We start from the raw sequence: 72,089 nt of genomic DNA, 5'->3' as shown, positions 1-72,089 counted from the left end.
AAAGAGAAAATCAATGAGCTAAGAACCAAAATTAGGTCTCATAGATGATAAGGATCGCATCTGATCAAGGTGCTAAGGCTTTGGCGAAATTCCAAGAGACCCTTCTTGAAGTTCAACTTGAACGAGATGAAGCTAACCGCAAGAATACCGAGCTCTGCGAAAGAGAAAACCAAATTCGTTCTCGTCTCTTATAAATAATGAGGATGAATTCGCTTGGGCTGCGAAAATCTTAGACGATGCCAGAAAAGATTTAGGTGTAAATGTTAGTCTCCAAGTTGAGCATACACCTTGATTAGAGATATGATTTCTGACAGAGAAGGTTATTAACTGTTCTTCTTCACTAATCTTTTGTTTCTTATGAATTTTCATCAAGTTATTAATTGATTGCCTTTTGCTCGCAGATTATGAAGTAGATATCGCGAAAAATTGAGGAACTTGAAGCTGAAAAAAGGAACTCGCAAAGAATCTTTCTTCTCGCAACGATAAGTATTCTAGATTAAAGAATCAAATCAAGATCACTGTTGCGAACTTTAAGAATGATGCTATGCATTTTCGCAATCAAACTATTCAAATGGTTTGTGATGACCATAGTATTCCTCATTCTGATTATCCTTGTCTCTTGGAGGAGATCCCAAAGAACATTCCTAGTCTGACTATTTCTGATAGCGAAGCTGATGATGAAGAATCTGATGGTGATGAAGGTTCTGATGGAGATAAAAGTTCTGATGCAGAGAAGAAGGGAACAAGTCTGATGAAGATGATGATCAACTAAGAAGTAGTCTTTGTTTCTTTCTTTATCTTCTGTAATACTTGTACATTTATTCCTCTTTCTGTATATTTGCGAATTCTTTTGGTTCTCCATATTCCTTAATATGAGTTTCTTTCATTTTGACCTGCATTCATTAAAACAATTCTTCCTTGCAATATGGTTAATCAATATAATCATTAATTTTTTAATTTTTGCGTAAATCTATCATGTGGAGACAAATAACATTTTCTAATTTCATTCATTCCCATACTTGCCTCTGTTATTTGTATCCAAATGAGAGATTTTGCAGATTTTTCTTATTTGTGCCTCAACTTCGCAGTTGTTTATGTATAATTTCGCAATCATATGCAAGTGAATTTTGATTCTTTTCAAAATCTCATCCTGTGTGGTCTTATTTTGCCTTCCTAGTTAAAGGTCTTATTATGCCACCTCTTGTCATTGCGACAAAATCGCAGGACGTCCTTGCACTTTCATGCAAAAACCCATTGATCTTGCCTTAACTTTTTCTTTTGTATTGGCCTCTTCAGGAATGTTGCGACAATATACAGGCCTAAATATTCTTGCGAAAATAAAGCCCCATTGCATTGTCTTTCATGCGAAAACCCATTGATCTCGTCTTATCTTTTTCTTGTATTATTGCCTCTTCAGGATTGTTGCACAAATATGACAAGCCTTAATACCCTTGCGAGTAAAAAGCCTCATGACATTTGCGTCTTAAGACACTTATCAGCTCCCTAATGGAGGGTGCCGCCCTTATCTTCCCCCTGGTTGCCCCTTCAAGGAGGCGTACCTACCATACAAGGTTGCTCCTCCCATCCGTCTTAACAACAACCAGTTGTTTTCGCAGCCTCTTATCCCTTTTACCTATAGGGTTTATGGTTACGAGACTGCACCCTAAGTGGGGTTTTCTTCGGGCCGAGTGCAGTATAAGCCAAGACTTGTCAAGAATGGCAAGGTACGCTCCAGACGCCCCTGGCACTCTTGACTCAACCGTGTACCTCGGCGCCTTGATCAGATTCTGCACTCCTTGGGAGAGTCCTTATTACCTTAGTCGCCCAACCTAAGTCATATGCTTAAGCTGAGAATCCAAGGTGCCTCTCCCGGATGGGCTTTATTGACCCCAAATCTCCATGACTCAGGTTCCGGTGGCGGTGTAGCCTTTCCCTGAGCCATGCAACAGGTACCCCCTTATATGACGTACTTTAGGTCTTACATTTGCCTCTTGCGAAATTGTATTCGCGAACTAGGGTGTACGCCATAAAGGTTCGCCCCTTTCTCTTTTGTCATTGTTCTCTGATTGTCTTTTGTAGAATTCATTATCTCTGCGAGATTCTTGCACATCATCATATTATTTGCATTTCGCAATCTCAATTTTGTCATTCAATAAAATGTATTTTTGAGAATTTTATTTATTGCGAGAGTGTCGCAACAAATCAATCATTCATACATTACCTTTGTATCCTCTGCTTCTTTGTTATTTTCTGCTACTTCCTTGGTAGTGGTATGTTCACCATTTTTTATTCTGAGCTAGCATTAGTTTCGCAACATCTCTTCTTCTTTTCTTTCGATTGCATCCACCATCAACCTCTCACTTCTTTGTGTCTCTTTGATTTTGTGTCGCCAACTTTCCTTCTTGTTTGCTCTTCCTTCGCAGGATTCTACCTCAGTTTCGTAACACCTCTTTCCTTCAACCCAATCTCCCTTTATGATTCCTACACGCTGGGGTGAGGGAATTTGATGCACTGGTGGAAAGTTGAAGCTACACCTAGAATCCCATGTAGCCAAGGTCGACCAATTAATGCATTGTAGGGTGATCTACTCAACGACACAAAGGATTTCAGAAGATATTCCCTTCAATGGAATTCGCATAGTAACCTCCCCTTTAGGCTTGTTGGCAGTACCATTAAAACCATATATCTTATATGTTGATGGTATAAGATCATCATCTCTTCCTCCCATAGTTTTATAAGTATGATAAAATAAGATGTTCACAGAGCTTCCAGTATCGATTAGAATCCTATTAATTGCCCATGAATCTTCAGCTTCATCATCCTCATCTTCTTTCGGTTTTGGATTAATTTCTAATTTTACCACCAATGGATTGTCATGTACCTCTCCACCTTCGGGGACTTCTTCTGCGGTAAAACAAATAATCTGTTTTTGCCATTCCTCTAGTGGCGAGATTTTCGCAATATTCATAATTTCTCTTCCATCATTATCTCTTGCGAACACTCTACTCAAAACATTGTCATGAAAATCTTCAATTGTTTTGTATGAATGTATGATAGAGTGACAAAATAGATTCTTTACTTTTGCACCAAATTCTATGAAGAATGTTTCCTTCTTTTTCATCGTGTTTACTTTGTGATGCTCTGGTGGTGGTGATGGTTGAGATTTCGGGTGGTCTACCAAAAAGTGGTTTAGTTTTCCTTGATCTATCATCCTCAGAATAATTATTTTTACATTTCTGCAATCATTTGTAGTACGTCCATGAAAATGATGATAAGAACATAATTCATGACTTTTGTGGTTTGGAGGTGGTTCCGTTCCCATGTTCCATGGTGTTGGTATATTCTCCATCAAAATTTTATCTTCTTATATTTTCTCCACACTTGCATTTAGAGGTGGTATCTTGATTTCTTCCCATACCACTTTGTGACCTCCTTGTCCTCTATTATAGTTTTGTCTTTGACCTCCATAAGTTTCTGTGGCTGATCGATCTTTGAATTTTGTTATTTCCACCACGATTGTAGAAATTTCTTTCTCTTTCATACTCTTCTTGATCTCGACTTCCCATAGCCACCAGTTTCTGTTGATTGTTGCCCGTCACCTTTTCTTGTTGTACTTGCGAAATGCTCGCCACTGTGTTTATTAGTTTGGGTAATAAGCTTGCATTTGCTGTTTGTGAACTGGTGTTCGCAACCGGATATGATTCCATTTCATTTTGCTTTTCCTCTAGAGCAATATATTCTTCCTGAAGTTCTGGCAATTCAGTCATTGTGATTGTATTCTTGACTCTGAAAATTTGGATATACAATAGGTTGGTTGCAAACATAGCATTGATAAATGATAAGATGAGATATCTCTCATCTACACGGCCAGCCATTTCGCTACACATAGTCCTCCATCTTTTAGTTAGGTGCTTCAAACTTTCGCCAATCCTTTGTTTTAATCCAAACACGTCTTCAATACCAGGTCGCGAAGAATTATTACTTATATATGCCCCCAGGAATATAGTCTGCAAATTATTTAAGGATGTTATTGTATTCTTTGGTAGACCTTCGAACCATTTTAACGCCTCCCCTGTTAAGCTGGATGCGAAATACTTGCATAAAACGACATCATGATTTTCCCATTGCAACATGCATCTCACATAGGCTTTAATGTGTTGAATTGCACAAGTTGTTCCATAAAAAATGCTGGTTAATGCGGGCAAATTTCATTTTGGTGGTATTCCTCCTAGTTCTACTTCCCTTGTAAACGGAGTTTTCGCAGCTTCTTCTATAGCTTCATCTAATTGCCTTCTGCCCACTTCTCCTCTATTATTTAGCATTCCTCTCATTTCTTCTAATTCTTTTAAGATTTGTTTATTTACACCTGAATTTTGATCCATTGGTCTTTTTAATTTCGCCTCCCTTCTTCTGCGTTCATGTCTTTCTTCCCTCGCAAATTTTGCATTCCTTCTTCATCATCTTCATCTCGTCTTCTTCTGCGATTCTCTTCCTCATCTCTATCTTGAATTCGCATATGATGGTGTCTCTCATCTTCCCCTCCATGATTTTGTTCATTTCTTATCAATTCCATTCGTTGTCTTTCAGCCATCCTCTGTATTCTATCATACTCTTCATTGGTATTATCGTTATTCCGGTTTTGTGTACGCCTTCTTTCTCGATTGTCGTGATTGTTATGGAGAATTGTCTCCCGAATCTCTTGTTCTTCCATTTCCGCTCTCAATCTTTCACGTTCGCAAATTAAACGTGCTTGTTCAGCATAATGTCTTTTAATTTCTTCTTCAATCGTTTGTTGATTTATTTGAGATTCTCTCTCATGTAAAATTCTCCTTCCTTCCTCTCGATTCTCTTCGCCATCTTGATTATTTTTTCCCTGACGTTGTTCATTTTCTTGATTTCTATCATTTTGCCTATCATCAAAAGTTTCATTTTGTGGAACGTAACGATCATCATTCCTTTCTCTATATTCGCGATGTTCTTCACTAGGATTTGATATTTCTTCTTGAATATTATTTCCGGCATTAGTTGTGGGTGAGTTTCGCCTCATCTCTCTTCTAGTCGATCTTGAATATGATTTTGTAATACTTCTCGATCTTCTACTCTGTAGTCTCATATTTTCCATCCTCAATTCGTGATTTTGCCTTGTTAGATTCGAACGTTCTTCTGCCTCAGCTCTTCTTTCTTCATGTATTCTTCGTCTCAACATTTCTAACGCTCCAATTTCCTCATCTCCGTGAATTATTCCTTCGTCTGCTTCTTGATTTCTCTCTACCTGTCTATGATTTCTGGTTTGCTGCTCTTCTTCTACTTCTTCTGCTGAATTTGACTGCCAAGTGTGTGTACTCACCCTATCATAATCTGTATTCCTTCTTTGTATTAGTGTTTGTTGAACTGGTGGTTGAATTTGATTTTCTCCATTATTTCTCATTCTACTAGATTCTCCCATTTCACTTCTTTCTCTTCCAGCAATTCTCTTGCTTCTTCTAACAGTAGTTGGTTGTTCTGATGTATTTCTTCTTCTAGCCATTTCTTAAATATTAATGCATTGCGAGAGATTATGTAAAATTCTTAATCAATCACTTCAAATTTTCACAAATCTCAATATTAATCTTCAATTTTTTCTAGAATAATCTTCAATCTTCTATCGTTCCCTGTTTCTAGCGCCATTATGTAATTGCAGGAAATCCTACACTACACCCCTCAAAAGATTTCATTAACATTCAACTCATTTTAGATTAACACTCTTAATTTTATTGATCAATCTTTGAACAATCTTACAAGAAAAGATAAAGTAATCAAGAATAATCACTGCTCTAGATTTTCTCTCTCCTATTTACTTGTTTCTCACTCAGAAAAAGATCTCTCCTTTCCTTTACAACTGAGCGGTGATTTATAGGGAATTATATAGTGGATGAAAGCTAATATGTCATTTATTTTCGGATATGGTTTGCGACATTCTCGCGACCTTACAAATGTTAATTTCGCAAACTCTCTAATTTTCGCAAGACCATCACATTTTTCTCATGATTTAGCTGACGTCGTTTATTATTTCGTTTCTGAAGTTATTCTGCGACGCTGCGGTGTTGTGTTGTTAATAATTTCGCTGAGGCATTATTGCTGCGAGATTCTGATCCTACATCCGTTATCTCCTACCTTGAAAAGAAAAAGAAGGAATGTGAGGAAGCTAAGAGTTGTTCCTTCAAACTCTCAGAAGTTTTCTGGTGTTCTTGAAGAGTTGAAGGAGATGCGAAAGGAGATTCAACAAATAAAGGATTTTGTGTATAAGACTCATGAGATTCAGAAGGCCCTGGTTTGACAAGATCAGCCGAGAAGGTTTATTGATATAAACTCCTACCTTAATGAACCTTATGTCCCAATGGCTATTGACGAAAAGGAGTTCTGAGACGATAAAGAATTATTCAAAGGTCTTATTGTCTAGTAAATCTTCTATTTTCTTGTTTTTATTAGAAGAATAACTAGAGTTTGGAATAACCATTATTGTGATTACACATAGCTATGTCCAACGTTTTCATCTTCTTGTTTTTAGATTTTGGCTTAAATTCTAAATTTGTTTGGAAGATGATTTTTGCAGTATTAATCTTTATTGTTTTATATATCGCAATTGTTTATGGGATTTGTGTGTTTACATCCGTGAACTTGACTATCCCATATCTTGTCAAAAGTAAAGTCTTTCGTATGTCGATATTCATATGTTGATAAAAGAGTGAATGGACTTTTGACAAATACAAAAGTTAAGACTATAATGTCAATTTTTGATGGAAGATAGGTAAAAATCTTTTATTTACAAGGATTGTGTTTATTGAATGTCGTTATGCGAATAGTGATGGAAAATAGAATGAATCCTTGTGTATTCCGCAGTAATTGATCTTCCCTGATCCATATTTTATGTATTACTGTGAGGCTCCGTAAAGTGTCTTATGTTGAGCATTAAACAACCAAGTTTATTATTTTTGATGAGATATGTTGTTGTTCCATGAGGTACTTTATGTCGAGCATTTTCGACTAAATTAATCATCTTGTTTGATTATTTAGTTGTTGCTCCGTAAGTTTTCTTATGTCGAGCATGAACAACTAAATTGATTAATTTTGTGATTAGTTTGGTTGTGTATTTCGATTAGATTAATTATGGGTTCTCTTATGATTAATCTAATTGTATATTTTTTTAGTCTCCATAAGTTCACTTATGTTTGAGCATTTTCGATTAAATTAATCATGGGTTCTCTTGTAGTTAATTTAATTGAGTATTTTGGATTCAAATTCACACTCGTATGTGATTTGTTATGTCCAAAGAAATCCTTATTTTCTTTCAAAATTAAGGTCGCTCTTGTTGTTCTTTCGTGAATGACATTTAATGGGGGAGAGTTCTTTTTGAACTTGCGCACAATTGCCAAATCTTTGTGGGGAGTGCGACTGTGGAATATTTTAGGGGTTATCTTGTATCTTTATAAACTCCTTGATGAATGCATTTAGCTTCGGCTTTATGATTGCATCTAAACAAGATGATATCTTTTACCTTATTTTGTTCAAGAAACGTCTCTTCCGGAAATTTCATTAGGATCCCGTTCTTGTACCTTTGCCAATTTTATTGACAAAATGGGAGAGAATTAATATGTAGTTCACACTACAAATACATATGGTTTTCGGATCATTATGTAAGTTGGGGAGTGGTTTCCATGTGAGATGGAGTATTGACTAAGGGAGAGTGATACATATCACCATAGTATTGTTGTTGAAGTTGTGATACAATTGGACTTTGACGCTGTGTAATGATACTATGACACTGTATAACAATGATTGAGAACTTTGTTTTCTTGTTGTTATAGCTACGGATTTTCAACAACGATGATGCTAAAGTTACAACCTTTGGGATCATTGGAGTACTTGGAAGTGACGAAGATTTCGAGTAATGCTGAAGATTAGGCATGTGGATAGGAGCTACAAAAGTTAATTCATTTATTTTTTTGTATTCCACATGTATTAATAGTTTTGTCACTAAAATTGACAAAGGGGGAGACTGTTAGAGCATTGCTCGGTCGAACTCGCATCCGTTGATATCTCAAGCATGTTTGTCAATGTTAGTGATCAAAACTATAAGTCTTGATTTCTAGCCTATATAGATAAAGGTCTTGGACTAGGATAAAAGTGTAGTTGAGCTCAAGACTCCATGGCAATCATCATACAAGACGAAGGACTAATCAAGGAAATGGTGGATCTTCATCGACTAAAAGGTATGTGGATACGTGAACTTATCTGTCACTCAAAAGTCTATCTACTATATCTCCTACTCTTGAGACAAAAGTCGTTTTGATATATAGACTTTCATTATACACATTTGCTATTTCGAGCCGAGTTTAACTCGCCTATCTATTTCTCGAAATATGTGTTGGTAAGGTTTTGCTTTAGCCAAATTCATCTTTACCTAGTGACAAAAGTCATCTTATGTTTCAATCACTTTGGAAATTGCTCTGACGAAAAATGGTTTGTGAATAACGGCTATATAACGTCCTCTGAGAATGTTTCAATGATTGAAATGAGAGTTTAGATTACATAACTATTGGTAGAATATAAGCATCGTTATGGAAACACATATATGTATAAGTCCTTATTCCTTGAACCAAAGTTTGCGAACTTTATTGATCAAGAGAAACGGAATGTGGCGTGAGCCAAGTCCGCGAACTGGCGGAAGTTCTCGACCCGAGAATTTCTGATGGAGTTTGTGAACTCCTTCTGTGAGATTAAGTCTGCGAACCCAGTCCGCGAACTTGAGTAGGTTATATCTAAAATCGGTTGTTCTTGAACTCATATTTATATAAACTAAAGAATTCTTTTGCAAACCATGGCTATAAAGTTCATGAACCGATTCGAGAGAATTAAACCGTTTTTTGTTCGATTGTTTCTTGTGTAGTTACATAAGATCTAAGCAATTGAACAACTCTCTAACTAGTTCATTTGAGTCATTTGGACTAGTTATGGTGAAGAAGAATATAGTGGATATGAAAGTAATCATATGGCTAACCATTTGGTTAACTATTGTTGAACCAACAAAATGTTAATGTTTGGGAACGGCTACATAAACCCAAAATTGCACATTTCATTTGCGTTTAACAAGCTAAGTTTTCGATCCAACGGTTGAGAAATATTAGCTTGAATCTAATCAAGTTTTCATCTAACGGTGAATATTGAATGCTTTGTTACCAAGCTAACATTGATTGTAAACCAAAGACTATATAAGGGAGAACTCTAGCAACTGGGAAACCTAATCCCCACACCTTACGTGTGATACTAGTTTTGCTAAGCTAGAGTCGATTCTCCTTTAACCTTTGGTTTCTTCTTCTAAACCAGATTAACGACTTAACGACTTCATTGGGATTGTGAAGCCATACCGATACCACTTTTGTGGTAGTTATGTGATCTGATCTTGCTGTTTCTATCGTTACGAGTACAATTGTAATAATTGGCTTGAGATTTATATCTCCGATAGGAAAATAGAAAAGTAATCACAAACACTTCGTCTCATCATTTGTGATTCCACAATATCTTTTTTCGCTGCGTCGATTAAGATTATTGTGAGGTGATTGATAATACTAGGTTGTTCTTCGGGAATATAAGTCCGATTTATCAATTGGTTCATGTTCACCTTGACTTATCAAAATACGGAACAAAACTCGTAGGTATATTCGTGGGAGACGGATTTATCTATACCGAAGACTTTTCTGTGTGATACAGATTTGTTTATTAAAGTCTTTGACTTTAGGTTGTAGCAACTCTTAGTTGTGGGTTAGATCAGCTAAGGGAATCAAGTACGTAGCATCCTGGTAGGATCAGAGGCGTAGGAGCATAACTATACCTTGGATCAGTGTGAGATTGATTGGGGTTCAACTACAGTCCATACTGAAGTTAGTTTGGAGTAGGCTAGTGTCTGCAGCGGCTGAATACAGTGTGTGTTCAATCTGGACTAGGTCCCGGGGTTTTTCTTCATTTGTGGTTTCCTCGTTAACAAAATTCTGGTGTCTGTGTTATTTCTTTTCCGCATTATATTTTGTTATATAATTGAAATATCACAGGTTGTGCGTTGTTTAATCAATTAGAATATCCGACCTTTTGGTTGTTGATTTAAATTGATTGACACTTGGATATTGGTCTTTGGTACCATCCAAGTTATCTCTCTTTGATAAAGACTCACTGATTTCTATTTGCTTGTGTAAAGATCAAATCGAGAGATTGAGATATAAACTCTTTGATATACTTTTTATCTAGATTGAGTCTGACTGTCTAGTTGATTCTCAAGAAAGTATATTGGAGTTTTTCCATATAGATTGCTAAGCAAAATATGGGTGTGGTTGTTGTACCCCCGTTTTTTCACTCATGATTAGGAACAAAAGGGAGATGTCGCACAGGGATAGGAACAATAGGGAGAAGATGCTTTCTTAGAGCTGATCACTTATTTCTCAAACTTGCAATTAAAAGTATTTGCAAATACAATGTAAGTGTTTGCAATTGATGTTTTCTTATATGGTTTACTTCATGTTTTTGAATTTTTTTGGGCCCTTTTTTCTGCTTTGTTCTTAATTTGTAATACTACCCTTTCTTTAAAAAAACAAATTGTGAACACTGTAGATTTTTAATATTGGGCCTTTTAATTTGTGTTCTCCCTTGTTTACTGATAACACATATGACACTGACCCGGTAAATGTTTGGTTCTCAAAACACTAATGCCAACTCAATTATGATGCATGATAAAACAAAAAGTTAATGATGCAACTAAGGAGATGTTAGTAAATATTCATCATTTTAGTGTCGTATTGAAATTTTTGAATAAAATATAATCCAAAACATAATTACAACTTGCAAGTCTCTATAATAGTTACATTAGTATTGAATTTCCTCACGGACAACAGAATATACGTTATAATTCTTGGAGAGATGATCATGTATGTACGAAGCTTCTCTTGGAGCCCATAAGATAACAGTGTACCTTCCACTATGGTTGAAGTTTCCATTTAGATAGTTTTGGACATCACTAGCCAACATACATGTTTTAAATCCATAATTTTTTAAATCATGAGGAAAGAGTTGTCCTTCAACAAAGGGTGGGCTCATCGTCTTAGATATATATATTAGGGAATTGGATTTCACGTGGGATTGTTGCCTTGCTCGATAAAAATAATATGCGGTCATTACTTAATTAAAATATGGATGCAAAGAGTGGCATGTATAACCGAACTTATGAAGTTAAAGCCAGCGTATCGAAATAACAGATGGTTTAGCAATCTTGGTAAAGCTACTATTGTATAAACTGTTTTTGGATGGTGGATTGAAAAGTGAAACTTATGAATTCCAAATTATAGTTATATGAAATTTTTAGCCGATACTCTTAAGAAAGCTTATAAGAAGCTAACTTTTATGTGAAAAGTTTTGACCAAATTAAATCTATTACTCTAGAATCTAGAGTCTAGATGTTGCACTCATCAAGAAATGAAATCAAGGATGGTAGTTAATTTAAGATGGAGAATAAATCACTTGAAACAATTTTCATTGTCTTTTCATACTTCTTATTAATGTCAGTTATGAACTTCAGTAAAGTTTACTTTTACAGAAAAATTATATTTGCATGATCCTAGTATACAAAACTTGAGAACCCGATGTTGTCATTTGATCACAAGTCATTTAACTGAGAAACAAAATCTATAAAAGAGGCTTTATTGCAAGGAATTGTGAGTCCGCCCATTAGATGATCAAATCCAAATTCTTCTTCGGCTAGACTTAAAAGGTTTTGGAAATAAGATTGGTTCAAGTACACATTGGAACCACAAATCTCTTCTTGAGCTGAGTACCATCACCAACATAAACTGTGAAATGTCCTTTTGGAGTTATCTCAGCATCGTTCATTCCTTTAGAAATGATCGTCTGAGAATCTTTGCATGTAAGTTGAAACCCATGTTGCTAAAAAAAATTAGAAACAAGAAAACCGAGAATTAGATTCTTAAAATATTAATAGGAGAAAAATGAGAGAATAGGAGAGTTGTAGAATAGTTTGAACACTAGTTTTGGATGTTTTAAGTATTACAGATGTGGGTGACTATATATACTTGAAGATGAGAACTGGATAAGAGAAATTGCGAGATAGGTTGGTATGCAAATATTTCTTCCGAATTGAAAAGATTGGTGAACAAACATTTACTTGTCTATTTGATAAGTGTACAATCTCAAGGGTTTACCTCCTTACAAAACATTGTGTGACCATATGGGTAATAACAATAATATTCTGGTGTTGTATATCTTGCATGTAGTCCTACCTTTTAAGAAAGCTCTTACAACTATAAAGGGCTCTCTCATACAGCTTTAAATGTTTATATATCTTGCATGTAGAAGATTATTAAGTGTCTAGACATGTTTAAGTGTCCTACTAGGTTTGGGAAATTACTTTCGATGAACACATTTTTTTTAATCAAGATAATATGAGAATAACAATAATTACATGAGAAAAAGGTATTTAGGCTTAACTTCTTCAGTTTTTCTTGTTTGAAGTAGTACTTTTGTTTCCTTTTAACTTTGAATAGTTTCTCCAAGACAAATATCCTATGATATAGCTCGGTCTTGAGAATTTTCTCTAAGTAGCATGAAAACACTATTTGTCTTCCAACTTTCGAGAAAGGAATATCAGGATTCCTTTTTGTTTTTAAGTTCGAAATATATATATATATATATACTTAAATCAATCGTTGCGTAATATAATTATTCTTAGTTATTTGTTGTATACATGTGTTTTTCATAGGAATATCTTGATTAAACCTAGGTCACCAATGCTTATTTATTGTATGCCCTTATGTATAGCCTTGTAATTATAGAGGCTTGATAGATATAGCCTTGTTATTACGCACGCAGCTCTACCAGAAAAACAATATATTTTTTTTATTCAATAATTTAGTTTTGATTATATAATGTTTTTTCATCATATTCTACTAGTTATATAAACGAATGATTTGACTCCGTAATAATCGAATCAAATATATTTTTTTCAAATTTTTTCCGGTCCATATCGACACTGCTCCAGTTTATATCTATTGTATGGTTAGCAACAAAAAAGAAAAGAAAAAGAACAATGTGTTTCTTCTCATACCGTCGCCTTGACGTATTCTTGGATATTTTTATTTTGTTGTTTCTTATCCATATGATATTAATGAGTTAGCAAAAAGAGATATCCTTACTGTAACAAACACTAATCAGTTTTCGCGACTCCAGAAAGTTCAAACCCATATGATATACATATACTTTCACTAAGAATTTGGAAGTCTACTAAAGTATTGAAGAAACTTACATTATTTAAAACTTTTATTTTCTTGATTTAATGTATCTTCAGTACAATCATACATATGTTTTCACAAGTCTTAATAGAACTAGACAGTTTGTTCGATCTTTCGAGAAGTATGTCTATCAAGATAAACAACTTATTCATTCCTGGAAAATTAAGTATATGCAAGAAGTAATACAAAGATCACGAAAAAAATGAAAAATTTTCAAGTCTTCAATATTCAAAGTAAGCGTTGCAAACAACTTGATTCCACAATTGATCAACACACATAGAAAGGAGTTTGCTAACCTCGATTGATCCACAGTTCTATCAATAAATCTAGAATCACTTAGATCGTTTTTAGTCAATCGTCAAACAAACTTGAGTGTCCTTATATCAGAACTCAAACAAACTTGAGCGTCCTTATATCAGAAGAAAGTGACCATTGAATAAACAAGTTTTATATATTAGGAATACTATATAAGTTAGTTATTAATCAAATATATAAACAACGAAAACTAAAATAATAATACAATTTAGTTTACCGCCAACGGTACTACCAAAGGCTTCGTAATCCCTAAGAATAATTTAACGAAAGCAGCAAGATGTTTCACCTAATTAGATTACTCATATCTCTTAACAAGTTGGCTTCCCACACAATTAATCGAGTTGTTCGTTCAAGGGATGAATTTTTAAAAATACAAGACTCCACTACTATAGTGTTACAAACAAGGTTTGTTTTAAAAACAAGTATTGCCAATTTAAAAAAATCCTTAAAATATTCAATAAATATTTATTTTGGAAATTAGCAAACCGATTAAAACTAAAACAGCCAATTGTTTTCCAATCAATAAACTGATTTATCTCATAGATGGAAACTAATATTATCTAGTAGACATCCATGCACTTTAATAATATGCAAACTAGAGATATGCAAATCTTTGGGATTTGGTAAGCATATAAATTGATACCAAAATAGGTATTAAAACATCTGTTTCAAGGATATTTCCTTGAGTATCAAAGGGATATACTATGACAATAAGATATTAGATCATGTTTCACTACGTCGATACTTATGAATATCCACAGTCTAACTCATGTACATCTCGATGTTCGCATATGAGGTTGAAGCTCATGTTACGTCTTAAAGCTAGCCTGAATCCTGACTTGGGCTTAATCTTGAGCCTTTCCTTAAAATTAGCGTTGAGCCTTATCTTAGGCTTAAGCATGACCTCATTGTTTCCTTGAGCATAAGCTTGAATTACGTCTTAAGCCTAGGTTCGAGTCTCGTACTTAGGTTTGCTAAGACTTGAGGTTCGTCTTAGGCTTAATCAAAATTTCGTCTTAGTATTATGCCTGAAAAACGCCTATGAGAATAAAGTTTCGTGTTCATGAAACTCGATTGTTCCTTAACAAGGTGAAAGGGATTGGACCAAGCTGGCTGATCTGAAATGATCATTATTCCCTCAATTTTTTCGTTGATAAAAATCACAATCTACAACAATAGATAACTACCGTATTCTAATTTACCTTTTAAAATTAGTATTTCTTAGTATGGGAAATATGTTATAGTGGATTGTATGTATAATGTTGGGAAGGTACAAAATGATACTTAAGACCTACGAGTAGTACTTATTCTTTCATTGCAATTTCACCTTCAAAGTTTAAACTTATTTGAGAGATAGTTTTGGTGTGAACTAGGTTTTTGCCGTAAAAATTAAGAAAAATTAATGGGATGGGGTCAAAAGAAAAGCTCTAACACAGTGACATTATTTTGGAGTTTGATCTCATTAATTTTTTATCTGGTGAAATCTAAGGAAGGATAGGAATGACAGGTGTTTGAGGGTGAAAACAGTTTCTGATGATTTCGGTAATTTCACGTGAGTGGGTGAGAAACGAGTCTAAACCCTAAACAATGTACTGCACAGGAGTACTTTAGATTCGAGAGATCAATCTGTACAAATCTGGTCTAAACAAAGAAATGGTCGTTCCAGACTTGCTTCGGTCACAAAGTGAAGGAGAAGGGTTGTTTTGGGGAGGGAAGCGAAGAGAGTGTTGAGACCAGAATAGTTGATTCTAGAAGAGTAGTTGTTTGACTTGTATCAGAAAGTGAAAGCTAACAGATGAGAAAGCTAACAAATTATTTCTGAGTGTTGTATACTCCCTGACCAAAACTTGTTGTTCCGTGGAAATAGGTAAGACATATTTATACAAGTCGAAGTGAAACGTACTCTGGTATCGTAAGAAATAGAAATGGATGAGTAAATGAGAGGAGGTGGTAACCGGTAACGCCTGGAATTGATGTTCCATAATGAAGGAAAGCGTTTCACCATTACTCCCTGTATTTACTAACCGCCACATTCTTATGACACTGTCTTGTAACAAGCGTAGTGTACGCCACAAGCTGTAAACCGCCAAACTAATACCCTAATGAGCATCCCCAGTTTGTGACATGTGTTGATGTCTCGACTGTTTTCGTGGAAAACATGTAGCATGTTGCTACTGTTTGGCAAGTTGAGCTTGGGAGACTTGCCATCTCGTGGTGACCCTCGACGGTTGAGATTTTACATCTTGAGAGGAAGAGTAGCTGTTGATTATTGCAACCCTTCGTTTGGTAGCCATCGGCATAAAATCATTGACGGCATGGCTTTGACATGGTTAGGCGTGTCCAAGCTAGGATTTTGGCATAGTTTAGGCGCGGCCAAGAACTAGGGTTTTGGCATATTTTGGGTGCGCGAAAATTAGGGCTTGGCGTTGGGCTAAAGGTTGCCACGCGTTAGATGGTGACCTTGGACGTCTAAGATCTGCATCTTAGATGGAAGGGAGGCCGTTGATTCTTGCAACCCCTCGTTTTGGCAGCCAACGGCGTGAAGGAAAGGATGGCATGGTTGACATGCTTTGGCGCGGAGATGTGGCTGGCACGGTATGCCAATGGCACATGTGGCATGGTTGGCATGCCTTGGCGTGGAGATGCGGCGCGGCATGCCATTGGTACATGCGGTATTTTTGGCATGCCTTGGCGCGGAGATGTGGCTGGCACAGCATGCCATTGGCACATGTGGTATGGTTGGCATGCCTTGGTGCGGAGATGCGGCTGGCACGGGCATGCCATTGGCACATATGGTATGGTTGGCATGCCTTGGAGCGGAGATGCGGCTGGCACGGCATGCCATTGGCACATGTCGTATGGTTGGCATGCCTTGGCGCGGAGATGTGGATGGCATGGCAGGCCAAAGGCACATGTGGTATGGTTGGCATGCCAGGGCGCGGTATGTGGATTGCACGGCAGGCCATTGGCACATGTGGTATGGTTGGCATGCCTTGGCGCAGAGATGCGGATGGCACGGCATGCCATTGGCACATGTGATATGGTTGGCATGCCTTGGCGCGGAGATGCGGCTGGAACGGCATGCCATTGTCACATGTGGTATGGTTGGCATGCCTTGGCGCAGAGATGTGGCTGGCACGACATGACATTGGCACATGTGGTGCGGCTGGCATGGTTGGCATGCCTTGGCGCGGAGATGTGGCTGGCATGGAATGCCATTGGCACATGTGGTGCGGCTGGCATGGTTGGCATGCCTTGGCGCGGAGATGTGGCTGGGACGTCATGCCATTGGCACATGTGATGTGGGAAATAGGGTTTGGCATATCGAAACCCTAATTAGTAAAAAAAAAGGTACCCCGGTAACTTTCTCACAGACGTATAAAAGGGATCAATAAATGCGCTTAGTGGAGACATTATTACTCAAACTCTGTTTCTATTCAGAGTGAAGTCACTGTGTGACTAGGGTTTTACAGTTTTGACCCTAAGCTAAAAACCACCATCAATATTAAGTCCCCTGCTTAGCTCGGAACAGGGGCATTGTTGCGAGGTAAGCATAAGATGGTAACAGACAAGGACAGAATCGAAATGCAAGTCATGAAAGATGGTCAGGAAGATCCGTCTAACCTTTTTCGGGAAGCAAGGAGAATATGTGATCTTTGCATTTGGCGACTTTGCGTAAATCTACTTGTGGCACTACAGGTTGGGTTGCATAGTGTAGAGGCGATCGTTGGTCGAGATGCAAGCTGTTGGCCTCGGTCTGGAATGGTTGTGCGTCCTATGGGTTAGGCTTCAAAACGCAGAACGGAACCACTAGCGTAGATTTGGCGTGAAGGGAAGCCGCTAGTATTGTATTGGCTTGGAACGAGCCGTCATCATTGGTCGGCTTGGACATGGAGCCGTTAGCATTGGTCGGCTTGGAATTGAGCCGTCAGCATTGGTCGGTTTGGAATGAAGTCGTTTGCGTTGCACGGCTTGGAGTGGAGCTAGCTTGAGTTCCTTGGAAGGATGACGACCGACTTTAGTTCCGTGGAATGATGGCAACTTTGTCTAAATTAGGGTTTGGCATGCCGAAACCCTAATTAACGCCCTTTAATAGATTCATTGCAGAATTCTGGTACGAAGTCGGATTTTGACGGAACAACCCTCCATTTCTATCGGAAAAGAATTTCCTATCTCCCCGCGCGGGAATATTTAGGTTCTGAGCTCGTTTAGGAGGTGAAAACTGCCCACAATAAAATTCAGGAAGAATTCAGGAGGGATGCTGCGGGCCCGAGGTGGTATAGTCGCGCCCTGTCATCTATTCATGGAGCAAGAAGGAATCTTCACTCTGTTCAAACTCTAGAAACTCCGTCCGCATGAAAATAAGTATCGACCCTCTTTTGTTGCTCGTCTGGATCTGTGCTTTTGTCTGCAGTGTCTCTCCAGTGGATTCCAAAATTTACCAAAACTATACTGCATTCTTGGGAAGTATGGATAAAGTATATTCTCGGCAATGATCATGTAAGGGCTAATCTTGGAGATTGCGGTTGCGTTGTCGGTTCATACTTGATTTAGGTTGTTTAGTGTCTGGGCCTTCTGATCGCGATGATAATATGTCGTGGATGATTGCATGGTAGAAATCTTCTGAAGCCACATGATGAAATAGATGAGTTGGGAGACATTTTGCTGCCAATGTGATGCTATCAAGTCTTCAAGGACTTTTCCCCAGGAGACACCCTTCGAACCAGCTTCTGAATCTTGGACTATCGTATGGAATAGGATGCGATGAGTAGTCCCTAGTTATATTACTGTTAGATCTGATGGCATGGCCGAATATGTGAATGTATCTTTGCAGCGTGCTTTTGGAGTCTTCGATGCACATGTACGGCTTCATGTTGAGAAATTCATGCGGCTCGTAAAACTTCGGCAGTGATGATGTTGAAATCAGAAATAACCAGGTTGAGGGGAGTGAAAGCGTCCCGTACTGGTAGTCCCCTTGTGTAGCCTACTTTCATTGCATCTCCTTGAATCCATGTCCATGGGATTAGGTACAAGCTTATTGTACTCTTCTGGATGTGTTGTTGGGATGCACATGGACGAAATATTCTGGATAGCAAAAAGGTAGGAATGAGAGAGTTATGTTGTTTATTGTGGCTCCCTCTGTTTCTTCAAGAAAATGTTTCAGCCGCGTCTCTGAAGTCATCTCATGAGTCTTTGATGGTCATCGGGATGGACTGCGATGAGCAGTCCCCAGTTGCATTTTTCTTTAGTTTCTGAAGTTGTTTTCCTCTGAGAAGGCTTGGGATCCGCCGCGGCCTCGTAAAGTGTTGAAGGCGTCTTCTAGACAGAGAGGTGATGATATTCTTGCGCTACACCCTCGAAGAGTAGATGACCTTGTTGTGGCTATGGCCTTTTGGTTGACTGTGTCTTCTGAGCTTTGATAGTGAAGGGATTCCGTGTAGATCTTTGTAGTGATTGCTTCTGCGGTGAAGCTCTGGCTGGTATCAACAAATGAAGGGCAACAGTTCTTGGTAGCAGATGTAATCAGAAGAGACTACATTGTCGTGGGAACAATGTAGGTTGGCTAGAATTGTATGGGCATCGAAGTAAAAGGATTGGCTGGATGCGTAAGCGAGCAAACTGTCCATGGTCACGAGTTTTGGAGGGATGGATCAAAAGGTGTCCATGACTACGAAAATTGGCTGGTTGCGATCATGATCCTTGACATGGGGAGTGTGGTGGCACGAACCTTTGCAGGAAGGAGTTTTGTTGAAGCGGCTTTTGCTCTTGGAGAGGACGTTGAAACTCAAGGATACAAGCGCTGAAGCTTCAACTTCGGATCCTGGAGAAGCTTATAGAGAGAACGTTGAAGAGGAGCGGTTGCTGGAGCGAACGTTGAAGCGGAGCGGCTGTTGAAGCGAACGTTGAAGAGGAGCCGCTGCTGGAGAACGTCGAAGCGGAGCCACTTCTGTAGAGAACGTTGAAACGGCGCCTTGCAACTCTCAGAGCCTTGACGGTTACCATGTTGAAGTCGGAGACCGCGTTCTGTCAAATTCGACATCCCTCAAGTGAACAGAGGTTAGGAGTCCCCAGTTTCATCTATTGATCGTGCTTTCCGGGAGAGGTTGGGGTTTGGGAACGACTTCCCTGGTTGGAAACACCTGCATTCCTGATGCAGTGCGGTTGAGGGATGCAAATATGTCTTGACGCTATGCCTTGGAGAAATATAGAATCTCATATAACTGCTTCATCATAGACTGCACGACTTTGTGGGCGAAGTCCCCAGAAATCGTGCAGCTCCTGACTGGAAGAGGGTCTCTGTGAACTCAGGAGGGTTGTTGATTTCCTTTGCCTTGATTTTGGAGAAGTCGTTCCTGATCTTTACGTGTGATGAAATTGGATTGTTGATTCCCTTCTACTGGGCGTTCAAAAGCAACGCAAGCCTCTTCATCTATAAACGCACGTCCTGCTGAAGTGCCTGCGCCGGATGTTAAAAGTATTCTTTTTCCGCTCCCTCTTGGGTTGACGTGACTCTTATGATGGCCGCTCCGTCAGTGTCTTGAGGAAATAGGTATCTCTTCCTGAGTTATAAACACATTTGTCTGATCCTTACGAGAACCTTTTGTCTTTTCATCAAATCAACAGTAGTAAAAGGAGGTCGGCTTATTCCGTCTCTTCTAGTATGTTGCCATGACGGTGGAGTAGCAGCGTCTCTGGTGACGGTTGGAGATGTCATACTTGAAGAAACATTAGGTGGCGTAAGCAGCTCTGGTTCTGGTGATCGTAGGTGTATCGTACAGAGATTGCACGGTTTTGATCACGAAGTGCTGGAGCCATGACGTTGTTTCGAAGGGTGAGGATGGCGCTGCTTTGGCTGGTTGTGGAGCAGAGAAGATGACACTGGAAGGGTGCGAGCTATTAGCGCTGGAAGGATGCAAGCTGCTGACGCTAGAAAGATGCAAGTTGCTGGCGCTGGAAGGATGCAAGCTACTAGCGCTGGAAAGGATGCAAGCTGCCGGCGCTGGAAAAGATGCAAGTTTCCGGCGCTGGAAGGATGCAAGATGTTAGCGCTCGTATTATTGGCTTTGTTTCCATGTCTTGGTGCTACCGGAAGAGTGGTAGCAATAAAGAAGGCGAACATATTCCAGGTACGTATCTCCTTTTTTCTTGTTTCTGTTTTTCTCTTCTGTTGTTGGTGAAAACCCTAGCCATATGCATGTCCTCCATAGTTTTATGGGCGACGTCGTCCTGACCGCGAGAAGTCCCCAGTCACTCCTTGTCGTGTGATAACTGGTAACTGATCCATTGATCCCTGAGCGGATCGTTTTCTTTCACCATCTTAGAAGTCCCCAGTCACCCCTTGTCGTGTGATAACTGGTAACTGAGCCGTTTGGTGACTGAGCCATTGATCCCCGAGCGGATCGTTTACTTTCACCATCTTAGAATCTGGGTTGAAAAATGAAATCGGGAATTGGAAATTGATATTGTAACTGAGAGATTAATCCCCCACTGTGGTCGCCAATTGTTTGAGGGTGAAAACGGTTTCAACTGATTTCGGTAATTTCACGTGAGTGGGTGAGAAACGAGTCTAAACCCTAAACAATGTACTGCACATGAGTACTTTAGATTTGAGAGATCAATCTGTACAAATCCGGCCTAAGCCAAGAAATGGTCGTTCTAGACTTGATTCGGTCACAAAGTGAAGGAGAAGGGTTGGTTTTGGGAGGGAAGCGAAAAGAGTGTTGAGACCAGAATAGTTGATTCTGGAAGAGTAGTTGTTTGACTCGTATTAAAAAGTGAAAGCTAACAGATGGGAAAGCTAAAAAATGATTTTTGAGTGTTGTATGCTCCCTAACCAAAACTTGTTGTTCGGTGGAAATATGTAAGACCTATTTATACAAGTCGAAGTGAAATGTACTCTGATCTCGTAAGAAATAGAAACGGATGAGTAAATGGGAGGAGGTGGTAACCGGTAACGCCTGGAATTGATGTTCCATAATGAAGAAAAGCGTTTCACCATTAGTCCCTGTATTTACTAACCGTCTCATTCTTATGACACTGTCTTGTAACGGGCGTAGTGTACACCGCACGCTGTAAACCGCCAAACCAATACCCTAATGAGAACCCCCCAATTTGTGACATGTGTTGATGCCTCGAGTGTTTTCGTGGAAAACATGTAGCATGTTGCTTCTGTTTCGCAAGTTGAGCTTGGGAGACTTGCTAGCTCGGTGGTGACCCTCGGCGGTCGAGATTTTGCATCTTGAGAGGAAGGGTAGCTGTTGACTATTACAACCCTTCGTTTGGTAGCCAGCGGCATGAAAGCATGGCCGACATGGATTTGACATGGTTAGGCGTGGCCAAGATAGGATTTTGGCATAATTTAGGCGCGACCAAGAACTAGGGTTTTGGCATAGTTTGGGTGCGGCCAAAATTAGGGCTTGGCGTTGGGCCAAAGGTTTCCACGCGTTAGCTGGTGACCTTGACGGCTAAGATCTGCATCTTAGAAGGTAGGGCGGCCGTTGATTGTTGCAACCCCTCATTTTGGCAACCAGCGGCGTGAAGGAAAGGCTGGCATCGCTGACATGCTTTGGCGCGGAGATGTGGCTGGCACGACATACCTTGGCGCAGAGATGAGGCGCGGCATGCCATTGGTAACATGCGGTATGATTGGCATGCCTTGGCGCGGAGATGTGGCTGGCACGACATGCCATTGGCACATGTGGTATGTTGGCATGCCTTGGCGCAGAGATGCGGCTGGCACGGCAGGCCATTGGCACATGTGGTATGGTCGGCATGCCTTGGCGCGGAGATGCGGCTGGCACAACAGGCCATTGGCACATGTGGTATGGTTGGCATGCCTTGGCGCGGAGATGCGGCTGGCACGGCAGGCCATTGGCACATGTGGTATGGTTGGCATGCCTGAGAGCAGTGATGTGGCTGGGACGGCATGCCATTGGCACATGTGGTATTGTTGGCATGCCTTGGCGCGGAGATGCCGCTGGCACGGCATGCCATTGGCACATGTGGTATGGTTGGCATGCCTTGGCGCGGAGATGCGGCTGGCACGGCATGCTATTGGCACATGTGGTATGGTTGGCATGCCTTGGCGCGGAGATGCGGCTGGCACAGCATGCCATTGGCACATGTGGTATGGTTGGCATGTGTTGGCGCGGAAAATTTGCACGACATGCCATAGGCACATGTGGTGCGGCTGGCATGGTTGGCATGCTTTCGGTGGCGAACTTGGACGGTTGAGATCTGCATATCGGATGGAAGGGTAGCCGTTGATTGTTGCAACCCTCCGTTTTGGCAGCCTGCGGTATGTGGTAGGGTCGGCATGGCTTTGGCATAGTTTAGGCGCGACCAAAATTAGGGTTTGGCGCAAACCGTGATGTTTGGCGCAAACCGTGATGTTTGGCCTTGGGCTGGAAGTTGCCATGCGTTGGGTGGCGAACTTGGACGGTTGAGATTTGTATCTCAGAAGGAAGGTAAGCCGTTGATTGCTGTAACCCTTCGTTTGGCAGCCAGCGACATGGTTTAGGGCCGACATGGCTTTGGCATGGAGGCGTGGCTGGCATGGTTTGTCATTGGCACGACGATGCGGCTGGCATGGATGGAATGCCTTGGCGCGGAGATGTGGCTGGCACGGCATGCCATTGGCACATGTGGTGCGGCTGGCATGGTTGGCATGCCTTGGCGCAGAGATGTGGCTGGCACGGCATGCCATTGACACATGCGGTGCGGCTGACATGGTTGGCATGCCTTGGCGCGGAGATGTGGCTGGCACGGCATCCCATTGCACATGTGGTGCGGCTGGCATGGTTGGCATGCTTTGGCGCGGAGATGTGGCTGGCACGGCATGCCATTGGCACATGTGGTGCGGCTGGCATGGTTGGCATGCCTTGGCGCGGAGATGTGGCTGGAACGGCATGCCATTGGCACATGTGGTGCGGCTGGCATGGTTGGCATGCCTTGGCGCGGAGATGTGGCTGGCACGGCATGTCATTGGCACATGTGGTGCGGCTGTCATGGTTGACATGCCTTGGCGCGGAGATGTGGCTGACACGAAATGCCATTGGCACATGTGGTGCGGCTGGCATGGTTAGCATGCCTTGGCGCGGAGATGTGGCTGACTCGGCATGTCATTGGCACATGTGGTGCGGCTGGCATGGTTGGCATGCCTTGGCGCGGAGATGTGGCTGGCACGTCATGCCATTGGCACATGTGATGTGGAAATTATGGTTTGGCATATCGAAACCCTAATTAGTAAAAAAAAAGGTACCCGGTAACTTTCTCACAGACGTATTAAAGGGTTCAATAAATGCGCTTAGTGGAGACATTATTACTCAAATTCTGTTTCTCTTCAGAGTGACGTCACTGTCTGACTAGGGTTTTACGGTTTTAACCCTAAGCTAAAAACCATCATCAACAACAGGTTATACAACAATTCTACTAGCTATGAGCCTTCAACTGGTTATTATGGAAGCCAAACTGTCAAATGCTTGTTGTCTAAGTGGGATGTTAATTCTGGTATTTTTAGTGATTATTCCTTGTCAACTCTAATTTGTATTTGGGAGGTTAATGTAAATACTTTCATCTAAAGGTTTGTTCTTGTTGTCGCCATTTTAGTGCAAATAAGCTTTTATACACATTTGCATTTTTCCAGTAAAAAAACAAACTAGTTAGTGTAGGCCCAGTCGTGATGGACCGTCGGTAGGGCCAACCCATCTGGCGAAGCCTACCCACAAGAGCACATAATAATGTCACTAGATAACAGAATATTTGATACCCGTCTGAGTCCGTAACTAAATATGTCTGAGCCCGTAACTAAATTTAGGATGTTATCCTAAATCATGGATATCGGGTAATATACCTTATCTGATACGGATGTGGTAATACCAGTATCATATAAAATCATTACCAGATATCAAATAACATTAATAGATTATATAAAACCACTATTATACGTTAAATTACCTAATTTTCAGACATGTTTTGGTAATTTTGTTTGAAAATAAATAAAGGAATGAAAAATTAATCAAAATAAATTTGGTGTTACAATTGTGGAATCACGAGAAGAAAAAGCGATCAAACACACACCGTTAAATTAAATATTTTAAGCTTTGCATCAAATTTTTGGATATGTTCCGATATCCATTAATCTTAGCGGAACAGATACAGAAACAAATTTCTAGTATTCGAAGGATAATTAATGAATGTGGATAAAAAGTAACAGATATAGATATGTAATTGTCATTATCCGTTCTACAGTTTACAAGCCTAGCCGCTTAGCCTTGCCATGGACTAAAAAATAAATAACCGAAACCGTCCAACAAAATTTGCCAATTTACATTTAAGGAGCTCTCTGTAGAGAATTCGGAAAGCTCCATCATCATCTTAATTGGAAAGGTAGAATTACTCGTTCCTAATTAGAATGATTTCGATGAGACACTCAAGTAGTTTGGGACTACCGAAAAACCGTCCATTAAGTTAGATGTTTGCGTTAGAGTGGAGATGTTTTCAGTTGTTTAGTTGACATTACAAGAAATTTGGAAAAAAGTAGCCGATGACCATAAAAATAGTGCATGTATGATGTAATAATGATAATGCTCATAGTTGGTAAGTATAATAAGTAACATTCAATGGATTGGTAAGTCTGCAACCAAAAAGAAGACGATAAATTACAGGCTCCAAACACTAGTACAAATCTTCACATTGGCCACACTTAATCACCGTGTCCATAGGCTTTTGGTCATGGATTTTTTTCACTCCAAAAATGTGGCATCAGGTGCCGTGACAAAGTGGTATCTTTATGGCTACATAAACTTTGAGTGGATATAAAATATGATTTACCATGGCCATAACTCTAAAACCGTGTCTATATGGTACTCATTATTTTTTTTGTAGTTAAGCATTTTCACTATCACCATGGCCATAGGATCCTTATAGACACACAATTTAATTTGACCGTGGCTAGAGTTTACCTTAAAGCCACATAGATTTTATTTTAACCCTGGCCTTTGCTATCAATTAGACACGTAAAATTTGTTTTATCGTGGCCAATTCATGACTTACCGCTGCATTAAACTTGTAGCACCATGGCGATAAATTTTCTAAGGACACACAATTTTTTTTAACGTGGCTATTGTATATCTTCACGACACAGGGAACCAGTAAAACCATGGCCATAAATTTCTTATGGACACACAATAAGCTTTGAACGTGGTTAATGTATACCTTAAGGCCACATGGATTCATTTTAACGATGGCAGAGTATAATGTGGCATATTGACAATGTATAGTTTCGGGTGATATTTGGTACAACCATGGCTTAACCCTCCAAATTACGCTACTGATATATATGAATCTACCGAACCGCTATTTCTTCCCCCAAAAAATGTACAATTAGAAGCGAAAATATTCAAAACATCAAAATATTATTTATTTATTTATTTTAATAATAAAGGGTAGTTACATCACTGACCAAAGCCTCTTTAACATAAGGAAATGCGATAACAATGACCATTCATCCAGGACTTGGACACTTGGCATAAAATTGCAAGTATATCGACCATAAAGTTACAAGACCTGTTACCAAACTTACAAGCATAGAATCGAGCAAAACTTGAATAAAATTATCAATCTATTATTACAGGAGTGGTAGTCCACTTAACACTACACTGAGAAACAATGATAGAGTTGATAATAACATCAGTCGCTTCGAAGTAAACTTGGATCAGCTCCTGGTATGCAAGCCAATATGACTTTAGCTTCAGGCTGTTGTGCTTGGGATTTTTTGTCACCCTAGAAGTACCCTGCTGTTGTGCTTGGGATTTTTTGTCACCCGAGAAGTACCCTGCATAATAAGAAGACTTCAACCAATTCCGATAGTAAGATTTCAATCTATATAAAAGATGAGGTGAACATCAAGACAAAGAAATTATATTTACCATGGTACCTAGAGAGCAAAATTGTGAACACATACTAGCCACAACAATGGCAACCTGTCAAAGTGAGGTATTCTGCTATTAAAACATCTCGAATCGACAAACATTACTAGGAAATTATAGTTCTGTTCTCTAATACTACTCTCTCCATTACTTTTTAATAGGCCAGTTTCTATAATAAATAAAGTTAGTAATTGTTTTGTGGTTCCTTACCGAAGCGACGAATAATGTGGATGTTGATTTGAGATACTGGTAACAAATCAAGCCAAATTAATTACAAAGCAAAAGATTAAGGAAAAATAAAATCTTACCCTTGAATGTTTGAAATAAATTTTGAACTGCCCTGCCAGTAACCTCAAAAGACGACAAAGATAACCAGAATTCATTAGTGAACAAGAGATGGTAATGACATCTTCCTCTTTCACATGGATTATTGAAGATACCCTTTGATACAGTTCAGGAGTAATGGGATCATAATCAATTGATCCTTCCATTACTTGGGCAAGCTCCGCATCCTTTAACACCACCAAATCCCAAATCAGCAAAACCAAAAAACAAAATTTCTCTAAAGCACAAGAATTGAACAGAAAATGTACGAAAAATATGATTCCATTTTTTTCGGTAAAATTCCAAAAAGAAAAATAAAGTGGGAATTCAATGAAAAAATTCTCTTTCTTAAACACGGAGAAGAATAAGGCTCTGAAAGAATTGATGCTAAATTTAGACTAGGGCTTGTAAAAAAAGGGGGTTTTAAGAAATACGAACCCCGTATACAGAACCCAAAAGGAACCCATGTTAGGGCTTCTTCTTCTTATGAATCTACACAGAGAAAACAACTATAAAATGTAAATCTATTGAGACTTGTATGTAACGTGAAAAACAGTAGAGCGAGATGGACTAACTAACCTTGAATACCATTTTCTTGTTTGAGTTGCAGTAACTGAAGAACACCATCTTCTTCTACTTCGATCAGCCCATCGAGTTTTCAGTTTTGATTCGTAAATAGCTTTGTCGATGAACTTTCTTCTCGGTCTCAGTAGTTAACAGTGTTTTTAGATTTGATTTGAAGGGAAAGGAGAGGATTTCTGGGGAAAGTTAGAGACAGATCTTGCGCCGCTGCATACTGTTTTTTTTTTCTTCTTAGGGTTGCTGGAGGAGGAGAAAACAAAGCAAGGAGCAAATGTGTGTAATTTATGTAAACCTAATAAAAATGAATTCGGAAAATGACGAAGATGCCACAATTGCTAAAGGCTGATACCGCTACTGCTAGGGGCGGGTACCAATCCATATAGGACAAAGTAATCTCAACCGTTGGATCTTGGATTGGTATCCGTCCTTAGCAGAAGTGGTAACAACTTTTAGCGATCATGAAAATGCTGGATTTCAAAAACGCATCTTTAAAATGTTTTGGTATTTTTTCATGGCTTCTAATTGGAGGTAGCATATTGATGGAGGGTGTACCAAACCAAAGGGAATTGGTGTTTTGTCTTATTTGGTTTTGGGTACATCCCAAGCAATATAACACCCCCATCAGCAATGTTGTTTCATCAGACTTGAGTCAGTTGACATAATTGTCCAGGGGGTATTAAAGCATAATGCAAATACATTTTAACATTTTAGCTAATATATGGGAATTCATTTTATTTTTAAGTTGGTTCTCTTTAATTTTATAGTTTAACCTGAACCAGGATCATAGGGACAAAGACAAGGACGGTAACAGAAGACAATATACCAAAGGGTGTCTTGATATATCTCAGGTATGATATCAAAAATAAGTATTGGATAAGATTACTTTCACATAAAACACTAAATCAGAACCACCGAGAGGGAAACCTGACGTCGTATAGATTATCAAACCAAGCAGTAGACGGAAGCCATCCAGGTTCATTCTCGACTACAAGATGAAACCATATTGTCCCAATTTTTATGGACCAAATTGTATTAGCTGACTCCTTAAGCACAACATATTCGTGTACAATTTCTTTCTAGTTTATTAATAACGTTATTATATGCTTCAAAAAAAATGCCAAAAATTATTTATATGGTTTTGGATTTCGTTCGATCCTGTGTGATCGTATTGGACGCTAGATATCTTAGTGTAAATTAACCCAATTACGGATCACAAACTTCGATTTAATCTTCTTATTGGCTATTTTTTTAATGGGTGCACTTTTATTAATTTTCTTCGACATGAGATATTGTTTCATAGGAGTTTATAATTTTCCGAATATTTTTGTTTAAATTGATAGTTTTTCTCGGCGTATCAATTCATGTTTCAGTTTCACAATAATTTTTTCGATATGCATTCATATTTTGTATTTTTTTTTTTGGATTTAAATGCACTAGATAATACTCAGTTTAACTGATCATTCACTCGAATCCATCTTAATCAATCCAATTATACTCAACTTTCTTCGGCAATCGTTGGATAATGCTTGAGTATCCACAAAGTTATTCCAGTTCTACTCAATGTTGCTCAATTTCATTAAATCATATTTAAAATCACATGATCATGCTCATACCCATACTCAATATGGTATATTATCTACCTAATTCCATTTAATTTAATCCAATTATATTCAACTTTCTTTCACAATCATTGAGTAACGCTTACTTTGAATGGTTATCCACAAATTTAATCCAACTTTACTGAGAATTTTTCTTCATTCCATCAAATCATACTCAAAATTACTTGATGATACATAATATGACCGATTACCCACCCAATCCCTTCTAGTTCAGACACATTGTACTACCTTTTATCCCACGATCATTGGATAATGCTTATTGTGACTAATTATCCACAAATTTAAGGATCCGATTACTGATCCACCTAACATTATTAGCCTCAGATTACTGGAGGAACAACTTCTTGCAAGTGTTGCTTAATTTAAATATATTTCTTTTGGTATAAAAACTAAAAAACAACCAAGAAAACGGTTGGAATTAGATTACATCCAATCGAATCTAATTTTACTCAAGTTCACTGGATCTTATTAACTTCGGTCTCACTCAATGACACCTTTATTCATCAATTTTGGACTTTGAATTTTATTTCAGCTAGCCCGAGTTTTTTTATGCTTAAATATTTAGTTTTTTTCTGGTCGGTTTAAATATTTATATTTTTATTCAAGTACAAACTTCGTCTAGCCTCACCCCATTTTAAATGATTTATTAGAATTCGTCGAGGGACTTCGTTTGATATCAATAGATTCATTAGTCATACATCGACCTGCAGTAAGAAACCACAAACTTGGATCACATAATCATCAATTTGATCTCCCATTTTTTTTTCTTTTTTTTTTACAAAATTGAACATATGTTAGTTATATATTTCGTAAAATTTATTTTTGATGTGGTATGTGGTATCAATCATGGTTTGACAGGTGGTATTTAAGTCACACAATCTGTATGGTGTTTATTCGACCAATAGAAAATCAAAATCTTTAATTGAACGAATATAAATGCAAACACAAAAACTCATATGGATCAATCTTACACAAAGGAGGGAAAACTGCGATCTCCATGGGCGGGAACAACGAAATTTTGGCGCAATATTTCCTCCTAAATTTCAATAGTTTTTTAACCTCAAAACCCTAACCAAGTCTTATTATATTCCTCCCTCTTTGGTTACACTCTTTTTTATCTTTCGAACCTCGAAGCCTCCGAGAAAACTAACTTCACCACTAAACCACCAAAATATCAATAAACAAGAAGCAGAGTACTATTTTTCTCAACAAAATCAGAACACAATACCTCTCTGAGTGGTTAATCAACCATAAATCAAAACCAATCTGGTAATCTAAGATTTTCTCTTGTAAGTTATTGATTTGTCAGAGATTTGAAGATGGAGAAAAAGATGATATATCGATTTATCTTTTTTCCTATAATCGTACACTGATTTCGGAGGTATGAAGATCTGTTTTTCATTATTAATTATGTGAATTATTATTTGATTGAATTCATGTGAATCAATTCAAAATCAATAAAATCTAGGTCTATTTATTATTCTCATATTGTTTATGGCTGATTATAGATTTGATTATTGAAATTTTCAGATTATGGGTATGATTTGATTTAAAATTTGTTGAGTTGTTGAAAAGTTTTTTCCCTGTTCAATGTTTCAGGAGATGAATCACTTTTTCTTATTCACAAACTTGCTGAGTACACATGAGTGTGATGTCATGATGGTTTGATTATAATTAACAGGGCTTGTGCAGTGTTGAAGTTCTAAGTTCTTGTAGTTCAAATTATAAGTTGGTAGAACTCCTGTAGAATTGTTGTGTGCAATTATTGAATCATTGCATTTTTGGATATGGTGTGTAGTTAGGGAGTATTGGTGCTATGACTGACCCGAAAGCAGGATTGGAAGGATAAGTTTAAAAACATGAGGAGAGGGAAATAAGAAGCAGACAATAAGGATGATAGCTCTCCCAAGTCGAGTTAGCCAGGGTTTAACGAAATCCCTACACAGATTGAACCCAGAATGAAGGTACATCAAACTTTCAATGGTTCATAATTAAGACTATCTGGACTGTGTGAAGTGTTGTGATTGTTAGGAGTATTTGTTATTTAGAGATTTTTGGCTTTGAGTTGGAGAGGGTACTTCAATAACATGTTTTGGAATCTTAATTATTGGAATGGTGTGAGTACATTGTCAGGGGATGGTCCAAGTAGCAATGTGTCACTAGTGTCCAACTGAAAAATTAGATTTGGTTGAATCGCAGTTTATGTCGACAGCTTAGAAACTTAGGATCGAACTGTTACCATTCAATTTGAAATCTTAGAAACTGGTAGGGCAGTTTATTCTTGCAATGTCTTCTCCAATGATCTGTGGCAATACTTGAGCGCGCAAAGTTTACAGAATGTTCAGACTGTCCCAAATTTCTGGCGGGTCTGTCTACTGTTGTACTTGAAAACTTGCTACTATAATTACTTTTAAAAATAGAGATCCAAGACAATAGAGGTGGGTATGTTTTTATTGAATGTATTCATGGTTAACTAAACAAGATACGTTAGAAATGCTGGTACTTTAGTTGTCTTATTGAATGTATTCATGGTTAACTAAACAACTCTATTGATGAATGAATATGCAGAATGGCTCAGCTACAGACTACTATTTATAGATTTAACTTTAGCATTAAACTCTAACACCTGCCAACTTGTTTAATTGATTTGAACTTTTCTTCATTAACTAGTATTAATGTGAATTGACTTAAAAATTAAAATTTAGCTCTTTTTCATAGCCTGCAGGACCAAGGTTAAGAATTCATTGCATTAGGTCCCATACTCCCATTATTGACTAGTGACAATTTGAGATAAGAATCCTTTGACCAATTTTAAAGAAACTACTTACACAGACGATGTTGTACTCAACAGATGATAACTTGGCTGACATGTTTTATCGCAAAAACTATTAGGCTCTATTCTCCCTCTATTCTGAGATTCTATATATGTGGACTGTGATTTTAATTTGAGTTTTTGTTGCAATTTCTAAGCCACACCGGAAGTGAATTGTTGCTTCTAAAGTTGGGAAAACACAAAAATATTTGCTTGTACTACTTAGACTTACATGTTGTATATGACAGGAATTTTGCTTTTAACTCTCATTTCTTCCTCTACCCTTTTTTGTGGATGAACAGTCAAATAAAGGTGTAGTGGGGTGTCCGATTTAGAGAAAAAGGCTTGTTTTATTTTGTTGCCTGACCTTTTTGCTTGGCTTGCTGCAGCGAGGACCTTATCCGCGGAACTTCTGCTCTCCTCTGCTATGGGGATATTCTCTTGATTCTGCATCATTTATAGGCATTATTGAGTACTAACTGGATGTGGTAGGGTTTTACAAACTCAAAATTGTGATACTGTTTATAAGATTATTTGAGGGTGATTTACAGTCAACAATTATTCATTCTTATCAAGTTCGGTAAATGCTAAATGTTTGATAAATTGCTTGGCATGAATTAAATAGCTTACTAAAACCAAAGAAAGCGTCACTGTGAAAGCTGTTGTCGTGATATTGCAATCAGTTTTTTGATACTTAAATGGAAGCTTCAAGAGGTAAACCTAATCTTTTATTTGCAAACCCATAGCATAAGTGTTCTTCTCTGTTAAATTTTTTGTTGTTTTGGGTTATGATATGATTGAATTTTTAGAAAGATAGAGGACTTGAATTGTCAGTTGTCACTGCTTAGATAATGATATAGAAACCTATTTAGATCGCAACTATAGTAATCTTTCTCATTGATGTAGAAAAAAACTCATTTTTAGAACTATCAATTTTTATGAATACATCCTTCAACTATTTTAACTGAATAAGAGTCTATAGTTCTCCAATACAGAAACCACCATTTCCGTTCCTTTACAAGCAAAAAAAAAAGAACAAACCCCAAAATCCCACCGCAAACCCATGGCAACTATAGCCAGAGCTGGTTAAAAGTCAGCTTGGTTACAGTCGTTCCCTCCTGGCAGGTTCCGTTATTTTCTACAAGTCCATCGCCATTATTCAGCTTGTCTAGAAAATATACAAGCTTTCGATCACAAGGTTCGGGAGCCTCTAATGCATGTTTGGAACTGATGGCAAAAACTTGTTTCCATTTGTGTCATAAGCATGTTTATATTTGTTAGTGGTTTCAAAATTTATAGCTGCACAAGGTCAAAATCCTTCACTTTCATAATCTGTATAGGCAGGATACGTCTCCAACACTTATTTAGATTGCAGAGAGATAACTTAGTGATGGTATATTGTGTGCAAAATGCAGCAGTTATATGCCAGAATAAGAAACATAAAAATCTAACATGTGATAGAGATTCAACATAGGATAAAACAAAAAAGGGGACTAGGGTGTTCTTGGATTATAGAATGATAGAAGTGTACAGCTGTTTGTGTTGTTAATGACCCATGTACAATCACAACTGTCTCGGGGTCATACTAATTGTGCGTAAATATAATTTTTGATGAAATTAATATGATGTATTTTGGAGTGAGTCATTGTGTTGTGTAAGATGCTTGTTTTGTTCTTCCATTTTTTATGAAATTTAAGCTGGTCAATTGCATGTTTAGGAGATGCAGAGGTCATGCACACATGAATATGCATCTGCAACAAGCTATGGTAACTGAGGTTCTCCCCAGCCAGGTGTACTTTCTGTTGTGGCTGTCAAGTTGCCAAAACCAATTCCCAAGCATTGCAGGAACATTATTTGACGACCTTCATACGAACCCATCATATGCAAGTACAATTTGTATACCTAGTTTCCATTGTTATTCGAAGATCTTGTTGATATCCTATTTTGTGTACCAATCATTAAAGAGGCATTCGCCGGTCTTAATACTATGAAACAGGTGCTAATTATCAATATTTTATATCATTTTCTCAATGTGGTGTTGGGTCTTGTCTAATGGTTGTGATCGTTTACAACCACATTGTAAGGTGTTGGACCAAGTCATAGCTTACACCATCAGTATGAACTGTACAGACAAATTTAAAGCAGCTGCAAACTGCTATGTCTAGTAGGGTTATTTTATACTGCCAGTCATTATTAACCGTCCCATACTAGTTTTGTATTTGGGGTCTCTGTAGTGTCCATCTTTCCAACAAAATTGTCACGACCCGCTAAAGCTTAGAGGGCGGAAAGAAATGGAGAAAAAGAATTGGCTATTGTTCAGGTCCTAGAGTTCTTGACCTGGTTCCATTAATACACATGACTTTAGTTGAGTATCAACAAAAGCCAAACATGGCTGATGGCCATGGAGAGCCTTTTGTCTCAGTCACAAGATGTGTGTCTAATGAGCCCAACCATTCGGACACATAAATAAATTGAAGTGGCTTAATCAGATTCATTTCTGTCACGAGTTAATAGGCGTGTCTAAAACCAACCTATATATTCGACACTACAGAATTGCTTAATGTGACCGTATCCTCACTAATGGCTACGGGTAATGGGTCTAGACTTAAACCCATGACCAAAAGGTGTTTATGGCTACAATTGATAGATCTATGTTTAAAATCATGACCAAATGGTGCATTATGGCTACATGGTAATACAAAACGTGGCTATAGTTATACATATGACCAATAGCCACGCAAATAACCCGAAACGTGGCTAGGTTGTAAACCAAAAAACGTGGCCTATGTGAAGGTTTGTACTAGTGAAAGTTGATAATTCACGAGTTATGACTGATGATTATAGGTATAAGACGTCCACATGAGAATACATTCAAAATTTTCTGTAAAACACTTTAGACGTATCGAATTAGTGCCGGGTACCGCGAACCATGACCCAAATGCGCCATGATCCGTCTAGAGGGCTGTGGGGTCTGTAATCGTAAGTTTAGGTACAAGGACAAAATTGTAAATGAGAGCTGAACCATGGAATCGGCCTCAACCTATATAAAGAAAATGACCTAGTCTCCAAATGAGATCTACATCTACACACTGAGAGACCAAAGAGGCAGAAGGAATTAGGGTTCTTGTTTGATCTGAAATTGAAGAAATTAAATGGAGTTTTGTAAATTGAAAATTGGTGGTGTTTATGAGAATCTGGTGGTCATCAAGATACAACAACAACCGATCAGAATTGAAAAAGCATTATGATATTTCCTCTTATAACAATCCTGTACCTGCTGATTTTTTTTTGGAGGTTTTCTCTTCATTGTTAGGTGGTATTCATCATTATAATCACTCATCCGATTCTTATGAAAAGAGGAAGACAAACGATGGTGTGGTAGGTTGGAGACTGTCTATATCTAATATTAATGTTGTTATATTTTTGTATAAACCCTGAGATATCAAACATTTAATTTATGTCATCAAGAATTTGTATTTGTAAATCTTAAGCACCCAATTTCTGTAATTTAATTTTGTATAGACACCTTTGGTTTTAGAAATCTAAGAATGTTGTGCAATTTATTAATGATTAATGAAATGAACAGTGTTCACTGATTTTGAATTGTGAGAGCAGATTAGCTAGGATGATGTTTTGCACTACTTATTTCTTTGGCGATGAAATTGGTTTTGGTGATCAAACAAATCAAGTTCAGTATTGAGACACAATCAGAATGATCTGCTTTTTCCTTAGGTGCATTATTTTTCATTTTCTTTCACCATTTATAGAGTTTAGAGAAGTTGTACTACTATTGAATATTCCATTTATTCTAGAAAAATGAGCGACAGAACTACAGATCTTACATGTGAGGGGATTGACAAGCTAGCTGGGATTGGCCACTATATTTTATCGGGTTTAGATATAAGTTTTAAACATGTTTATGGGCAGAACCTCAGATTGTGTATATAATTTGAGTAGAAATTGCTGGCCTCACATTGAAAGTTAGGGTAAAAGTTTGATATCTAGAACTTCAGATTGTGTATATAATTTGAGTAGAACCAGAGCCCTAATTTTAAATATCTTTCTCTTTTTTGTTCTCTTTTCATTGCCGTCTCAAGCGATTCTATTCTCCCCCTTTTTCCCAATCTATTCGGAATGTAGGGTTTCTATTCCTGTTTTTGGCGATTTTGAATACCCTCCCACTAACATACACAGCCCTCAAACCCCTGTTCTCATTTGATCTCTTTTTCTTCTCATCGGGTACGATTTTCACAGATTTCTTCTTTGAGTGTTCTTTTTTTTTCTTTTACTTTTTATAAGTGGGCGCTCTCAAACCAAACTCATCATAGATTAGGGTTTGGTCTATTAAATAACCTGATTCGACGTAACTCTCTCCTCAGTCCTCTCTCTTCTATCTATTTTTCGAAATTTGTCAATCGCATTTGTGACAACTCCTGCTCAAAACCCTTGCATAATTTACTAACTCTTTTTTTTTATTTTTTGTTAGTTACAACGATTAATGTTGGTTCACAGTTGGGATTAATCTAGAAATGTAACGCTAAAGCAGAAATTGCTTAATTTGAATGAAAATGTAAAGTTTAGGGAGCCATATTGAAAATCACGGTGTGCATACGCAGTCAACAGCTGTAATTATGGCTTGCTCCACCTCTGTGAAGGAGTGCCAGGGTAATACTTGATGATTGTTAGTTGTCTTTTTGATTATTATTTGCTTCGGAGGTCCTTCTACTGACATAGATGAGAGACTTTAATAGAGGTCTCCATGTTGCTTCTCTTCTACGATTTTTCCCCTCGCAGTTTAGTATTTTTCGTCTGATCTACTTGGTTGTTTGTTTTGCAGGTTCCCTCGACCATGCACATGTTGCTGTTGTAAGCGAGCATACGGAAAGCAATATATGAAGGTACCAAAATCACTCTTGCAAATACTGTTGTGATATCGAAGGCCTTTTTTTTGCAGGTCTTACTATACATAAATCGAGTTTTGCAAATCTTAACATTGTTCTTTATTTAGGTTGTTGTTGCATCACCTTTTGCTGATCGTGTTTGTATAATCGTTGTTTCTTAATTTTTCTCATTTTATGTTTTCTGTTGGTTATTTGTTTGACCAAACAAGGTAATAAAAGAGATCTTTGGCGTTATTTCTGTAAATTTTTATCCGATGAAATGGTGGCGTACTCTCTCTTAGATGGAGCTAGGTTGAACATGATCATGGATAATTAAATGTTTGTAAGGATAAGCTAATTCTAGAGGTGCAGAGAGGTGGTGTACTCTCTTAGATGTATTATCTCTACATTAATGTTAAAAGTTTTCAGGATTTTGTTTTGGCTAATCTTGAATCGGTCTTTTTTTCTTGGAAAATAAGGTTCACTTCAGATTTAGTGGACAAGGTGCAGATTTAGATGAGAGACTTTAATAGAGGTCTCCATGTTGCTTCTCTTCTACGATTTTTTTCCCTCGCAGCTTAGTATTTTTCATCTGATCTACTTGGTTATTTGTTTTGCAGGTTCCCTCTACCATGCACATGTTGATGTTGTAAGCGAAGGCTTTTTTTTTTTTTGCAGACAAAATCGACCACTTTGTTCGGCCAACTGACACGTTTACAAGGCTTAAATAATGAGAAGAACGTCTGGAGAATGATTTTAGGCCTTGGATTTTGGGATCTACAGGTTTTGAAACCAATTTTTCTCGCAGATATCAGAAGAAGTGAACATGATTGACACTGCATCTCCCCTGCCAGAAAAATCAGGTAATTCTTCATTCAATGGAAAAATTGCTATGCGTTTCCTTATGAATTCATTTTCTTCGTTGATCGTTAGTATGATATCTAGACCAGAAATCATCAAACCATCAAGAACTAATGTCTAAGAAAATCATAATTTCCTTTGGTGTGTTTTCTCTTATTCTTTACATCAAATTTTTATTGTTTAATGTTGTTTTTGTTACACTCGCATCTCATTCTTTCTTTTTGTGTTCAAAGTTGGATACTTCAATGCTGTGCTTAATCTACTTAAGTGTGTGTGCAAGGTATCCTTATAATACACTATGGAAAAGGAAACGAAAAAACCTAATAGTGGAACATGGATAAAGAAACTTTAATTTCATGCATCTGACTCACTTTGATCTTTTTTTTTTGTGGGTTTGAGTTGAGACAGGGTTCGACTAGGAGAAATAGTGGAACATGGATAACGAAACTATTGGCAGAAGACGAGAAAGGAAATCAATTTCCGGACGACGTTCCCCCAGTGTTATTGCATGTCTGATGGGTCTTGATATGCCGCCACCTGAGCAACAACCTCATAAAGTGGACAAGGTTTTCAGAGAGTTATCAAAGGAGAACTGCAACTATTGGTTTCATGGAGAAAAACTACTCCTCGCAATATGCTAGGTCACCAAACATCACATGTTGTAAAACATGGTAACTCAGCAAATGCTACGAAAACAACAAGTTCGATGGTAAGTGAGGCTAAGATGGAAGACATAAGGTAGAAGTCATGGATGTCAAACGTCTCTCTACTGACAGCCATGGAACACATGAGCATGGGTGGATGCTGCCAGTGTCGTTGGTCTCTTTATCGAATGAGAGAATATTACATCTTCTTTGAGCGGAAGGCGTAAAAAGTTGGAGTTGATTTTGATTTTCTTATTTTGACATGGAAGGAACAAAATGTGGGATTTTTTTGGTCGCATAAAATTTGAGTTCATGGGGTAGATGTAAATGCAGTGATGAACTACTCCCTCCGTTTCAAAAAGATTCGAACAATTTCTTGCATCTGACTCACTTAGATATTTTTTTGTTTGTAGTTTGGGTTCTACTAAAGAAACTATTGGCAGAAGAAAAAAAAAGGAAATCAATTTCTATTCCTTACCAAATACTTGCTTCCTGTTATATTGCAACATGAGCAGGCACCGAAATGATGGTGTTGTACGTAAAAGCGGGGTCACGGCGGAATGAGAGGAGTTGGATTACTATGACCACCAAAGACGTTACCAGTATATGTAGTATGGTAATCTCTTCTATTACCCTATGGTATTGTCATGCATGTTCCAAACTGTTAGTGATATCACAGGTAGATATTCATTTCATCCAACAGTTGTTGCACAGTAATTACTGAGTTTATTTTTGTTCTAGGAGACCATTTTGTATCCGATGAGCAACTGATTTCATTTGAGCCATTTTTGTTAGTATACAGTTGAGAAAGGTTCTGTCCTTTTGTTTGGTCCTCATTTGACTGATAATTTAAAACTTAAAGCAGTTGTAAGTGTATCCCGTATTATTTCTGGTAAAGCTGTGATACATTTGTAAATACTGTGATCAGAGTAATAACATGTTTCTTTCGAAATAAAATTCTACTTGACATTGTTTCGTACACTTTATTAGTGTCATGATAAATTGGTTTTGCAGGCCATATATTTCTTAGGACGAAGGGATAAGCATACTATTTTCCGATGGACAAAGAGACATTTCCAATGTATACGAAAAGAGCATAGTATGAGTATCATTGTATCAATGATCTATAATCCCTAAGTTAGACAATGAGGGTTTTGTACAAATGTAAAACTTATCGTACTAACTACTAAGATCACTTGAGGCCGCACGTAGTAAACCATGTGTCAGTTGTCAACTTCAAAATGCTTGCTGAGGATTGACAAAAGATTGGTCGACAATCTGTCGGTACAATTTCAGCTCAAGTAATAATCCAATTAAATGGAACTAAATTTTCACCTCAGTTGTTTCAGTTACGGCTACAACTGTCCGAGCTGCCAATACTCACATTTTGACGCAATAGATGAAACCCGTCTCTACATTTTCAGCACAAACAATAATTCAATTAACTTAATCCCGTGCAACGCACGGGACTGACACTAGTAAGTAAGTAAAATAGATGCATTTTGGGGATTTTGGCTTCACATCCGCCCGCGAGAAAAATCTTGTCTAGGGTGCATATTATAGTACTATTCTTTAAGGGTTATTCAACTATTGCCAATCTTATTATTGTATTTGGCTTCAAAAGTTCTGATCACTTCTTTTCTCCCATAAAGTCCAAGCTAGAAACCGCAGCCGCTGGTATTGACTCACAAATAGTGGCTCTACCCAAAGTCTTATACTCCGTAATTTGTAATGTTGTGGCACGAATCAAATTCCATGTTTTCATTTCATTTAAATACCATCTTTTAAAGATGCTCCATCTAACCGCGCCATGAGGCTTTCATGGGGTCCGTAACTAGAGGTGTAAAACATGTCGGCCCAGCACAGCCCGGCACACGAAGTCGCATGCTTCATGTGCCATGTGTCGTGTTGTGCTGTGCCAACGATTTAAACATGCTGTGCCGTGTTGTGATTTACTAGTCAAAAGCTAAGCACAGCATAGCCCACGGGCACAGCACACAAATAAACGTGTTGTGTCGTGCTGTGCCGTGTTGTCACACGTGTTATAAACAATTTGAAATCAATTAATGTATACATTATGTCGGACATTATCACGAAAATTTAAATAGACAACATATCATTTGAAATTACTTCAAGTAAAATTAACAAGTTTATTCAATAAAAAGAAATAGCCTATCAAATATAAAATTAGATCATTGTCATCTAAATTAATGTTCTAGTCAAATATAGGTAACGACATTATAACAACGATATTAGAATATATTTTCCAAATATTTAGGTATTATATGTGTTGTTATAAAAATATGCCAACATAAAATGTCAAAAACTAGCTACAATAGTGACTCTTTTGTGAAATATACACAAAATGTGATGTATTATGCCTTGTTATATGGTATACTTGTGTTGTTGTGCATGCTATGACGTGCTTTCATAACGTGTTGTGCTAGGCCACGTGCTTATCCGTGCCGCGTGTTGTGGCGTGCTACTGTGCCGATTAGGTTAACCCAGCACAACCCATGAAACTAACATGCTGGACCGTGCTGGGCTGAATCACGTGATGTGCTGGGCTGGGCTCAGATTTTAGCGTGCTGTGCTGGGCTGTGCTCGTGCTGGCACAACCCAATTTACACCTCTATCCGTAACAGTAAATTTAACTACATACAAATCTAAAAGACCGTAAATGGGTCGAAACACTTCAATGTTTCCGTTGATAGCAACATTACTAATAGGGTCTACCTGATTACTAGGGAGGGTATCATAGTGTGCAGGTGAGACAACTAAAAACTACTTTGTCTTATATTCCCTCTGTTCCATTTTAGATGATGTTTTAAGGTTATTTATTTGTTCCAAAATACTTGAAAGTTTTCATATTTTTCCACAAAACTACCAATAACACCCTTACATTTTGTCTTGGAACTATAAGTTTATTTTTAAATGCACAAATAACATTTAATGTTTGAAGACTTTTCTCAAGGGTATAAATGGAAGATCTTCACATCTCTCTTCATTTCTTAATCTGCGTGAAAACTACAAAAACATCATCTAAAATGGAACGGAGAGAGTATATACTTTAGTACCCTCCCCGGTAATTTGGTACCCTCATTAGCATCCATGGTTGATAGGGCAGTGATTTTAAGTTTGGCTACAACATCGTAAATGAGAGCCAACCATTGAATCGGTCAAACACTTGTCAACAAAAAAAAGTAAGAGGACAACCGCACATTGGATATTCTCTCTAGATGTGCTTCCCAGATGAATTCCTCTCCCTATATAAACTAAATGACCTCGCTCCAAAATGAGATGTACATCTACACATTGAGAGGCCGAAGAAATGGAAGGAATTATGGTTTTCTGGATCCGAACTTGAAGAAATTAAATGGAGTTCTGTGGTGCGGTCAAGATACAACAACAACCGATCAGAATTGAAAAGAAGCATTATGATATTTCCTCTCGCAACAATGGTGTTTCCATCCCCATATTCGTGTGTGAGGTGTAGTCGGTGGAAAGAGTTTGGGTTTGGTCAAACTCTATCTTGACTAAATTTGTTCCTAAAGTTTAGGAATTCTTAAGAGCTAAGTTAGGAAAACTTGTTCCCAAAGTTAGGGATTCTTAAGGGCCAAGTTTGTGTCTCTATATATATGAGTAGAACTGTAGGTTTTATATAATCCAACCGAGAAGAGTGGTAAAACCTTGTGCTTAGTTTTTTGGTCTCTTTGGTAGGGAGGATCGTGTGCTACAGTGAAGGTCAATATCGGTGTGAGAGAAAAACGTGTAGAGAGAGGATTTTGGTGTTCTAGTGTTTAGGGTTTTGGGCTTTGCCCTAAACCTAGTTTCTAGTGTTTCCATGTTTCTCCTCAGTTCCTAGCAGCTATGAAGACGGTGTAAAAGAGAAGACATGAGGTTGGTTTGAAGAATGGTTAGAGAGTTGGTTTCTTCAATGGTGTTCTCGGGTATGTGTTTTTAACTCTTTGGTCTTGTCTTGGGTTGCGAAAAGAGCATGTAATGGTCTTTGATTAATGGAAGTTTTTCTGGTGGTGTTGGCCGTGGATGTAGCCTGTAAAGGTGAACCACATATATCTTGTGTTGTGGTTGCATGTTTGTTTATCTTCTGTCTCTCTCTCTTATTATTTCTCCCATATTTGGTTCAAATCACCAATTGCCCTTTGTGATCCTGATTTTCGCTGTGCTCGGGGTGCAAATTTCCCAAAAATTGGTATCAGAGCCAAGGACGGGCTGGTGTGATTGAACCTGGAATTGAATGATGGTTTTTGTTCGGGTGGAGAAATAAGTTTTTGAAGATAATGTTTCAGCCGGTGTTTACACAAAGATGGATTTGTGATGTGATTTACAAATCGGAGAGGTTCAACTTGGTAGAAGTTTATGTTCTTCGCTCTGGTTTTATGATGTAGTATGGGATGCAGAATAAGGCTGAATGAGGTGGAATACATATTTAGTTCATGAAGAGTGTTCGTAATCATACAATATAAAGAATGGGTTACAAAGTTTGAAGAAAGGATGGGGCTGTGAGGTCTCATCTAGAAGAAAGTTCAGCAACGCTTCGAAGTTATGCACGAGATGTTATAGATTTAGGTTCTTAAGTCTATGTTAAAGTATTCTTAATGGCTTGCACGTGATATCAAGAACATGCCCGATCTCGAAAGCATGTACCACGATAATATGGGCATTCACACGGTATATATTCTGAGCGAGCATGTTGGGTGTGATGGTGGTAAAAAGTATGTCAGATTGGTGATAGCTTTGGGAATCGCTTAAAGGATTAAGCCTGTTAATCACGGTGGAGATGTCTGATGGTTTGTTTCAGATACACGGTAATCATGACATGTGCTGGAGTATGATATTGAAGATAATTCTTCCTTTCTGGATTAGAGTTCAATATGTTGTTAGCTTACTGGTTAGGTGGAGCTAGTTGTGATTCTTCTGGATGGTTTTCTTGGTGATCAATGGTGGAGTCTGTGCAAGGATTCGTTGATGGTGATTGAATATTTTCATGGTGTTTGTGAAACATGATCAATTTCACAAGTGTTCTTCTAGTAGAAGATGGTTTAAAGACTTTTATCGACGTCATGGTGTTTTTGGTCTAAGAGATGGTTGTATGAAGATGGAAGTTCGAGTTTGAGCTTCAAAAATAATTCTACGGGTATATAGATATGGTGAATAACTCTGGAGAAGGACAAAGGTGATTTCCTGTGATCGTCTCATGCTTGAAAGCATGATCCGAGGTGGAGAATTGTGGGGTGTAGTCGGTGGAAAGAGTTTGGGTTTGGTCAAACTCTATCTTGACTAAATTTGTTCCTAAAGTTTAGGAATTCTTAAGAGCTAAGTTAGGAAAACTTGTTCCCAAAGTTATGGATTCTTAAGGGCCAAGTTTGTGTCTCTATATATATGAGTAGAACTGTAGGTTTGTATATAATCCAACCGAGAAGAGTGGTAAAACATTGTGTTTAGTTTTTTGGTCTCTTTGGTAGGGAGGATCGTGTGCTACCGTGAAGGTCAATATCAGTGTGAGAGAAAAACGTATAGAGAGAGGATTTTGGTGTTCTAGTGTTTAGGGTTTTGGGCTTTGCCCTAAACCTAGTTTCTAGTGTTTCCATGTTTCTCCTCTGTTACTAGCAGCTATGAAGACGGTGTAAAAGAGAAGACATGAGGCTGGTTTGAAGAATGGTTAGAGAGTTGGTTTCTTCAATGGTTTTCTCGGGTATGTCTTGTTAACTCTTTGGTCACTTCTTGGGTTGCGGAAAGAGCATGTAATGGCCTTTGATTAATGGAAGTTTTTCTGGTGGTGTTGGCCGTGGATGTAGCCTGTAAAGGTGAACCACGTATATCTTGTGTTGTGGTTGCATGTTTGTTTATCTTCTGTCTCTGTCTTATTATTTCTCCCATATTTGGTTCAAATCACCAATTGTTCCTTGTGATCCTGATTTCCGCTGCGATCGGGGTGCCAATTTCCCAACATCGTGTACAGATTTCTTTTGACTCGTACGGAAAGGAGTTTTTCGTCAAATATTTGGGTTGCTGGCCATCATATGGTATAGTTCTTTCATTCTCATGAAGGAAATGTTAGAGGAGACACCATGAAGTTACTAGCATATTCTGTAACATTTTCTCTCTCTGATTAAAGTGAAACGACGGTTTGAGAGTATTGGAGATTGTCTAGTTTCAGAAATTTAATGTATCTTCTATTTCATCAAGAAGAATTTTGTTTATTCTGTATAAATTTTGATCATCCAATTTCTGCAATTTAATTTTGTATGAAACCCTTTGGTTTTAGAAATCTTATGAATGTTCTGCAATGTATCAGTGAAATAAATTGTGAGAGTAGATTAGAATGATGTTTGGCACAACTTATTTCTTTGGTTTTGTTGATTAACCTGCTAGCCCATGAACATGATCTGACACTCTAGCATTAGCTTCAATTATGGTCGTCTCAGCCGCTAGAAGGTTGTTCAGACGGCTTATCTGATTTCATTAGCTTGATGAAATTACTTGCACCAAAAACTCAGCCAATTCCATCCCTTAGTTCTGATCATCTTGTGTGAGGATCAAACTCATATAAGACCTGACATCAAACTCATCATCCGAAAAATGAGTTGGTAATCTGTCCGGCTATTTTCCGCATGCTGTATGGCCAAAACCCACTACTATTGCCGGAGGAGTTTATACGGGGAATCTGCACTTATTCGACCATGTAGGTAGAGTAACAGCACGACTGCACAGATCCATGATTGTTCTGACCATCTACTTAAGATGGTGTTTTAGGTAATACCGGATATTCCATTTCATCCATCGGCAGCCCTACCTGCAAGTCATACTTAATGAATAACAACGACCAATCTTTTCCCCATTGCAAATGCTGAGTATTTGGCATCTTATTCTTTTGAGAAAGCAAGGTATTTAAGATTCTTGATAGCAACCAACTAAGACTTGGAAAGAAAGAAGAAGAAATAAGAAATGAAACCAAAGCCAAAGCCAAAATTCAGTAGTCCAAATTTGACAATTCATCATTTTGCTTCAACAAAGCACATACAGAAAATATCAACATTAACATCTGGAGGAACAAATTTTGTTTGACATAGTACATTTGCGAAGAAAATAAACTTACTGTAAGACCATTGCCAAACCAGGGAAAGAGATGGCACTGCCCCTTAGTGCTGATGAAGCAGCTCCCTTGGCTTATTGTCGTTTTTTTTTTTTTTTCTTTTGAAGAACTGCACTTTGCCAATGATGAAATTGGTCTTAGCCGCCAAATATTTTTCCGCGCCAGCCGATTCCATTAGCTTTGAGAAGTGCACCAAAAACTTTTGAACAATCTTGAAATCTTTATCCCCTTTATGATCTGAAGAAAAAAAAGGGAGCAAATCGACATTCTGGTGGACGCTTTTTCCTACGGTACTTACATGCTGCACAGGCTTTCATATTTCCCCAATCCTCCTCGTTTTTACTCTCACTTTTTACTCCAAATTCTACAATTAAAAAAAAAAAATCAAAAAAGTGGCAAACAAAAATCAAAATCACAATATTACACTTGCATCATGTACTAATCAGACTACAGTAGTGACAAGGGAACAAACAAGAATATGGGTTTTTGAAGAACCCAATTCCGGATACCTTGGGAGTGCACCAAAAACCTGTCGCCTGCAATTTGAATTTGAACTCCAACTTTGTTACTGAACTGAAATTGGCATAAGATAACCTCAACTTTGATGAACATGATGGGACATTCCGAGTAGTTTAGGACTACAGGAAAACCGTCCATTACGTCAGGTGTTTGCCCCTATAACGGAAATGGTTTTCAGTTGTTTAGTAGACATTGCAGAACATTTGGCAAAAATTAGTTGATGGCCATAAAAGGTGTATGATTTAATAATGATAATGCTCATAGCAGTAACATTCAATAGTAAGGCAATAATTTACAGGCCCCGAAATTTCTATTTCAATAGATTGAATCCATAAATGATCATATGTTTCAGACGGTATCAAAAAGCCGATAGGGTTGACAAAATTTGCATAAGAATACATTCCAAAATTTCTGTTCTGACAAATGAAAAGGCAATAGAAGTAAAAAAAGTTTCATGAACCAGCCACTACCCATGTTTTCAGACTATCAAAATTTGCTCCTATGTATTTTGTACTACTTGGTATATTTCCTGAACTCTTTCACTTTACAAACAATCTTCGGTAGTTGGTAATCATAATGCTCGTAACATTCAATAGATTGGTAAGTCTGCAACCAAAAAAACAAAAAACGATCATTACAGGCTCCAAATTGCTAATTCATGAGTCATGACTGAATATATGTTGCACATTCAAAAATTTCTGTGAAGCACTTTAGACTCTCAGTGCCGGGTACCGCGAACCATGACCCAAATGCGCCATGATCCGTCTAGAGGGCAGTGGGGTCTGTAATTGTAATAAGTTTATAGGTACAAGGACAACATTGTAAATGAGAGCTGAACCATTTAATCGGCCTCGCCCTATATAAAGAAAATGACCTAGTCTCCAAATGAGATCTACATCTACACTACACACCGAGAGCGGAAAGAGGCGCAAGGTTGTTTTTTTTTGGATCTGAAATTGAAGAAATTAAATGGAGTTCTGTAAATTGAAAAGCGGTGGTGTTTTTGTATGGGAATGTGGTGATCAAGATACAACAACAACCCATCAAAATCAAAAAAACATTATGATATTTCCTCTCACAATAATTATGTTCTTGCCATGCCGGCTTCACTTCTACCAGAAGTGAGGTGGTGTTCACCACGAGAGTCATTATCATATTTCCTCTCACCACAATGGTGTTTCTATCCCCAATTTGTGTACAATTTTTGGGTGGCTAGCCATCATATGCTGTAGTTCTTTCATTCTCTGGATATGGCTGAGGAGACACCTTGAAGTAATTAGCATATTCTGCAACATTTTCTCTCTCTGATTAAAGAGAAACGACGGTTTGAGAGTATTGGAGATTGTCTAGTTTCAGAAATGTATTGTATGTTCTTTTTCATCAAGAAGAATTTTGTTTGTTTATAAATCTTAAGCATCCAACTTCTGCAATTTAAAATTTTGAATAAACCCCTTTGGTTTTAATAATCTAATGAATGTTCTGCAATTTAAACAGTCTCCACTGATTTTGAATTGTGTGAGTACATCGGAATGATGTTTCGCACAACTTATTTCTTTGGTTTTGTTGATTAACTCAATCGAGTTCAGAATTGAGATACTCCAATGGCCAAAACCCAGCAAGCTGCACTTATTCGGCCATGCACGCAGAGTAACAGCACGCCAACACGGATCCGTGATTGTTCTGATCATCTACTTAAGATGGTGTCTTAGGTAATACGGGATATTCATTTTATCCATCGGCAGCCCTACCCGCAAGTCATACCTAACGAACGACCAATCTTTTTCCGGTATGCTGAGGCAGCTGAGCTATTTGGCATCTTCTTTCTTTTGAGCAAGCAAGCTATTTAAGATTCTTGATAGCAACCAACTAAGACTTGGAGAAAAGAGAAGAAGAAATAAGAAATGAAACCAAAGCCAAAATTAAGTAGTCCAAATTTGACAGTTGATCATTTTGCTTCAACAAAGCACAGATCGAGAAAATCAACATTAACGTGTGGAGAAACAAGATTTTGTTGACATAGTACATTTGCGAAAAAATAAACTTACTGTAAGACCATTGCCAAACCAGGGAAAGAGATGGCACTGCCCCTTAGTGCTCATGAAGAAGCTCCCTTAGCTTCATTTGACCGAAATTGTCGGTTTTTTTTTTTTGGCAGAACTACACTTTGCAAATGATGAAATTGGTTTTGTTGATTCACAAAAGCAAGTTCAGAAGTAAGATTATTCAATTTCCGCGAAAGAGTCTCACTCTCGCATGAACAGGATCAGATTTTCCAAGACCTTGCCTCCATTATCGTGGTCTTAGCTAGCCGCCAAACGCTGTTCCGGGCCAGCTGATTTCATTAGCTTTGAGAAGTTACTTGCACCAAAAAGTTTTTGAACTATCTGGAAATCCCTTTATGATCTGAAGGAAAAAAATGCAGCAAAGGGACATTCTGGTTGACACTTTTTCCAATGGTACTTGCATGTTGTACACAACTTTCCTATTCCACATCATTTTTACTCCAAATTCTACAATTAAAAAGAAGTAATAAAGTATCATGAACCAGCTACTACCCATGTTTTCAGACTATCAAAACTTGCTCTTATGTATTTTGTACTACTTGGTATATTTTTGTAACTCTTTCACTTTACAAACAATCTTCAGAATTTCTTATTCCATTGACATTGACATTAATGAAATCTCCCAAAACTTTTCTGTTCTTCATTCATTGAAATTACTCGACTCCCTTTGCAGTTGAATCAACACTTCATTGAAATTGCTCGATATCAGTAAGAATACTACTGCCATCTTCTTCCAGCAAAGGATATGGCTCTGCCGTTAGTCTGATGAAGAAGCTCCCTTAGATTCATCTGATCGAACTACACTATGGCGACGATGAAATTGGATTTGTTGATTAACAAAAGCAAGTTCAGGAGTAAGATTATCCAGTTTCTGTGAAAGGGTCTCAGCAATTCCTACCAATCCATGAACAGGATCACACACTCTAAACCTTGCCTCCATTTTAATTGTCTCAGCCGCCAAACGTTGTTGTGGCTCCGCTAATTTCATTAGCTTTATGAAATTACTTGGACCAAATAGGAAAGCAACATTCTGAAAATCTTCTCCCCCTTTATCTGAAGGAAAGAGTGGAGCTAAGGGACATCCTGGTGGACATCTTTTCCTACAATACTTGCATGCTGCACAGGGTTTGTTATACCTCCCCTCTAAATGATGGTACCCAAAAAATGTTTAGTAGACTAAGAAATTTCATCCAACAAATATAGAAGATATGACAAAATTGCAATTACAATTCATGTAGTCAAGACTACATACCTCTTGTTCTTCTTTGAGATGATGGGAGTACTTCACATTAGTTTCCTCTATTTCATGATTCATGTTTGTAACCCATTCATTGAAGTCTATGCAGTTCTTCAGATCAGCCTTGTTTTTCTGAATGAAATTTGAAGCTGGTTCCTCAACATCCATGGAGTACTTGACATTGCTCTTCTTTTCCTGACTGAGATTCACATAGTCTGCATAATTTTGTACAATGCTCTTGTGATCCTGAACGGAAATCTTAGTCAAGTCTTCAGCACCATTAAAGCACTTGAGCACAACTCCACCGCTGCACTGATTTGGATTCTCTTTCAATTTGGCCATTGCAGCGTCTCCCAGATTAGTATAAGCAGATCCTAGACTGGCAAAAGGCTTTATGGCAATATACTTATACGGAGCAATTTGGGCAGTCAATTCAACATTTTGCTACACCAAAACATGGATATAGAAATCTAATCTTGTCAAACATTAATAACTTGAGCAAATGTTTTTGTAATTGACAGAGAACATTTGAGAAAGTGATAAACTTACTGTAAGACTACTGTCAACTTCTTGCAGGTAAGGAGATGGTACTGCTTCCCTTAGTGATGATGATGAAACTCCCTTAGCTCCATTCGATCAACATTGTCGTTGTTCTTGTTGCAGAACTACATTGTGGCGAAGGTGAAATTTGTTTTGGTGATTAACAGAAGCAAGTTCCTGTTTTTGGGAAAGGGTCTTTGCAGTTCCTGCCAACCCATGAACAGGATCAGATTTAATAGCCCTTGCCTCCATTATCATGGTCTCAGCCGCTAAACGTTGGTGTGGGTGAGCTGAATTCATAAACTTTGTGAAATTACTTTCACCAAAAACTTTGGCAATATTTTGGATATCTTCTTTCCCTTTATCTGAATGAGGAAAATATGGAGCTAAGGGACATTCTGGTGAACATCTTTTCCTATAATACCAACATGCTGCACATCTTTTACTTTTCTTCCCCATTTTCACTCCAAATTCTACAAACAACAGAAAAATCACAATATTACACTTACATCATGTACTAATCAGATTACAATGATGAGAATGGAACAAACAAGAACATGGGTTGTGAAGAAAATGGGGTTTTGAAGTTGATTTGTGCCCAAAAAAATAGAGATTGAGAATCAACCATTTCATGAATCATACAAAGATTGTAAAACAAAAAAAAAGTGGGTTTTATAAAGATTTATGCTTCTAACTGTAAAATCAAAACTAGCTAGTATTGTGTTGAGAATCTTACCAGATTTTGAGTCCATTATACGCAGCCGCGGTATCTTTAGTTGGTGAAGAAAAAACCCTTAAGAATTTGGGAGAAGAAATAAAGAAAAGAAGAAGGAAATAGCAGCAGCAAGCAGCATCTGAGAAGAAAATGGACTGAAAAAGTTATGTACTTTTTTCTCAGTCTTGGCTGTTTGCTATTATTTTTTGAGACCTTAATCACAAAAATCATTAATTAATCAATAACTCTACTAATCTCCCTCTAAATTCACGTATTCTTCAACACACAAAGTTTAATTTGTATGGGCACAAATTTTCTGAGCGGAGTAGAAATAATAATTTGTCATCCTAGTGGGTAATGCTGTCCCGCGCGGCTCCTTATAACTCAGTTATAAGCTAGCGGGTTCGTAGCCGTCCGATGTATTTATTTCTCATTTTTGTTTTTTGGTCCAAGTTAAAACTGTTAACAGCTCCTCACCCTTATTTCACATTTACTAATTAATCCTAGCTGCAACATGGCGATGCGAAATTTCATCTAAAATTGAATTTAAAGTTCCTCATCTACAAACAGTTTCTGTTGTTGTTGGACAAATTTGCTAATTTTTCAACCCAGCATTTCCATTAACAAAATTAATTGTTCTTCCAAATGCTTTGAATGATAAAGATTGAAACAACGCCGAAAAAATCAGCAATCAAAATTTAAAATTAAAGCCAAGACTTGACCAAATTATTGAACCAGGTTGGTTTTTTTTTTGTTGTGTGTTTTTACCAGGTCGTTGAGATTCAGGTACGGCAGAGATAGGTTTGATATCACTAAGAATAACAAACTTGGAATCAAACTAGGGAATCAAGGATATTAAGAAGAAAAAAAAAAAGAGAGGTAAACAACAAAAATAATGAACAACATATATGGATCTAATCTTGAGCAGAACTGCTTCGAGCTAGTTGATCGACAACAAGTATGGACAAGTTTTCTATCTTTCTCTTTCACCATTCAAACTCCGTCTTCCGTTAAAGATTTACAGATTAGTTTTGAGGAAAAAGGTCTTCTAATGAAATACAAGAATATATACGGTGATGGTTTTCATTTTCCTTAATTAAATAGTAGGGCTTTCTTAATATTAATGTGATAGACAACTGTACATTTTTCATGGACGGCTTAAAACGGTTATGTGTTATCATCTGATGGTTAAGAACCCGCTAGCTTATAACTCAGTTATAAGAAGCCGCGCGGGATAGCACGACCCCATCCTAGTAGTAAAGGGGAGCACAGCCCCAATTGGGAATTTATTAGCGTAGATTTCTTTTCATAAGACCCGGCTTTTAGCAAAATTGCTAATAGGGGCATCAGATTAAGTGGGGTGTACCAAAATCATAATAAGATAAAACAGATTTTCATGTAGGACAAAATAGATTTTGTCTTGGCTTGGTACATCCCCACCAATCCTGACACCCCCATTAGCAGCCTTGTCTTTTAGTTTCTAGTTTATTTGGGGGTTGGGTGAATTAATTAGGACCGTCGATTTTAGTCCCATCCATGGAAGGTGGACAAGGAGTGTATAAAGGTGATAGAGTTACCTCATTACCTCTCTATCCTAGGTTTGCAACATGTGTCCTTCGTTATATATTTTTTTAAATTTTTTAGTTTCACTTATTAATTATTTTACTTAAAAAAATGTATTTTTGCAATAGTCAACATGGTCTAATAACAATACTATGGCCATACAACAACAATCCTCACGGTCGATATCTTAGGACCATGACGAGTCTCTTAATATTAAATCAGATTTGGTCAAGTTTTTACATAAAAGTTAGAAATATTTGATGTTTGAAAGTCGTCATGGTATGTCAGTTAACCATGGCGATTTTTGCAACAGTCATCATGGTCTAATAACAATACCATGACCACATAAAAATAATCGACATGTGCTATATTTTATGACTATATTTTATTTCTACCATGATGACTTATATAATATTTATCATAGGCAACAACAATACTATGATGACATCAAAACAATCGTGATGATCTATAACTTAGGACGATACCGATTGTTAAATAAAATAATGAAGAAAAAAAGAAACATTTTAGAGAAAAGAATTAAAGAAAAATGCAAAGAAAAATATAGAAAAAAAAGTTTATAAAAACAATTTTTACGAAGAATGATTATATCTTAATAATTAAAAAAGATTGACCCTGGTTAAATAAGATTAGTCTTAATTGAGTAAAGGAAGGTTAGTCATTACCAAAAATATATGGATAAGGGGTTATTGATATTAGTTCAAAATGATCTTATTTTGTTTCACTCAAAACCTCCGATTTGTCAAGTCAAATTTTATGTCATGTCGCGTATGGTTTCCATGATTTTGTGCATCTTCGTGCGCGCAATTGGAAATCTTTTGCTTTAATTACTTTTTAAAAAGGGGTTTTCAGTTAAGGAGGTAAATTTGTCAACTCGGATATGATTCCATGTTACATGCGATCTTCACGATTTTGTGCACGCTTTTAAATGAATATTCGCTTATTATCGTAGTTTAAGATTATGAATAAATTTTTCAGAAAGAAAAGCAATAAATTTTGGTGGTTCCATGGTGCGAGTTGAAATCTTAGCACCACTGATCAGTGAGTGTTTAAACAATCATGCGAAATTATCGGATTGACAGTCTTTAATGGAGTTTCAATAAAATTTGATTTGCTAGAAGCGACGCAATTCAATATTGCACCTCACCTATTTTTGTTTGTATGATTTTAAGAGTGATTGTTTTCCGTTATTTCTCATTTCTCGCTTGTTATCCTCCGCATAAGAACAAACATTATGGGGCCTTATTTTTGTCTATGAGTTATTTATGTATTTATTTTTTTTGCTAACCGAAAAACAAGAGCTAAACTGAAATGATCCTCCTCTTGTTTCATCATAAAACCCTGTTGAAGCTTCAGTTTCATCTAAAACAATCAAATTGTTGCGAGAGGGTCTCCGCAATTCCTTCTAACCCATGCACGGGATCAGACTTTCTTGCTAGCGCCCAATTAGAAATTTTTCGTCCTTGGAATTTGTTTTTTATGTGGCTTTTAGTTGAGGCTTTAAATTTATCAAGTCAGATATGGTGTTATGTTACATGTCACTTCCACGGTTTTCTGCACACTCTCCAACCAACTTGTATACCCAGTATACATGTTAAGGTGCATTAAATTAACACTTTTTTGCATTGGAAACAAGATTTGTTTGTTTTATTGCAATGAAAACATCAATTCTTTGCATTGGGAACATGATTTGTTGTTTTTAGTGCAAGAATTACCAATTTCTAGTAAAATAAGACAAAAAAATACAATTTCCAATACCATTAAACAATTATTTATTAAACCTTAACATGTATACGGGTATACAGGTTAACAAAATCCTAATTTTAATTTTGGATTTTACTTAGACAAAAATAAAAGTAAATTTGGCTTAATTTTTGATTTTGCTCGGAAAAAAATTAATAAATGTTGGTAGTTACATAGTGTCAGTTAAGATTCTTAGTACCAATGGCCATTAATTGTTTAACAATCACTTGAAATTATCAGATTGACAGTCTTTCGATAAAATTTGATTTGTTAGAAGCGACGCGATTCAGAATTACACCTCACCTGTGTTTTGTTTATCCAGCTGTTTTAAGTGTGAGAGTTTTCTATTATTTCTCATTTTGGTTTTTTTTTCCTCCACATAAGAACAAATATTATGGGGCCTTATTTTTAGCTATGATGTAAAAAATACAACTATTATGGGTTGTAAATGCCTATCATTCAATAGCAAAATTATGTAGTGCAGAAACTCAATATCCGATTAAGAGTGTGTTTGTTTTTTTGCTGACTCAGCGTCTGAATCTGACTCGGCTCCTGATTCGGCTCGAGTCAGATGTCAGATCGTTTTTTTTTTTATTTTAAGTCATATATGATTCAGACCTAACCCCGACTCGGACCATTTGAGTCAGGGAATAAAATGCCCCTGACTCATGGGACCAAACCACTATATCACATATTTTTGAGTCAGATCTGACTCAAAAAATAAACATATTGAGTCAGATCCATATGAGTCATGTGATATCAGTCAGATCCAGACGACTCAGATGAGTCACGAGAAAAGAAACAAGGTGTAAGTAACTTTTAGGGTCCACTCTTTCATTTAATTATGACATCTGCAACATGGAACACATGGAGAAAAAAGGAATCATTTATTGACTTATCTTGAGAAGGCATGTTTTGGATGAATTTTTGGGTTTTTGAGTCTGATAGAGAGAGATTCAGGGGCGGAGGCACATGGAAGGGTGGGTGTGCACTTGCCCATCCTTGGTTGCCAAACTACATCACTGGGTCTTAATTTCTCCAAGCCCAATTTCGATTTTAGAAAGTTTTGCCCCCCTTAAAAATAGATATGCACCCCCTTAGAAAGCTCGCTTATATTAAAGTTACACAAACAGAGAGAGATCGGGATTCCTAAATCTAGCTACCGAGAAAACTTTGGAAAACAGCCATGAAAGGCATGAGAATACATCAAATCACCGGAGAAGTGTAAGGGATTTAGACCAAATCGCTGTTAATTATTGCCAGTGCTAATAGTTGAGAAGTATTTAAGAGAATTTCATCACCAGCCACAAGGTAGGGTTTTTTTGCTTCCTTCTTCTCAAAATTTAATCTTCATATTGTATTGAGAAACAAAACTGTGAAGATATGTTTGTAGTGGGTAAATTTATTGAATTTATTTTCGTTTACTACTTTAAAGTTGCATATAATCAGGATATTAGGATTTAGGTTCCCTAATTTTGTCTTCTTAATTTCAATTTTATCATGAATTTGTTAAAACTAACTTAGGGTTCATGTTAAAATTTGGGGGTTTTATTATACATCATGTTCTATTGATAATTAAGGATTTGGGTATTCATTATTTCCTCTTAATTGATGTTCTATCAAGAAAATTTGATTCAATTTAATAACTAATTGATGTGTGTGAGTGTGATCAAGGGGTTTAATATCTCAACTGTTTTCAGGTATGGATAAGTTTGTGACCAAAACTAAGAGACAGAGAACAACAGATGTTCTATAATTTCCTTCAGTTTCAAGTATTCCAAGTTCACAAGCACCTCCTCCATCTTCTAATACTGATGGTCCACAAGTAGTACCTTCCATCCCTGCTCCTACTTTGCCACAGCAAGCAACTTCTAGTACTGTCCAGGATGAGTTCTCGGTATGGAATCTTCAATCATACCCTGCAATGAGAAAACTAATATCAAGTTATCATCCTAACGATCAAGACAAAGTACGAAGAGCTTACATGAAGATGGGTCCTTGCCAACCTAATAATTTTCCATTTCCACAAAAGGTAATGGGAAAAAAGAACAGAAGATTCAATGAAGCTTGTTTTTTAAAACATGGAAGTTGGTTAGAGTATAGCATATCTAAAGATGCTGTGTTTTGCTTGCCGTGTTATCTTTTTAGAAATTATGTTACGGGTAAAGGTGGCTCTGATGCTTTTGTGAATGCAGGTTTCTCAAATTGGAAGCAACAAGTTGAAAAATTAGATAAGCATGTAGGATGTCAGAACAGTGCACACAATGATGCATATATGAAAAGACGCGAGTTACTGCAGGAAACACATCATATTGAGGCTATCTATCGTCGTCAAAAAGAACAAGAGAGTTTGAGTTACATGATTCGTTTGACAGCTTCAATTTGTGTTATTCGGTTTATTTTATTGCAAGGATTAACTTTTCGTGGCCATGATGAATCTGATGCTTCACATAATCAAGGTAACTTTCTTGAACTTCTTCAATACACAGCTGAACATAATGATATTATCAAGAGTGAGGTTATGAAAAATTCTCCTGGTAACAACAAATTAACTTCGCCGGATATCCAAAAGGAAATAGTGAGTGCAGCTGCAATGGAAACTATGGATGCGATTTGTGATGATATTGAAGATGCTTTCTTTGTTGTTATGGTTGACGAATCTCGTGATGTATCAGTGAGAGAACAAATGGAAGTTGTTATACGTTATGTCAACAAGAAAGGATGTGTTATTGAAAGGTTTATTGGTATAATTCATGTTCTTGAAACGACATCAATTTCATTGAAGACTTCAGTGGATGCATTGTTTTCCAAGTACGGTTTAGATATAATGAGATTGAGGGACAATGTTATGATGGTGCTAGTAATATGCAAGGTTCGACTAAAGGATTGAAAGCACTCATATTAAGAGAAAACCCATCAGCATATGTTATTCATTGTTTCTCGCATCAACTTCAGCTGGCACTTATGCATGTTGCTCAAAAGCATACAGAAGTTGCATTGTTCTTTACTATAGCTAGTAGAGTTGTTACTATTGTTTCTGCAACATGCAAACGTAGAGATGTTCTTCGATAAAAAGAACTTGCTAGAGTGGTAGAACTTGTTGAGAAAGGTGAACGTTTAAGTGGTTCAGGATTGAATCAAGAAGCTGGCCTCAAACGACCTTATGACACGCGTTGGGGTACACATTACAATACATTGTTGAGTTTAATTTTGATGTTTCCATCCGTATTAGATATGTTAGAGATTGTCAGTCGAGAAGGTTCTAGTGAAGCGAGGGGAGAAGCATATGCTTATCAGATCTTGATGCCTACATTTGATTTTGTCTTTACCTTATTTTTGGTAAGGACTTTATTGGGAATCACTAACGAATTGTCGCAAGCTTTGCAAAGAAAGGATCAAGATATTGTGAATGCTATGAACTTGGTGAAGATATCTAAATACCAACTACAGAGAATGAGAGACGGTGGATGGGATGCACTTCTTAGTGAGGTTTCCATGTTTTGTGCTAAAAATAATATTATAGTTCCTGATATGATGTCTACATATGTACCACTAGGAAGAGGACGGCGTAATTTATAGGAAGTGACAAATCTACATCATTATCAAGTTAGCTATTTTTATGAAGTCATTGATATGCAAATTGATGCGCTTAATGATCGATTTGATGAAGTGAACATCGAGCTACTTCTTTGTATGTCGCATTTGAATCCAAGCGACAAGTTTTTAGCTTTTGACAAAGGTGCGTTAATTCGTCTTGCTAAACTATATCCAACTGATTTTTCTCAAATGGATATCATGATTCTCGACCGACAACTAGATACCTTTCTTGCTGATGTTCTTTCTAGTAATGATTTTTCTGAATTATTTGGTATTAGTGCGCTTGCCTGGAAAATGGTTGAAACGAAAAGAAATATAGTGTACTTGTTGATTACATTATCTTTGATATTGCTTGTTGCTACTGCTACTATTGAGCGAGTTTTTTCAGCAATGCATATAGTGAAGAATCGTTTGCGAAACAGTATTGGGAATGAGTGGTTGAACAATTTTTTACTAACCTACATTGAGCGGGAACTTTTTCGCAAGATCAGCACAGACAGGATTAGATAGCGATTTCAAGAAATGGCAACACGTCGCGGACATTGTTGAATATGAAAGCAGTTTGGTTTTTTTTGGTAAAGTATATAAAGTTTTTTTGGGTATAAAATTAGAGAACAATACATGATCGAAGAATGATTTAACTAACATATCTCTAGTATTGTATGTTTTGTTGCTACAAAACGCTACCAGGTGTTGTAATACAATATTTCATGTGTAATGGAAAAAAAAATTTGGGTTATTTATTTTTGTTTCGTGGAGTACTTTTTCTTTGCCCAACCTGTTTCAAAATCATGGCTCCGCCCCTGGAGAGATTACAAGTGATCAGAGAGAATAAAGAGAGTAGGTAGTTTCCTGTAAAGGCCTGATATGATGTGATAGTGGTGTATTAGTAGTGGTGGTGGCAGTGGTGTTAGAAGAGAATTAACTTCTTTGCCATTTTTTTCTTTCTTCACTTTCATCGTCTGTTGCATCACAAAGCTCACTTGATCCTCCTTATGTTTCATCACAAAATCTTATTGAAGCTTTAGTTTCATCTAAAACATTCATAAGTAAGATTATTCAATAGTTGTAAAACGAGCCTGAATTCGTGCACACTCCTTAACGAGTGTATATTTCACATTTCAATCTATATCCTTGATTAATGTAGGGAGTTATATAACGAGAATTGTGATTCTAAACATGGAGGGTAATGGGGCCATCAGTTAAATAATCAACCAATCAGAAAAAACATGTGAAATATACCCTCGTTAGAGGAGTGTAAACAAATTTGGACTCTTGTGAAACGATCTCAACAATTCTTGCTAATCCATAAATGGGATCATATTTTCTAGGATCGTGCCCAATCGGGAATTTTTTTATCCGTGAAATTTGTTTTTAAGGTGTGGCTTTTAGTTGAGGATGTAAATTTGTCAAGTCAGATATGATGTCATGTTACATGTGATTTCCACGATTTTGTTCATACTCTCTCACCATTCTTCACTGATCATCTTAATTTCACTTTTGGATTTTGCTCAAAAAAAAAAAACAAAAAAAAAACAAAAAAAAAATTAATTTGATTTAATTTTGGATTTTCTCGAAAAAAATAAGAAATTTTGGTAGTTACACAGTGTCAGTCTAGATTCTTAGCACCACTAGAATTATCGGATTGACAGTATTTGATGGAGTATGAATAAAATTTGATTTATTAAAAGCGACTTGGTTCACAATTGTACCTCTCCTATATATTTTTTCTTATCTAATTGTTTAAGTGTGAGTGTCTTCCATTTTGCCCCATTTTCGTTCGTTACCTCAACATAAGAAGAAACATTATGGTGCCTTATTTTTAGCTAAGGATGTAGAATGTAGAAAATTGCAACCATTGTGGGTTAAAATTGTGTATCACTCGCTAGCTAAATTAGTCGCGCATAAAGTCGATTTCCGAACAAGAAACTTTTTAGGCCCACTCTTACATTTGATTATACCATTTTGAGAAGACATATTTGCTTAAATAAGAAAGATTATCTATTCTGGACAGATTTTTTGGTTTTTGAGTCTGACAGAGAAAGAGTACAAGTGACAGATAACAGAGAGATCAGTAGTTGCTTGGAAAGGCCAAATCTAATGTGACTTTATTTCTTTCTTTATAGCTGTTACGTGATTGGTTCATTTCTGGTAAGACCAAATTGACCATTATACTTACTGAAAAACATTAGAAAGCTAAAGTACGTGATAATTAAGTGAAGTGAATGCTGCAAAATCGTAATGATTTATAACTACATGATGATAACGTGTTCACTTAATGGTTAATAATAAGTGAAGAATTGCTCTTTTGAAAATCATCTAATATAGAAGTTTTATTGAATACATGAAATATTATCTATTATTTTATTCATATATACAAGACTTAACTTTTTGCTTAATGTATATAGGATTTAACGAGCAACGAATACCATTACTCTGATGTACAGTGGAGGCAGAAGCATGTGCTCTATTCACTATGTAACAAATTTTTAATATCTTTTTAATACGATGTGATTGATTTTTTGATCCAGTATTATATGCATCGGGTAATCAACTTTGAACGATAATTTTGATTCTCATTTCTTCTGTGATTTTTTTTTATAGAGAAAGAAAAAAAATCGTTGAAGGATAATGGTTTACGTTTTCCATACCACTAAAATAAACTATAATCACAAAAATCGGGTGTCATCGCGGATTTGATTACCTTTTACAGTAACAAATCACATACATGGTTCATAAACTTAAGGCCAATCAGTTTTGTAAAGTTGACGAATCTAGCTCTCTTGATAGGAAGGGTAACTTTCTTCGTAGTAAGGCGTGGGATCCCGGTGATTTTATAGTTTTTTTTTATTGATATCGATGGTTTCGAATGGTCTTTCGTAGTCGATCGTTGATTGGCTTCTCTTGCAATTTTACCTAAAGACTCTGTTATGATTTCGTAAAAGATTTGATATTCCACTTGAAGGTGCCACTACTAGGCTATGTTGATGACTTTTAATATTTTTTATCTATTTTCTTTAAGGTTCTCTTTGAGCTCAGACTACTTTTATTTGTTTTAGGGTTTTTATATGAAATCAGTTATTTTGGCCAATTTGTACTACATGTTTAGACTGATTGATAATTTGCTTTTAGGACTTTGAGAACAATATTCTTCATGGTTCAAGCTTCACTTTTGCTAGTTGCTGGACTTGGACATTCTTTAATTGCTGAAACTAGTCATAGCATTTAACGAGAAAAATTAGCTATATATTTTCCATTACCATCCTTATTTCTTCGTAGCTATAAGGCTTAAGGTTATAATGTTGCCGTTGTGTATTTAAGGCTTGTCAATATTAAGCTTACTTGCTTAGGGTTTTGATGCTAATTAATTTTGTCATTTCTTGAGGATTTGTAGTTTTTTTAAAGTTATAACTTAGACAAACACAATATGCATATACATTGGGGTTTTTTCCTATCGTATAAAATCATAAAATATATTAGATAATGTCTCAATCCTTGTCTTATCTTCTATCTGGTACTCTTTCAGTAGCCGAGACAAATATCGTATGATATAGCTCAATTTTGAAGGTTTTCTCTAAATAGCAATATATACTATAGTCTTCCAACTTCGGATAAAGGCATATTAGGATTCCCTTTGTTTTTATATATGTTATTGAAAAAATGCAAATTTTTTTAGAATGTGATGTATTATAAACATGTGTTTTTCGTAAGAATATTTTGAGTAAACTTGAAGTCACTAACATTTATTTACTGTATTCTGTTATGTCTAGCCATGTAATTAAAGAGGCTTGATGGATTGTCTACACATTAATAAGAAATCTTCATCTTCCTTTCCGATGCTTTTTTTCCTTTTTATATTTCATAACACGTTATCACGCATGCAGATTTTCCAACAAAAAAGTATAATCTTCTTTTTTTTAATCCCTTAAAATAGTTTAGTTTTGATTATATAATGGTTTTTATTCTTCACTGCTAATATAAACAAATAATTTGACTCAGTAATAATAAAATAAAATATTTTCTACGACCTTTTCCCGGTCCATATCCACCTTGTTCCATTCTATATCTATAGTATGATTAGTAACAAAAAAGAAAAGAAAAAAGAATAACGTGTTTCTTTTCACGCCGTTGCTTCGGCCTATTCTTGGGATATTTCTATTTTGTTGTTTCTTATCCATATGATATTAATTAGTTAACAAAACAAGATATTCTTATTCTAACAAACATTGGTCATTTTTTGGAATTCAAGAAAGATCAAATCCATATGATATACTTCACTAATTTGAGGCATTGAAAAGAGTTACATTCTTTAAACATTTTTTCTTGATTTAGTGTATCTTCAGTACAATCGTACATATGTTTTCACAAGTCTTAATGCAACTAGACGGTTTGTTCAACCTTTCTACGAGTACATCATAAACAACTTATCTATCCTTAAAATTAAGTATATATGGGATTATTTGTATCTGTTAACAAGTTGACTTCCCACACAATCAATCGAGATGCCTGTTCAAAGGAATGAATTTGTAAGAATACAAGACTCCACTATTTATAGTGTTATGACCAAGGCTTGTTAGGAAAACAAGATACTGCGAACTTCAAAAACCCTGAAGATATGCATTAAAAATATTTATTCCGAAATTTGCAAAACCAATTAAAATTAAAATAACCAACCAATTGATTTTCAAACAATAAACCGATTCATCTCATAGATGACATCTAAGGTTAGCTAGACACATCCATGCACTTTAATATTATGGAAACTAGAGATTCGAGACATGCGAATCTCTGGGATTTGTTAAGCATATAATTCAATACCAAAATAGGCATTGGAAAATACGGATTCAAGGATCTTTCCTTGAGTATCAAATGAATATACTTGTACAATAAGATATTTGAGTTTAACACATGTTCAATTCACTATGTTGACACTTATGAAAATTCCTAGTCTAAATCGTGTACATCTCGATGTCCGTATATGAGGTTGAATCTCATGTTACTTCTTAAGACTAGCCTAAATCCATACTTGAGCTTAAAATTGAGCCTTGCCTTAACCTTAGGGTTGAGACTTGGTTTATGCTTAAGCTTGATCTCATTCTTGAGCTTAGACTTAAGTTTCGTCTTGATCATAAGATTGTATTACATATTAGGCCTAGGTTCGAGTCTCATATTTGCTTTAGGCTTGCTAAAACTTGAGGCTAGTCTTAAGCTTAGTCTTGAGCCTCGCTTAATATTATGCCTCAGCACCGCCTATGATATTAATGAGTCGTGTCATTGTTAGAGCAATGCTCGGTCGAAGTCGCAAGAGTTGCTATCTCAAGCTTGTTTGTCAAGTTTAGTTTCAAAAATATAAGTCTTGATTTCTAGTATACTTATAGCTAAGTCTCGGATTAGGATTGAAAGTGTAGTTGAGCTTTAGACTTCACGGCGTTCATCGATCAAAGACGGAGAACTACTAAGGGGAGCTTGTGGAACTCCATTAACAAAAGGTATGTGGAGACTTGAACTCATCTATCACTCAAAAGTTTATCTACTCCATCTCCTATTTGAGACAAAAGTCGTATACATTAGCACCCGAAAGTATTAGATTGTATGATCCATAGATGGCAGTAGATTCTTAGCAAAGTTAGTAGTTACGCGGTGAGAGTTGAGATTCTTAATTATCACCCGAAAGTATTAGATTAGCAATCTCACATGGCACTAAACTGTGACAATCATATATTGTCGGCACTGAATTGGGAACACGAGCATTAGTCGTTGCATCAATGATTTCAATAGGAAGATAAGCGACTGCAGAATTACTTAGCTTAGGTATCCATATTGTTTGCTCAAACTATACTAGTTTTGATTTTCTTTTATCATTTCGTAGAGTTTAGAGAAGTTACTACTATAATACTATTGGATATAATCCAGTTTAAAATCCATGGCGGAACTAGAAATCTTACACTTAAGGGGCTTGACAAACTGGTCAGGATTTCGCAATATTTTGTAGTGGACTCAAACATAAATTTTAGACATGTTTACAGGTAAATTTTAGTAAGAAAGCCGGGATTAAGCCGGAATGGCTTGTCTAAACTCTAAAGTGGATTATTATAGTATTCTTTTAAGGTATTGTCCAGTCTTATAATTGTGGTGGGCTTCAAAAGTACCGATCATTTATTTTCTTAAAGTCCAAGCTAAAATTGCTGGCAATGATGTGGCACGGAATCAACCTTAGGTTAGCTCGTGCTGACTCTCTCTAGGCTAGTTGAGAGAGGCCCCATGCCGACCTTAACCCTACCCGTAGTCAAGCAGCTAGTTGTACCGGATATCTGTTGCCTAGTTAGCCATTGAATCGGTCGGTACTTGTCAGTGAGAATAGAAAGAGGACAACCGCACATTCAATACTCACTCCACATCTACGTCGGAGATAGAATTCCATAAAATGATCTCCAAATGAGATCTACATCTACACACTGAGAGCGGAAAGAGGTGCAAGGAATTAGGGTTGTTTTTTTTATCTGAAATTGAAGAAATTAAATGGAGTTCTGTAAATTGAAGAGTGGTGGTGTTTTTGTATGGGAATGTGGTGCGGTCAAGATACAACAACAACCGATCAGAATTGAAAAAGCATTATGATATTTCCTCTCACAACAATCCTGCATCAGCCCTTGTGGTTTTTATACAGATCTTTTGATGGGGTTTATCTTTTCCAGCTCATGGTATAGCTGTTCCTGTACGAGGACATTGTACGGGATGGATGTTCAAGCTCTTCCAGTTTTCTGTAACATTTTTTCTCTTCTGAATGCTATGAGTAGAGGCCTAGAGGGATGATGGTTTGGGAGTATAATATGTCATCAGAAGAAGAAAGAGAGAAATGGTAGCTTGGGAGTTGGGAGTTGAGAGTATTGGTGAGTAGTGGAGACTGTTATTGCAATGGGTGTATCCATATCTGATTCTGGTAATTGGAGCTTACTTTTCAATTTGTTGTATAATTTTTTTCTTCTGAATCTATAAATGTTGTTATAAATTTGTTTCATGACATATATCTCCCTGCATTTTTGTTGATGAGTTGAAATCAGTTCTGTTAATCCTCAGTCACTCCTATCAACCTGACAACTCCATATCAGAGTCTGTAATTCAGGTTGTAAGAATTTTATTTGTTTATATATCTAAAAGCATCCAGTCTATGCCGGTTTTGAATTGTGAGAGTAAAATGATGTCTCCCAGCTTGTGCTTAGCTCCGTTTCCTGCCTGTTGCCTTTTTCATAGATGAGAGTCGGATAACTTCTACACTAAACGTTTAATTGTAGATTTGTGGTGCTTCATTTCGGCCATAGCAGTTTCTCACAGATCAAAATAAGCAGATAAAAAACTAGCAAAAGGGCTTGTGTCGTTATAGTCAACTTGGGTAGTTAGGAAATTGGACAATTCATCATTTTGCTACAACAATGCATAGATAGAGAAAAGCAATTTTTGTAACTTGAGAAATATATTTTATACTGAGACACTACATTTGAGAAAGTGATGAACTTACCATAAAGACTACCAACTTCTTGCAGGGAAGGCGATGGCACTGCCCCTAGTGGTGATGAAGAAGCTCCCTTAGCTCCATTCGGTTGAAATTGTTGTGGTTCTTGTTGCATTGCTCCACTATGCCGATGATGAAATTGGTTTTGTTGATTAGCAAAAGCAAGTTGAGAAGTAAGATTATCCAATTTCTGTGAAATGGTCTCAGCAATTCCTGCCAACCCATGAACAGGATCAGACATTCTAGCCCCTGCCTCCATTATGATTGTCTCAACGCCAAATGCTGTTCCGTGTAAGCTGATTGGATTAGCTTTCTCAAGTTGCTCGCACCAAAAGCATTAACAACATACTGGAAATCTTCTCCCCCTTCGTCTGAAGGGGAAAATGGAACAAAGGGTCTCAGAAATGGAAAAGCATGATATGTCATCTCACATTGCTGTTTCTTTCTGAGGATTATGGTAAAGGCGAGATCTTATTTGCATATTCTGCAACATTTTCTCTTCTGGTCTCTATGAGGTTTAGGAGTATAATATGTTGTAATCAGAAGCCTTTGATCTGATATTATCATGTAATAACTACCTAATCAGAAGAAGAAAAAGAGAGGGTGATTCTGGTAGTGTTGTACTTATGTGGACATAGAAATCATGAGTTTGGAGCTTCCATTTCAATTGCTAGAGATAAATTTCTCTGTGAATCTTATTTAGAATTTTAGACTTACTTCATCTATAAATGTTGTCAGCGTTTCAATTGTTTAATGTAGCAAAGCCTCAACCGATATCTCCCTGCAGTTCTGTTGTTAAATCAGTTTTGTTTACCTGCACATTTTTCATTGTTCATTATTGTTTACTTAGAAATTGGGCATTTTAGAGCAATCAGACTCTTGTAAGTGAGCATCTCTTAATCCGTGGTTCGTCAACATTTGTGGAGCACTTGACACTGCCCTTGTTTTCCTGACTGAGATTCAACAGAGTTTTGTAGGATTTCGTTGTTTACTTGAACGGAAGTCTTGGCCAATCTTCAGCATTGTTCCACCACTTGAACACAACACCACGGCTACATTTAAATTCACTTTCAACCCATCAGAATCCTTGTTATGGTGCTTCAGTTTGGCTACAGCAGTGTCTCCCAGATTAGTATAAGCGGATAATAAACTAGCAAAAGGGCTTTGTGTGACTATGTCCTTATAATCGACTTGAGCAGTCAGGAAAGTCGACAATTCATCATTTTGCTAGAGCAAAGCACAGATAAAGAAGATCAATGTTGTCAAACATTAACAACTTGAAGAAAAAGATTCTGCTGACATAGTGCATTTTGTGAAAAATATAAACTTACTTTAAGACCATCGCCAGTATCGTGCGGGGAATGCGGAAGGAGATTATTGTACTTGATTAACAAAAGCAAGTTCAGAAGTAAGATTATTCAATTGCCGCGAAGGGTCTCAGCAATTCCTGCCAACCCGTGACCAAAACCAGATTTTCTAGCCCTTGCCTCCATTATCATGGTCTCCGCCGCTAAACGTTGTTCCGGGCCAGCTGATTTGATTAGCTTTGTGAAATTACTTGCACCAAAATCTTTGACAACATTCTTGAAATCTTGCTCTGTTGCTCAAATCCAAAATAAATTAGCAGCAACATTCGCCAACAATATATCAAAGACGAGAAATGTTCTAATATTTAATTCAAGTTCCACGGCATTATTCCATTATTCATCATCTAAACTAAATGGGAATTGAAAAAAAGGAAAATAAAATAAAAATACAACCAACAACTAGAGAATGCTTCCATAAGAAAATAAAACAAAAGAACAAACCCAGACCCCCTTCTAATCGATAAAGAGTTTCTTCCTTTTCATTTCAGATCATAACAAGACTCTGCAGTCTTTCTACTAGCATCTTAACAGCAACTCGAAAGACATTCTCAAGATAGATCTGAGCACACCTCTTGCAAGTGATGAAGGTAGAACCTACATTAAGGGAATAGAACTTAGGTGGGCTAAGTTACAATAAGTTGTTGCAGCGACAGCCGACAGAGATGGGACTGGCGCCACTATTGCTGATGAAAACTCCCTTAGCTAAAATCCATCAAAACTGTTTTGGCAAAACTTGTTTCTCTGGCGATGAAATTGGATTTGTTGATTAACCAAATCAAGTTCAGAAAGAAGAACATCCAATTTCTGCGAAAGGGTCTCAGCAAAACTTGCTAACCCATGAACAGGATCTGACACTCTAGCATTAGCTTCCATTATCATTGCCTCAGCTGCTATATGTTGATCTGACGGCTTAGCTTTTTTCATTAGCTTGATGAAATTGTTTGCACCAAAAACTCTAGCGACATTCTGGAAATCTTCCTCTCTTTCTCGAGGGAAAATTGGAGCAAAGGGACATTCAAGCGGACATTTTCTCCTTTGATACTTGCACGCTGCACATGCTGCTTTCTGATTCTTCGGCATCTGTGGCGAATTCTACAAATGAGTAGTAAAAATATGGAATCAAAGAACAAGAAATGAATCAATAAGATGGGTTTGGAATCTGAAATTTAGATACTACTGAAAATGGGGAATGAGACTTAGATGCAAGAATCTCATTTAAAATAGAGTAATTATAAGCACATTAAATACAAAGATTTAGGTACTCTGAATTCTAACATTAATTTAAGGAAGTTACTATAAAATCACAATTCTTATTGTTCATGAACCTTATCAGATTGTAAAACCCCATTACAGTTGTCACGCTTTAATTCTTTAAACACCTTGAAATTTTGCTTCCATATTAAGAAGAGAAAAAAATCAATTCGTCAAGCAAATTTTCCAAAAAAACTAGGATCTGAATTGAGGAGGGGGGTCAGGTACAATATCCTCTCCCACTCATGTATGGTTTTAACACGAGAAATACAAGAACAAAATACCGCTGACAAAGACAATTATGACAGTCAACTTCTCAACATTAAAGCTTCAAATCTTAGGAAGCAAAACAAAGAAAAGGCGAGTTTTGTGTCTATGCACGAATCTCCTGAAAGATCCCCACCCCAGTGAACAACTTAAGCACCCAATGACATACAGGTAAAGCCCAAAAGCTCTTGCCCCTCAAAGTACTGACGTTATTCAAAATTTGCGACAATATTCCATTTTTTAAGCCTTAAAGTTGCCTTATTGCCTTGTTGGCGATTCAGTCAATACTCATCTGAATCCTAACCTCAAAGGGTTCTCATTTTTATACATTTGAGAATTCTATAAGTTCAATCGGAAAAAAATCTTACACTTTTTGCAATCAGAAAAAAAAAAGACCCTACTACAGAATTTTCAAGTCAAAGTGAAAAAAATTGAGTTCATATCTAAATCTGAACAGCGGAGAACCATTAAACAAAATAAAGAGAAGTTCAAGCGGATCTACTTACTTTTTATCTCCATTCTCTTATCAGATTGAATGATGGATAACCTTTTCCGGATAACCCTCGCCCACACCTTTTTAGCCGCCCGCCCTCTGAACACATAACACTCAGAAAATGAATTAAGCAAGTAATAAATAAACTAAGTGTACCTACAATTTAAGAGTTCGAAAGAAAGGTTTTTTTTTTACCGTCTTGCCGAACTCGTTCCTGGACTCCAACATATGTGGATACACTAGGAAAACTTAACCCCACACAAAATTTACAGCAAGTAATCTTGACATCCATCTACACATACATAATCCAATGTCAATCTAGACATCTAAGACACCTATCTCAGCAGGAAACAATGTTCTTATAGTGGGTGCCAGGTAAAATGGGATCAAGAACTCAACTTCTTCGAAAGGTGAAGGGAAATACCATTTTCAAACATAGCAAGAAATTGATGCAAAGTTACTAGTAGAGACAGACAATTTAGAACTTGCCGAAATGTTTCCCCTGTTATGGGTCTACATACTCATTAGGAAAAATCCAACACAACACCAAAGTCTCGCGTTCCCACCACCAACAAAAAAAAAATTAACAACCAGTCACTTAGAATACATGAATAACGAGGACAAACACAACTGATCATTCAGATTCATGAAATAGTACTTATTTGAGTAAACCACTAATATCCGTTCTGCTTCTTCTGAATGCAACACACACAGTGGCAGGACCAGCATAGATCAGGGAGCATTTGCCCCCCACAAGCCCTGCCGTTTCACTCAATGTTTCCTCCCCTAACACACCAGACCTCCATAGGAGCATGTCTGTCTCAATCACAGCACACATAAGATATAGTTTTCAATGTCATGGGTACAGAATGGAATCGTAAACTGATAACCTCAGTCTGTCATTAAAATAATAATACCATGAGAAGAATATAAACAAATGAATCCAATTGAAAATCAATAACGACTAAGACAATTGAGGGATGAGTTTTTAGAAAAGGAAACACTGACCTTAACACAGATAGAGGAAGGTCTGTAATGGCGAATTGGTGATGGCTTAGAGTGCTGGAAAGGGAATTAAGGAAACAACTCAATCAAATAGTAATACCTAATACCCTTTCCAAACACTCTAATTCATCACCAATTAAGCCTGCCAAAACAATGAATCACCAATAGCTGATGCGTTACTCAACAAAATAAATCTGTATGATCTCTGAGAAATTGAGGGGGTTTGTGAGAGAGAAGGTGAAGAAATCATCGATTTGTGGAGGTATAACTGCCCTTGTGGTGTGTGGGAAAGGAAAGCAAGTTATCAATGATTATCACGAACAAATGACCGTAATTACCCTTAGAGTCTGTTTGGTTGCGAGAGTTGGATGATTATGACCACATGGCTAATAGCCTAATACCAAAACTCATGCTAAGATGTGACTAGGGGTGCACAACGAGTAGGGTGGGTAGGATATGGCCCATTTTGCCACCCTACCCGCTAACCGGTGGCTAAGAAATTTTTTACCCGTCATTAAACGGGTAAGTAAGATCTTATCCCACGCATTAATTGGCGGATCGGGTAGGATAGGGTGGCGGGTATAACCGTTGTCTCTTTTTTTTTTCCAGGACTTTCTGGTTAGTATTCACTACATGTGTATACAGAAAATAGTTCCAAAAAACAAAAGAAATAAATCTTGCAACAACAGAACAAATATGATCCAACCTATCTAAATATGTACCCAATGGTACTGCCAATCTAACTAGGAAAAAATGAACAAACAAAAGTATCCTGCTAGGCACAAAGCCATTTATAGTCTCAAGAAATGAGTAAATCGACGATGAATCCCAGCCCAATTCCATGTTCTTCACGTGACCTTGTTCTTCATATAACAGTATCATCATCAAAAGATCTTCATATTGACCTTCTTCTTCAATCATCATCTACGATGATGGAATAAGTACTAAGATCACAAAATAAATCTACATAACATATCAGTTCAATTTAATGGAATCAGTTGCAGCTGCATAACAGATAAATTGTATCAAAAATTCATTTCTTTTATTTAGAATGATCTTTGATTCTATATGCAAGTATAAACACGTAAAAATACAAAGCGTGGAATATCAATATGTACTCTTCAAGTAGCCAAAAGACCAAGTATCAATTTTAAACCAATTCCAGATTATAGTCTTGGACAGTTATAAAATGGATACATAATTATGCAAAAAGTGTTTATGCAATAAAACCTGCTCTTTGGCCATCATCTATATAAAGAAGTATTACATGAAGTACTAAAAGAAAGGTGGAGTACCTCTAATCACTATGAACTCAGATAATCAACTGTATGTTTCAAGATATCACTATGCATCTATAGTTTTGTACGTATAATGTATCCACTATCTCTGTAGCTTAACAACTATTGAGAATCTCAATGCACTGAGGTAGGCAACATAAGTATAGTGTATTTACATATAATTAATGAGCACGAAAAGTTGATAGTGTAGCACGTAGTATAATGAGTTAGAAGGATCCATGTAAAATTCAATAGAAGCAAGTTACATACCTGACTCTACGACATCATCCTCTTTATCTTCATCTCCAAGTGTAGATGGATCCATATCAATCGGTGTCCTCAACCAGTTCTGTAGGAGAATCAATGCTTCCACAATTCGGGGTCTTAAAGAACTGCGGAAATGACCAAGTATTCGCTTTCCAGTACTGAAAGCAGATTCACTTGCAACTGAAGAGACGGGAATAACAAGTATGTCTCTTGCTATAAGTGACAGAATATCAAACCTTGCAGCATTGCTTTTCCACCAAGTCAATATATCAAACTTTGAACCTTCTTTCTTGTCTTTTGTTGGTGAGTAAATCTGTTCCGATAAGTATCTTTCCACCTCTGATTTGTCAAAATCCTCCATTGAAGACAACTGGGTTTTACGTTCTTCTCTATGGGCCTTATATCTTCTCTTTCTATGTAACGTAGAACTAGAACTAGAGCTCTCTTGACTAGGACTACCACCAGTTTCACCTACAGATTCTGACGAGGCTAACACACTTCATACACCTGCATATTCTGCCTTATAAGCTGTAAATAATTCATTAAAATCCTCTTTCACTTTATCTAACCAATTTTTTACCAATCTTTGTTTCATCCAAGGAATATCATGCATAATCAAATTTTCTAGTATTACTTGCAGTCCACGTTCTTTTTCTCTTGGATCAAGAAGCACGGCAATAAACAATAAAGGATTCATGTTTTTATACTCACCCCAATACTTGTTGTATTTAAGTAACATCTTCTCACCCATATGGCTTAAGTGAGGATCATAATGAGCTTTTTGCCATTCATTTAACTCTCCACATACATCACAAATTTCCGCCAAAAATGTATGCGAAGTGACATATGTAGAACCAGAAAACTCAACAGTTTCTTCGTAAAATACCTGCAGAAACAGTACTAATTGTTATCGACTGTTGCGTCCATAGAGATGGATGTTGTCATAGCAAAACTTGCAATAAATTTTCTCCAGTTAATAATGCATATTAAACCATGTACAGTAATAACACCCTGCAGGGCCTGTACCATTCAAACTATGCTATTCTAACAAGACACATAATCACAAACACAAACACTCGGAATGAGCAATTTCAATTACAAGGATATGTGCATCGGTCAAATGTGAGTTTCTCAATGATTACACTTCACACTCTGAAGCATGTATTCTAGAACATACTAGCATAGATAAATGCAATGTTGGACATTCTAAACATGAACAAACAAGAAAGGCAGTACATTGCACTTCAAA

At 37.1% G+C, this 72,089-nt stretch overlaps 3 protein-coding genes and 2 long non-coding RNA genes across 9 annotated transcripts; 3 read left to right on the top strand and 2 right to left on the bottom strand.

The window, feature by feature from the left end:
* Positions 1-26,079: 26,079 nt before the first annotated feature.
* LOC113309037 lies at positions 26,080-27,178 on the bottom strand. 3 transcript variants are annotated; one of them, XM_026557465.1, is made up of 3 exons: positions 26,878-27,178; positions 26,570-26,623; positions 26,080-26,491 (listed from the first exon to the last, which is right to left on the bottom strand). In XM_026557465.1, exons 1-3 carry the CDS (start codon positions 27,058-27,060, stop codon positions 26,258-26,260), a joined length of 471 nt encoding a protein of 156 aa, XP_026413250.1. In that variant the 5' UTR covers positions 27,061-27,178; the 3' UTR covers positions 26,080-26,257. The 3 variants fall into 3 exon arrangements, with proteins under 3 accessions (XP_026413250.1, XP_026413252.1, XP_026413251.1); XM_026557467.1 differs by having other exon boundaries at positions 26,080-26,475; XM_026557466.1 differs by lacking the exon at positions 26,570-26,623.
* Positions 27,179-35,003: 7,825 nt separating this feature from the next.
* Positions 35,004-39,070, top strand: LOC113314251. Of its 2 annotated transcripts, XR_003342334.1 has the most exons (5): positions 36,071-36,145; positions 36,393-36,571; positions 36,744-36,804; positions 37,407-37,649; positions 38,056-39,070. It is a non-coding gene; the product is annotated as an uncharacterized LOC113314251 (long non-coding RNA). The 2 variants fall into 2 exon arrangements; XR_003342335.1 differs by lacking the exons at positions 36,071-36,145; positions 36,393-36,571 and adding an exon at positions 35,004-35,284.
* A 16,389-nt stretch (positions 39,071-55,459) lies between these two features.
* On the top strand, positions 55,460-57,385 carry LOC113311805 (zinc finger MYM-type protein 1-like). Its single transcript, XM_026560605.1, has 4 exons — positions 55,460-55,506; positions 55,589-56,678; positions 56,762-56,858; positions 57,039-57,385. Exons 1-4 carry the CDS (start codon positions 55,460-55,462, stop codon positions 57,383-57,385), a joined length of 1,581 nt encoding a protein of 526 aa, XP_026416390.1.
* Positions 57,386-57,439: 54 nt separating this feature from the next.
* LOC113311804 lies at positions 57,440-57,913 on the top strand. The gene has a single exon (XM_026560604.1). The coding sequence runs from the start codon at positions 57,440-57,442 to the stop codon at positions 57,911-57,913; it is 474 nt and encodes a 157-aa protein (XP_026416389.1).
* An 8,652-nt stretch (positions 57,914-66,565) lies between these two features.
* Positions 66,566-69,559, bottom strand: LOC113308965. 2 transcript variants are annotated; one of them, XR_003340232.1, is made up of 4 exons: positions 68,716-69,186; positions 68,487-68,583; positions 68,305-68,390; positions 66,566-67,372 (listed from the first exon to the last, which is right to left on the bottom strand). It is a non-coding gene; the product is annotated as an uncharacterized LOC113308965 (long non-coding RNA). The 2 variants fall into 2 exon arrangements; XR_003340231.1 differs by lacking the exons at positions 68,487-68,583; positions 68,716-69,186 and adding an exon at positions 69,300-69,559.
* Positions 69,560-72,089: the final 2,530 nt, after the last annotated feature.

The sequence above is a fragment of the Papaver somniferum genome, chromosome 9, assembly GCF_003573695.1.
Source record: "Papaver somniferum cultivar HN1 chromosome 9, ASM357369v1, whole genome shotgun sequence".
Classification (NCBI taxonomy): domain Eukaryota; kingdom Viridiplantae; phylum Streptophyta; class Magnoliopsida; order Ranunculales; family Papaveraceae; genus Papaver; species Papaver somniferum.
This window is presented reverse-complemented; position numbering and strand designations above follow the sequence as displayed.

Excerpts from the sequence above, each read along its gene's own strand:
- LOC113309037 (XM_026557465.1), bottom strand. The coding sequence starts at position 27,060 with ATGGAAGGATCAATTGATTATGATCCCATTACTCCTGAACTGTATCAA. Across the intron at positions 26,624-26,877 it reads TTTATTTCAAACATTCAAGG|GTTGCCATTGTTGTGGCTAG; the intron begins GTAAGATTTTAT and ends TCACTTTGACAG. Across the intron at positions 26,492-26,569 it reads TTTGCTCTCTAGGTACCATG|TCTTCTTATTATGCAGGGTA; the intron begins GTAAATATAATT and ends AATTGGTTGAAG.
- LOC113311805 (XM_026560605.1), top strand. The coding sequence starts at position 55,460 with ATGTGTGTGAGTGTGATCAAGGGGTTTAATATCTCAACTGTTTTCAG. Across the intron at positions 55,507-55,588 it reads AATATCTCAACTGTTTTCAG|TTCACAAGCACCTCCTCCAT; the intron begins GTATGGATAAGT and ends AAGTATTCCAAG. Across the intron at positions 56,679-56,761 it reads TGGTGCTAGTAATATGCAAG|CTGGCACTTATGCATGTTGC; the intron begins GTTCGACTAAAG and ends CATCAACTTCAG.
- LOC113311804 (XM_026560604.1), top strand. The coding sequence starts at position 57,440 with ATGCAAATTGATGCGCTTAATGATCGATTTGATGAAGTGAACATCGAG.